The sequence below is a fragment of the Drosophila nasuta genome, chromosome 2R (genome assembly GCF_023558535.2).
Source record: "Drosophila nasuta strain 15112-1781.00 chromosome 2R, ASM2355853v1, whole genome shotgun sequence".
Lineage (NCBI taxonomy): Eukaryota > Metazoa > Arthropoda > Insecta > Diptera > Drosophilidae > Drosophila > Drosophila nasuta.
The window spans coordinates 8,345,350-8,410,329 of record NC_083456.1 but is presented as its reverse complement, the minus strand read 5'-3'; the positions used below and the strand labels follow the sequence as shown (position 1 = coordinate 8,410,329).

The 64,980-nt window shown below is 37.4% G+C and overlaps 3 protein-coding genes across 3 annotated transcripts; all 3 read left to right on the top strand.

Annotated features, from left to right (window-relative positions):
• The first annotated feature begins 30,730 nt into the window (after nt 1–30,730).
• On the top strand, nt 30,731–55,013 carry LOC132786331 (V-type proton ATPase subunit C). The gene is made up of 5 exons (XM_060792836.1): nt 30,731–31,163; nt 37,774–38,189; nt 44,228–44,340; nt 49,892–50,141; nt 51,189–55,013. Exons 2-5 carry the CDS (start codon nt 37,974–37,976, stop codon nt 52,506–52,508), a joined length of 1,899 nt encoding a protein of 632 aa, XP_060648819.1. The 5' UTR covers nt 30,731–31,163; nt 37,774–37,973; the 3' UTR covers nt 52,509–55,013.
• Nucleotides 55,014–58,982: 3,969 nt separating this feature from the next.
• On the top strand, nt 58,983–60,046 carry LOC132785581 (uncharacterized). Its single transcript, XM_060791733.1, has 3 exons — nt 58,983–59,166; nt 59,225–59,679; nt 59,749–60,046. Exons 1-3 carry the CDS (start codon nt 59,008–59,010, stop codon nt 59,834–59,836), a joined length of 702 nt encoding a protein of 233 aa, XP_060647716.1. The 5' UTR covers nt 58,983–59,007; the 3' UTR covers nt 59,837–60,046.
• Nucleotides 60,047–62,297: 2,251 nt separating this feature from the next.
• Nucleotides 62,298–64,274, top strand: LOC132786654 (uncharacterized). The gene is made up of 3 exons (XM_060793240.1): nt 62,298–62,562; nt 62,633–63,072; nt 64,069–64,274. The coding sequence occupies exons 1-3, from the start codon at nt 62,434–62,436 to the stop codon at nt 64,151–64,153; spliced, it is 654 nt and encodes a 217-aa protein (XP_060649223.1). The 5' UTR covers nt 62,298–62,433; the 3' UTR covers nt 64,154–64,274.
• The last annotated feature ends 706 nt before the right edge of the window (nt 64,275–64,980 follow it).

The window sequence follows — 64,980 nt, the reverse complement described above, 5'->3', positions numbered from 1 at the left end:
AAGGAGAAAACACACGTTGACAATTTAGCCTGAATGGAATTGAATTCAGTTTCGGTTTTCGGGATCTTATCTCTCTCTTTCGTCTATGTTCAACGATCAGCGTTATGTGTTTGCTACGTTTTCGATCGATCGATCGTTCGATCGGTAGCGCTGTCAGTTGGTCACATCCTTTGTTTATTTAATTTTGGTTTCGTTATTTGAAATATTATTTGGCGCCGATGAGAACAGGAAGTGCGTGATATGAAATTGATATTTTTCCCTGATTAGACGACAACTTGGTTTATGGAGCAGACGTGAGTTCAGCTTTCATTTATTGGCCTGGGTCATTTAGCCAGCGCTTTTGACCAACCAACTCCCACAACCTATTAATTTTTTGTGGCCTCCTTGTTTTTCGCAACAACTGTGAAGCTTCTCCCTGGGGTGGCAGCGTCATAAACAGGACATGACATGCTCATATTTTTCTCAGATGTACAGCGAAATTTATGCATATTTATAAGCAGAATTCATTTCGTGTCCATTTCGAATGCAAACAAATAACAAACCAAACAGCCAACGCAACTGAGGGACACTCAAAGCTATCAGGCTAATTCCCCAAATCCCCGAATTAATAAACCAGAGTACAACAAGACATCAAGCATGCGATTGGGAAACGGATAAACGGAAAAAAAAATAAAATAAAACGTAACGAGAAGTAAAGCTGACAGTCATCATTGGGTAACTGGAGATGCATCTGCTGTGTGGGGCGCCGTAATAATTGGAACACGAAATTAGCCCGTGTAAACAAACATGTCAACAATTGGAGAACGTAGGGAGTCGAGTCCATAAATAATGCCGAAGACATGTTGACCACCCTCTAGCATATGAGTAGGAGAGAGAGAGTGGGAGAGCACCTGTCAAGGAGCTACTTGGTTTCCCAGAAAACGTTGTTGTAAGGTCAAAACACGCAGTTCAAGCCAAGTTTTTGTTTTTATGGCGAGTGTCAACAGTGAATTCTTCAATCTCATTTCGATCTCTCCCTCTGGGTGAATAAAGACGTTATTGATGCCCAGATGTGCGCTGATAAGCCTTGCATAAGAAGGACAGACAGTCAGAGAGACGGACAGACAGACAGACGGACAGAAAGAGCAGACGCAGTTCAGCCCTCGCCATATGATCAGAGATAAGTCAGAGGCCTTCACTGAGCTGTGGGTAAGTGGCCAAGACACGCGATCGCTGAGCTCAACTGAACTGAACGGAACGGAGTTGAGTGTTGCCACCGAGTGGCAAGCACATGAAGCGTAGCTCACTTTCAATAATTTATAGATGGTAGTCAGGTGAAGTCTTGTCTCAACTCTTGTTTCTTTCTGGCAATTACCATCAAATGCAGTCAAGAGACTTGTTGACATGTCTGCTTTTCTCTCTGCTCTGTGTGTCTTGTTTGATTCCCGCTGCTTGAGCGATGTCTTTGCTGTCGATGGGGATTCCAGAGCTCTGCAGAGGCCTTTTTCAGGGGGGTAATTGGATACTCGAGTGTGGATATAAGTAATGCCTGCCATCGCTGGTAGTAGATCAATACGATACAAAGATTAGCTCTTTAACCCATTAGAAGAGAGCAACAAAAGTGCAAATTGAGGGGGAGAAATTAAATAAATTAAATTTATATTAATGTTGATCTGAAAGAAAGGAAAAAGGGCGCATTTAGAGGTAGAAATAATATTTATTCATTCATGTGTTTCCTATATTGTATCTATTATATATTTTAATTTATATTATTATTTGAATCTATAGACTTACAACATAACTTAACAGAGCAGAAGAGACCAACAAGTGACAATTACATATATGGGAGAAAATAAATTCAAATTAATTACTATTTAAATTTAAGTTTTAAATTTAAAGTTAGACTGAGAGTAGGATACAAAAGCTGAAATTTAATGATTGAAATTCAAAATATTTAGTATTTAAAATTATTTCAAAATACAAAGATTAAACTGGAAGAGGGCAACAAATTTACAATTGCGAGAAAGAAATTAAACTGTATTTATGCTTTAAGTTAACTCAAATTAATATTTCAATTTGAAATATTAAAAACTAGCTGTATAAAAAAAAGGAAGAATCCAACAAAAGTGCATGTTGAGTGGGAGAAATTGTATTCTAGTTATAAATTAGATTCGTTCATATTAAAATTATTACTTATACATTAAAAAATTAATAGTCTAGCTAACTGATAGAGTACAGCAAAAGGATAGATATACATAGATAGAATATTGTATTAGTTATCCAAATATACATTATTGCTTTAGCGGAATTATTGACAATGAAATGTAATTTCTGCACATTAACGAATTTAATGTGTTTTCTTATAAACTATCTGGGCAATAATCAAACTTTGATTATGTACTTAAACTTGCTTGCAACTTGAAAATGATTCCAAATTTGTGTGAAATGCAATTAGACATTGCATTGCTTGGTAAATGTCTGCCACATGCTGCATTCCCCATGCCACATACCGCAGAGCAGCGGCAGCAGCAACTTGTCAATGCAAGTGCTGCATATATCACATTAGCATCAATTGCAGCAGAGCTACGCATAATGTTTGTCATAACTGAATAATTGCACACGAGCTGAGAAATATGCGAGAGACTGAGACTGAGGCAGTTGCAAGTTGCAAGTTGCGCCTAATTTAGCAATGGCAAACGCCACAAGTGCCGCATAAATGTCTTGTCAAATGATGCGACTTCTTCAAGGAGCTGCAGCAGAAGTCTCTGCCATAGTCAGAGTCGCATTCAACAGCAAATTGCATTATTAGCCGCAACCATAAAAAGTCAGCAGCAGTTGCAGCCGTCTCTACTCATCTTCTGCCATTTGCCTCCTCTACTCTCCTCCCTTTGGGGACCATTCAATTTGAATGCCGCTGTCATGCACAATAGTTGCAAGCACTTTGAATATTCCCTCACTTTGAAGCGCTTTGACAATTTTCCCTTCCCAGCTGCAGTTTCAATTGCCAACAAGTTGTTAGCCGAACAACTTTACTATCAACATCCCGCCTTTCGTTCTTTGAATATATTTTGAATATTATATGTATATTCTCCAAATTCAGCATTTGATGGATGGTCTTTGCATCATTTAAGTGTGACTATATTTACCAAAAAGCTATTTCTATTCAATTTTGCCAAAGTTATTACTGCATACGCTCATTTTAGTGTTTTTTTAACTTTTCAATAACGGATTTTAAATGGAGAAAATGTATTGAGTTTAAATTTATGGATTTATTAATATGGCCCCTTATCATGGAAATTAAACTAAAATGTGTATTGAATTTAATGTTAGTTTAATTTAAAGTTGGATTTGAATGACTGGAATTTAAACGACTGCATTTAAATATTTGTACATTTTTTGTGGCAAAATAACTGTCAATTAAGTAAATTGCCCAGCACATGATAGAGCATCTAACTATAAATTTAGAAATGAATGACACCACAATTTAGGATCTTATCTTTGAAGCTGACAAATTTGAGGTTTTGATAATAAATAAAAAGTACATATTAATTATAATTCACTGTAAGATAATAACAAAAAAATATTATTACTGCAAATATTAGAATAAGTAAATACAGAAAACAGAAAAATTAAATCCATTTTTGTAATAACCAAACTATTTCAAATAAAGATAATACAATCAATAGAATATAAATACAGAATAATTACATTATTTTTAAAAAACATTGTAGGAAAATGGTACTTTAGTCAAATTATTTAGCATAAAATTGAGAAAATATATACCATTAATTAATTAATTTTAAAAAAAGAAACCTAAATTTTAAGATATAGACAATAAAATTGATTTTAAATAGAGAATACTTTGTACATTCAAGGCGTGTTAAAGAAGTAATAATAATATCAAATCCGTAATCGCATAGAAGAGAGAAAATATTTTGCGTTAGTTAATGAAATATTGTAGAAACTACAAAAAATGCATGTCTTTGAATTACCGCTGGATAAAATAAAGCTATGAGCCCTTTAATGTGCAAATGAATTAAAATATATTTCACCCGGATTGTGGCAAACACTGTGGCAAAGTCAGCGAGCTCAGCTGTGTGTTGCAGAGTGCGAGTTTTAGAGAGTGTGTTGCAAATGTCTCAATTTCGAGGCAAGCAACGCCTGCAGCAGCAGCACTCGGAAGAAGACTGCAGTTGATGCTATTGCTGTTGATGTTTGTTGCTGCTGCAGTCTCCTTGTGGCAGAGAGCTAATGACAGGTTATCCGCAACATGCTAAAACTGGTAACACTGCATGATCTCTGGCTACCTGCTAACAGCAAGCATGCCAGGCAAAACAATACTTGCAACATTGAGACAGGAGCAAGGAGCTGGAGCTGGAGATGAAGCCTTGGCTCAATTGCCAATAAGTGGCAATGTGGCTGTGGCATCTAATGTCTAAATTTGTTGCATGAACCAGGCATGAACCTTTTTTGCCTGCCTGTGTTTTGCTGCCATTTTTGGCATTGCATAACCCATAATTATGGACTCTGAGTGAGAGAGGAACTGAGACTGAGACTGACTGATGTGCTCCGACGCCTTTTGTTTGGGTTTCAGTTTCGTCTTGGGTCTCGATTTCGATTTTGGGCACATTTCACACACACTGTGTGTGTTGGTTGCCCTCGTTGCTCTGTCTCGTTTTTCGGGTTTAACAACTAAATTTGAAAATTTGACGTAAACAATGCTGAAGTTGCCTGCGTGTTTTGCTGCCTCCAGGAAGCCTGATTTCGAGCCTGGTTCAGGTTCTGATTCTGAGTTTGAGTCTGAGTCTCTGTTTCTCTGTTCTCTGGGCATATTTAATTAATTTATTTCCAGTGATCCCCAGTGTCTGAGTGAGAGAGACGTGTGGCCCTGGCGTCGTCGTCGTTGTCTGCGTTCTTTTGCTTTTGAAGTGTTTCAAAATTAATTCCAATCGTCAGTCGTACACGATCCATTCGCTGCTGCTTGCCGCTTACCGATTACCACTTACCCCGCGGGGGTGCCAAGCTAAACAACTCCCAATTTTTTTTTGGTTTCGAGTTGATCCTTTGTTGCGCTACTCAACGACGCGTGATTCTTCTCTTTCCCTTTCTCTCTCTTTTCCCCACTTGTCTTACTTTTTTAGCTCTGGTTTTTTCGTTTGAATTTCTCGTGATTAGCACACGAATGGGAAATTGGCTGTGGGCGTCGGTGAGGGGCGTGGTCAACTCTGTTTGCTTCTTGGCAGCTGCCAGCAAGTTATACACACTCGACTACTATACGAGTACATTCTCCATATGTGTGTTTCCTTTCATGTGGAAAATGACGCCATGACTTGCAGACCAGCGATCGTATCATATCCAAACTGATAACATCTAACCATAGTAAACATTGTGCCTTTTCAATTCACTTTAAAAGAAAGTCAAATATTAAATAGATTGAATACAAGTGCATTGATAGATTGTAGTATGATAGATTTGACATAACAGTAATTATCTGTACCTACAAGCCTAAAAAGAGAGAGAGCAAAAGTATGTGTACTGTCTCCATTATTTAATGATGTCGAACTATTTAATTAATATAATATGCAAGTATCAACATATAATAAGAAGTGAGAATGCTACGGTGGAAAAACCAATTTGGTATTATTCTTAAAACATACCAAATTAATATACTGAAAATACTTAAATGTATTGAATATATTTGGTATATTACTACAGTCTTAATATACAGTAGAGTGCAAAATATACCAGATTGTCAGTTAAAGCAATTAAGACTCGTGGTAACTTGGCATTTTTCCCATTCAAAAGTATTTCTGAATTAACTTGTACAATTTTTATTTGATCACAACCAAGGTTAGGAGTCAGAAATATTATAGTTGTTACTGTATGTACCAAATATTTCTTATAAATTGTCTAATACAATTAAACTAAGCTTATGAAATTCTCTTTTAACACTTAGAGATTCAAGCTAAAATTTGTTTATAGTTAAATTATAAAATTTCTTTTTGAGTATCGAAGTAATTTAAATGAATTAATATAGTAAATAAATAAATACAAAATAATTTAAATGAAAAAATAAAGTTGGTAAATATAAACGATATTAAATATCGTAATATTACTTAATAAATAAGAAATAGTTTACGTTACAATTTGAATCGCTGACTAAATTGAATCAAATAAAATTGAAAAGTGAAGGAAATGTTCTCCTCAGCACGATAATCATGAAAATACTGTCACTGTAAAGACTTCTTATAGATCGCCTTTAACTGTGACTTATTATTCCTACATGAAATTGTAATTCAACCAAACTTCTTTCTTTATTTATTTATAAAAAGACGCTACCCTGCTTCACTAACACTGGATAATAATTGAGAACCCAGAAAAAACAGATTAGTCTCAACTGCTCCAACTTATTCTTTAAATAATTTTATTGTTCATTCCCCTACAGAGTGGAGTAGCAATATCAAATTTATCTTCTGCTTGTCACAACATAAGCTGTTGTCTTAAATATTTTACATTTTCATCCTTCCGATTAAAATCCGTCACATTTCTTAATGCACTTCCTTTCGCTGGGATGCTGTTTTCCCCATGTGGCACAGATTATATAATTATGCAATTACATTTACATTAAAAATCTGTTACATTTCGTGTAATTTGTTGTGAACGACTAGAATTCTTTCGCTGGAATTTCTGGAGAACTTGGCTGGGTGAGTGACACATGTTGTAACGACCCCAAGATATCGTTTTGGGGTATTTTTTTGTTTTCCTTCTTTTTTTTTTAGTTGACAAAAATCTATGAAAACAAACATTAGTTGCATTATTATTATTACTGGGGAAACCAAACAACTTGTTTCCTCTCTGTCTCTTTCGCTGATTGTTCAACTATCTCTTTCGTTCGCCCAATGATATTTTTTCACTCTTACCGCGCCACAGGAAACAGAGCTCTCGAGTCGAGTGACATTTGTTATGTCAATTTTTTGTGTGACAGCCATCAATCTGACAGTTGTTGTTGCCCCGTTGTGTGTTGACAAGCGTTTCAGTTCTCTGTGTCTTCGAGTTACAGACGGCGACTGTCAACGCATCTTGAGGCAGCGGGACCTCCCAGCTTTACCTTATGTTCGGTCAGGGTCTTAAGTGTTGCAAATTAATTGATGCGGTTGCAAAACTGCATTAGTTCCATCTTCTGCTGCCTGCCCAAGGCGCAACTAATAACTGCAACAGTTAGAGTAACCGTAACCTAATCGAACTTCGCTTCAGGCGAAACACACAACCACTCAATCATCTAACACACAGTTCACACAGCCAACTGCAATTGCAACTGCAACTGCCACCGATATGCTTGCTACCTGCCACTTGCCACTCAATCGGTAAATTTACGGTTTTGTCATGGCTTTTGTTGTGGTCTACGTTTTTGCGAAAGTATGAAAAATAATCAAAATTATAATAATAAAATAATATTTATTTTTTGCATTCTGTTTTATTTTTCCCTCGCTCATTGTCAATTAGAGATTGTCAGCATTTTTTGGTATTTTTCTAGTTTTTTTTCCCGTTGGTTGGAGACAACATAAACACATCAGCACAACTGTTGTCCTGTGCTGTCGTCCTTTTACTCTCTTTGGTGTTATCCTGCGTGCACACATGTTGTCCATTTAATTTGAGTTTTTGTTTTGTTTTCTCTGCACATTTTTAATGACAATTTCTGCTACAGTTTTCATCGAGTTTCAGTTTTCGGCAACAGATTGTTATCTTAATGACTCTATACCTTTTTTTCTTTGTCTTTTTCCTAGAGCGGGGGCAAAAGATATTTTATTGTATTTAAAATATATTTTTCAATTTCATTTCAACAACTGTTGTCTGCTTTCTGTTGTCTGTTTGCTTCGTCTTTAGCCCATTTTCCACTTGGCTGAGGCTCTTGAGATGAAAACTCAAGTGTTTTCATCAGGATGTGCGCTATGGTTAACTCTGGAGTATGTTTGCCTTATGAACTGACTCTTTTTCCAATACCCAAAATGTGTTGCTTATTTTGTGGTTTTCCACACAGCTGTCAGGTAATGAAAATTTCCACTCGTAGCTCGTTAATCTATTTGACCAACTTTTACTTTCATCATATTTAATCTGGAATTTCCAAGTTTTTGTACCTAGTATTTTTGTGCTTTTCAAATTGAATTTCCTTCTCAATCGATCTGTTGGCAGTGACAACATGCCACACACACGGCAAGAACACCTCGACAGTTGCACAATTACGTGCACTGACAGCCCCCAAAGGTGCCCCAAAGATGCCTCAACATCGATGCTGGCGTCATTCATTGACACACAGTCGCAGTTTCTTTTCGAAGCGAGAGAGGAGGAGGAGCGTGAGGAGGTGGATGGAGGCAAGGCAGTTTTCCATTGAGTTTTGACAAACGACTGATATTCATCAGTGTCAGTGTGCCCGCTTCCAATGGGAATGGTAGCACTTCCTTCCCCTCTTCTCCTTCTCCTCCTCCTTCTCCTCCACCCACCCCAAATGCCCCTATAAGGAATGAAAAAAAAGAAGTGGAAGTTCTCTCTGCAACTTCGACTCCAAGTGCGACTCCGACTCTGACTTCGACTCCCGACAAACGCTACAAATCAAAGGCGCATTCCAGTCAACGTCATCGTCATCTGACGAGTGCTGCCGGAACATCTGGAGCACATTAATCGACACATTTGGTGTTGTTGTTGTTGTTGTTGTGTGTGCTCTTGTGTGTTGTGTTGTGTGTTGTTTGTGCTTTGAGTTGATCAAGCGGCGCCCCTCGCTCCATTCTGGCTCCATGCTCCCCTAGAGACCTGCTGGCTTCCCTCGACTACATCGCTCTTTGTGCCCTTTAGAAGAACAACCCACATCCTGCTAAACTAAGCTGATAACACTATTATTTAGCCAACTTAAATATTTGTTAATATAAATAGTGTAAGCTTATAGTTTTGAATTCTATGAAATTCAAATTTAACAAATATTAGAATTTAAGCTTCTCAAGCAATTCGGAAGAAATCGTTTATTTATTTAGAAAAGTATAACACTTGATAAATAAAATAAGGTAAAAAGAAATCTTATGTATTTTTAACCCTATCTATTGTATATATCATTATTTTATTTTTTAAAAAAGTAATTTTTATTATTTAACTTTTCAAATGTTTACTTTACTTTTACAGAAGTTTGAAGTAAAGCAATTACAGTATAAATAAACAGTAATTTATACTGTTTATCAATTCTAATATTGTGAGCTTATATTTATACATATATAGTACACTACTTTCTTTTTAGTTTCTTTTTTTTATTCTTTCTCCTTTTATTTTCAATCTCTCTGTTTAAACAATAAGTAAATTGTATAGTTAATATTAAATTAACAGAAATAGCAGATTTCCAATGAGCCCTGCTTTTATATATAACACCTTTTCAGTTGCTTGGATTTATTTATCGGGGGTATTGAGTATGTGGTATCTTTTCAGTATTCTTACTGTTAAATTGTTGTTCAATAGACTTAAGGTTAAGTTATTTTCGTGGTTATGGAGTCTATCGATGTATTTCTTACTACATTTCTTTATTTCTTCATTTATGGTTGAAATATTAAGAATATTAGTTCCATTAACTTATAAATAAAATCGAGTAAAGGTAATTAAACGATTGTATTTTTATTTATTTCTATATTAAATACATTTGATTTTGAATAAGTTCATACAATAATTTTATTTCCTCTGCTGTTTTAAATAAATCGAAAGTCGCGAAGTTAAAATTCTTCATAATTTTCAAACGAAGTGCTTTTAATTAGCGAGGATTTACTGTAAATAATTTGTAGCATTGAAAACGTACGCATCTTCAGCTTTTCAGATAAATAAGAGACTTTAATCACCAACATTAGCATATTATTCACAATTTAAAGATACAACTAAAGCCAATGCAGATCCAACAACGTTTCTTTTATTATCTTTTTGTAGTGTTGGCCAAAATAACACCAAAATAGCAGTGTTGTTAAGCTGCAACCGTGGCAGCAACGCCAACGTTGCGGCCGCCGTGATGCAGCGGCAGTAAAATATTTGCATGACAAATTGCCGATAAGATCAACGACGAGGGATTCGAAAAGGGGAAGCGGGATGCAACACTTCCAACACATTTGCAGCAGGCAACAACAGACGAAGCCAATGTGAGAAGACTTTGTGTTGTTGCTGTTGTTGTTATTGTTGTGGATGTTGTTGCGTCGTGACGTCTTCGTTGAAGTCGTGTGCTGTGTGGGGGCTTTGCTCCGTTTTTTGCTGCTTCAGCTGCCACGTCAACGTCGCGTTCTTTTTATTTTTGAGTCTTTTGTGGTTTTCGTGCAGCACTTGTTGCAACAGCGACGTTGAAAGTCGGCATAGTGCTTCTGCTCTTATATTAAATTAATATTTAATCATTTTCAGTATTTTTTATACCTGAAAGTAATAAATTTAAATTAAGTATTTGTAATAATTTAGAGAAATTTTATAAATATTAAACATTTTGTTAAGAGTACATTTGATTTTTCCATATTTATTTTACACTTAGAAAATTTAATACATTTTATTCAACTTATATCTTAACTAATAGCTAAACATAACATAATATTTTTTGTATTTTTTAAATATATGAAAGTTTAATAAAGTGCTTAGGTAAAGGATTGAGTAACAGTTATTTTTTATAATAAAAAATAAATCATTTAAATGCAATATTTTATATTTATATTATATTCTATTTTCACAATTGTATAGAATAGCTATTTCAAATAACAAAATTTTTAATAAAAGGATTTAAAACATTTTCACTTACACATGTTCAGAAGTTTTGTTGTATTGCTAAAAACGAATAAAACAAACATTTAAATTAGTTAAATTGAAATTTTACAACTAACAACTCTACTTATTTTCTGTACTTGATTTAACATGCAATTTATTATTGTTCAAAAGTTGTTAAATGCCAATTGACTTTGTCCCACTGTGCAGCAACTAGCAACGCAGATAAACAGCTTCCAGGCATGAGCTGCCAGAGCCAAGACACACAACCAGCCCAAAAACTCGACTTCAACTGGAGCTGCAACCGAGCTGTGGTGTGGCAAGGAAGAAGGCGTGGGGCATGCAACCCGTGCAACCCGTGTGCGCGATTCACAATTCCCTTTAACGATCGCTCATTTAACGCGCGTTTTGTGTGTGGAGCAGCGTGCTTTTTATGAAGACATTTTTTCCACTTCGAGGCAGCCAAAATTGAGACATTAAAAACTGCAGCGAGCCGTCTTCTTGTTGCCTCTTGTGCCCCTCATCGTGTTGCTCGCATGCTGCAGTCGATCGTCGTGTTTGCTAAACTTGAAATCGCAAAACGGAAACGGCCAAAGGAAAAGGGAGAAAGAAAGAAGCACGAGGGCAAAAGCGAAAATTTAATTAAGGGCGTTGCGTTTCATTTGTTTTTATCATCGCTGCTTGTGGCAGCAGCTCTTATCAGCGGTCAGCGGCAGTTGCATCATCATCATCATCATAATCATCATCAAGAGTCACAGTCGCAGCATCCGCATCATCGTCATCGTCAATTCCATTGTCATCAATATGCTATCAATGTTTACGCATGCATTTAAAATGCATATTAAGTTACAGCCAGAACGAGAGAGATACTGAGTGGAGAGAGAAAGAGAGAGGGAGAGTGGAATATCACCCTCAGGGAGACTGAGACTGAGGCCTCCCGCCCGCAGGCCTGACATTAACAAATGATATTTGTATTTGAGACAAATTGTGTGATGCGCCGACAACGTCCACATCGAGATGATCAGTGAGTGGGAGAGAGACAGAGATAGAGAGAGTGAGACACAGAGGGGAGTAGTAGCTTATCTTATCAATAAGTGTCTCCACGATCATCCTCGTCTATGGACGACACGCTGTTTGCCTTTTAATTAGCCTGTGTGAAGCGCTAACAACAAAATTGCATCGCCCTTTCCCCTCGCCACCTAGAAAAAAAAGAGAAGCAAGCACAGGGCTGATTTTCGTTAACGAGAATTTATGGGAAATTATTTTTTGTTGTTAATTTTTAATATTTGTTCGACACACTGTTCCACTGATCTCACTCTCTCTCTCTCAGTGTCTCTGCCTCTGTCTCTCTCTCCCACTCTTTTTGTCTATTGTTTGTTATCTTGTTAGTTAGGAGGGAGTTTGGTATTGCAATTGAATCAATTAATAGTTGTCTGGGTCAAAAGTTTCTGTGGCTTTGCCATGGCGCGCGTTCCCTGCACAGAATTGATATTGATGCCAAGTTTTCATATTGCAATAACTCAAAATTAAAAGTGAATGCGGTTTGGGTAGATTGAATTTGGTAGAAGGGGATTGCTTCAGAACAACATGAAGAAGACACTCGAACTTCACACATTTATTCTTAACTTATACTAAAATTACAAATGAAACTTATACATTTATAATATTTATAATATACTAAAATTTAAATTTAGTCATGACGATAAACTAGCATTATCTTAAAATGAAAAAATTAAACTAGTGGAAAGTCTATAGATTTGAATTTTAAACAAATTTCTTAATATTTCTTTTAAATATTTAAAAGCTCTTGACTTGGAAGTGGTATATTCATAAATTTTAAATACAAATTTAACAATATTTCACAAACATTTAATTTTATTTATAATATGCCATGAATAATGACTAATAAGTTTAACTTTATATTCACTAGAACGCCTATAGATAAATAAAAAAATAAATCTAATCTATAATTTGCACATATTATATTTCATTGATGTAAACCAAAAAATGTATTATATTCACCATTAATGAAGAGATATCTAATAAAAAAATATGTAAAGAAATTCGACTTCTGCTGTTGAAGCAACTTAATAATAGAGAGAATATTAACATTACAAGGCCTCTTTATACATTTGAGCACATAACCTCAATTTAAGCGTAACATAACCTCAATTCAGAGGCTCGATAAATACAAATTACTTTAGCAGAGTCTAACCTCAATTTAAGCGTAACCTACTTCTCAATTGTAATTACAATGTAAAGAAAAAAGTCTATACAAAGTAAGAGCAGCAAATTGAGCTGTAGAAGTGTATTTATTATGTTGGTAGCATAGCCAACTAGACACGCAACTGCATTTCTCTCTTAGAATAAACATAACTTCAATAATATTATAAGCCCCCATTGCCGCATATGACAACTGAAAAAGATTGAGAGCTGATTGTCAGACTGCGAGTGAGATTCCAGGAAAATGACTTTAAAGTTCTGCTACAACTGATCTCAAGAATTCGATATTCGATTCTGTGTGTCTATGTGTTTTTTACAATGAACCCAAACAGATCCCGGAGACAATCACAATGCTACGCTTTAATGACTAATTATAGACGAAATGTTATATTGCCACAATTCTGTGCATCTCTTTCACTCTGTCTCGCTCTTACACTCTTTCTCTCTCGACTCTCGATCGTTGCATGTCACGCTATGATGAGTTGTCATAAAATCGTCAGTGTCAGCCTTCGATCGAAGCAACGCGCTGGGTTTGGTCTCCGTGTCAAAGTTGAGGGACAGACGTGTCGTAATTGATTTTTATGGTCTTTGTCATTGTTCGGCCTCAACAGAATGTGTGTTGTAAACCGATGAACCAAACTGCAGATCGTAAATCTCTAAAATACAAGACTTACTAACCTCACTGCTGTTTGCTCTTCTCGCCAGTTTGTTGGCCAATTTATTGTACGTTTCCGACCTTGGCCAAGACAGCCTTGAGTTTGACTCTATCGCATGCTGCGTTCTTGGCCCTCATATTGTGCCCAATTGGCAGTTGTAAGTTGCCAGTTGGCTGGATTACCGCGCATAAACAAATTATCGACGGTTTGTCTGCGCCGAGTGAGACATCACATGGCTCTGTGAGAGAACCCCTAAGGTTGCAAGGTCAAGTCTCGCCCGGAGAAGTCCATATGATTCTCTGGTTAGCCAAATGTTGGCTGACCATGGAGAGGGAAGCGTTAGCTACGCTGTCAGTATTTGCGGGGATTTTTTAAGGATCCCTATCGGGACCAAATGTTGTATATTCCAAAATATGTATATTTTCAACTACCATTTTATAAAATCGAATGCATTTTTAGAATTTTGTTAATCATTTAAGAACATTTCTATGTTTAGTAAAATTAATTAGAAAATCTTCAAATGCTGTTTTTAACACTAGAAACTAAGTAGTATTTATTTAAATTAAATTTCTGCGCAATTCTAAATAAAAATTGGTACTTATAAATTGTCTAGTGGTTTTATAAAACCAACCAAATGTTAAATATTTTCAGCTACAATTGTATAAAATCGAATGCATTTTTAGAATTTTATTTATCATTGAAATACATTTCTATGTACCAATGTTGTATGCATTTTTAGAATTGAATTTATCATTGAGAATATTTCTATAAAAGATTAAATAATATCTAAGAATTTCTACTGAGATTAATCACTTTCAAAAACTATTAGTTAAATGAATTATATTTGATTTTGGTAGAAAATTGGTAAACTCTGTTTTTAACACCAGTGATTAAGTAAAATTGATTTATGTCAAATCTTAAAAGAAATTATAGTAATTTTTAATTGTAGTTTTATAAAACCAACATTAATTTATAATTTTATTCAATATATTAAAAATTTAGCTACAATTATAGTTAAGTAACATATTACTTTCAATTCGCTAAATTATATAAATGCTCTTTTTACTAGCACATTTCCCTCAAAGCATCCCTTAATTGAGGTTATGTTACACTTAAATTGAGGTTATGTTTGCTTAACAATACTCTCTTTCCAAATAAATGTAAATATGCAACTCATTTAGCTAGCATTTTGCGAGTAATGCTGGCTTAAGTCGAGTGTGTTTACAGATTTGTCTTGGGTGCCTCTCAAGTCGAGTTTTGGGTTACACCCAAGTTTGAGGTTAGGTATTCAGAGTGCAAAGGTCCTGTGGCGGACCTTGAAGTTGGTTGACTTGCAGCGCATCTAATGTGCTGCTAATGGCATTGGTCGACCGGCGATAATGATGTGCGAATGCTGCCTTTAACAGGTAAGCGAATGACGTTTAGCATATCCTTGGCTAACCTGACCGAATATCCTGCTGCTCAAATATCCGTTGCATTTGCGTCTAATTCGAGTGGAAAGTGTCCGCGGGAGTGCAACCAATTCGATTTTGGCCATTAATTTGTTGCGGTGTCGTTGCGGTGCCGGTTGAGGTGACAAGGTTAGCAATGGGCGTGGCACCTATGAGGGCGTTTGCTCTGCTCTCAATTGAAAAGCAAGTCTAGCAGCTGCTTGGATGCACTGCTCCCAATCACACGATGGCATAAAGATATATTTAAACACGACACATATTAAAATCAAACTAAATCCATGGCAACTTTATGGCTCGCTGGCAGCGACCCCGGGGGGGGAGCTATCTTTATGGCCGGCCCGAGTTCGCTGCCTCCGCCAGAAGGGTATAATTATGCCTCATAAAAACGACGCGCGTAGATACGAGTTGAGTCGTCAGGCTCACAGAACAACAGCAGCAGAGGAAGAGACCAACAGACCGACTGTCTTATGCACTGCCAAGTGCAAGTGTTGACCTCGATTATATTGCATTAAATCAGGCTAAAAATAAAAATAGATAAGATTATAGTATATTTTGGTAGAATATTCTTTCTATGAAGCTGTGGCCAGCAAAAGAAATAAATTTATTTCTTTCTCTAGAAGTGCCGTGCAATACTTAAATTTATTTGCTTTTATTGTTGTTTACTATCTTTTTTAATGTTTTTCCTTTTAATGCACTTTTTTTAACTCTTCTATTTAGCACTTTCGTTATTTTATTGTATTGCTATTTTATTTTCTACGTTTATTCTCTTTAGTATGATCTTTCCTTTAATGCACTTTTCAGCTCTTTCGTTTAACACATTCGTTATTTTATTATTTAACTTCAGTTTATTTTTGGCCTTAATGAAATAATTGTAATAAGCCACACTCCTTTAATGACTTATCTCTTTCTCGACTCACTTCTTACACTTTTCTTCACAACATTATTTTATTTTTATGTCTTATCATATGAGCTCCTAATAAATACAAATATCTTTATTAAGATAATTTGTCTTCAATTGTTTATTCGTTACTACAATTTTCTATTTTCATCTGAATTGTATTTAAATCTAGTATAATATTATATATAATAATGTTTCTGCTCTGACCTACTCTCCAATTATATATTATATATTTGTAAACTTCAAAAAGATTTGGTTCTGTTTTATTAACTTGAAATTATTTCCCAATTTATTTCAATTATTCACTTCATATTGTGCATTTAAATTTGTCTTCATTTTTTATATCATGGTTTTTATGATTTATTCTTCTACGATTATATGACTTTTAATTATTTTTAATTTTTTTCACTACATATCTTAACATTATTTGACTATTTGCTGTTTTTATTTTATTTTTATTGTAAATATAATTTTTATATGATTATTTTATTCTGCCACTAATCTATTATATACTTCTATTTAATCTTGACGATTAAACATTTTTCCAATTTTTTTGTTTTATTTATTATACTAACGCTGATGTTAGTTTGAGTTCCGTTAGATCGCAAGAGTGCCAGAGTATGTTATGTGTATAGGGAAAGCAGAAACACAAAGCAAAGCGCTCATCATGCAGGCAACTCATCAGAACGTGCAACATTCTCAAAGGCGGCAAGGAATATGCCGCGCTTGCCTCGGGAGAAGCTCTCTACGCATTCAGCTCAACTGAAGCCCAAACTGAACCCATAACATATTCCACTCAGTCATATGTTGTAGTCCTTGTTGTTGCTATAGTTGTTGCTGTTGTTGTTGTTGTTGGCCTTTCCGTGGCAATTTTAATCAAATTATGGCACAAGTGAGCTGCGCTGTTCGTTCGTACTACACATGGCACGGTTTTGTGGCCTGAGCTTGGCGTGCGGCATTTTAGTTTTGAAAATGTCTGTCAAAATATTCACCGGCTACCGCTCGAGTCCTTGGACTTTCCTCCTCCCTTCCCTCCTTTCTCTGCCCCTCCCTCTGTGTTAGGGTCTCTCGGGAGCCGCAGCACATCAATTTTAATTATTTTCTTGGCGCATTTTTCTGACACGAGCTTTGCATTTCGCACGAGACCGCATGACTTGGGTCCGCGGCTTTTGGCCGGGTCAGGTTGACCCGACCAGATTGTCGAGCTGCCTCAATTTCCCAGGACTTCCCTCCCCATCCCTTCCCGCTAGGTTTTTGTGTTGTTTCAACTAATGCCGCTTGAACTGTTTTGTGTTTGTTTTTTGTCTCGCAGTCAAGCATAAACATTTGTGCCAAACAATCAAACAATTGGCAACAATTTCCACTCTTTGAAGTCGCACCGAAAACTTGTCCAGATTCCTTGCGGATTTCTGCCGAAATCATTGAGACCTTTTCACATAGACCGAGATAGAGAGACAAAGTTTCAGATACGTTAGATAGATGCCGCCGCAATGTTTAATTGTGCCAATTGCACAATGAGTTTTGTGAGCTCCTTTTGTGCGCTCAGACGTGAAAATGTCCTTTGAGGTTGCCTTTGCGGTGTCTCTCTCTCTTCTGACTACCTGTGACACTTTCTGACTCGTCAGCAACGTCGCCTGTTGTCACCTACGATAAAGTTGGACCCAAAATTTGAGACAATGTCTCTATCGGGTGCCTCACAAAACATACAAAGTAAAAAAAAGGGCGACTCATGTGCGGCGCGCTTTGACCTCAAAATTGAGTTGTAGTCGACTGTCGACTGTCGTCTATCGGTTGGCGGCAGGTTAAAGGATTACTTACACACAAGGCAAGTCAGCAGTTTTCTCCATCATTTGTCAACGAACTAAGCAGCTCCAGATCGGACTGAATTGAATTGTGTCGGGTGTCAACCTTTGCTGCGGTGACATCAACATTTCTTCTTGGCCAACTCGGAATTGTTTGGCTTAATTGTTTCCAAAACGAAATCAATGCAAGTTGATTATTTATTGACCTTTTTGAACCCAACCGACGACGACAAGCGACGATGACAAACACGACGATGAACTGCCGTTTAATGGGCTACTTTTCCACCATTCTCCTCGTTCTTCCCAAAAGGATTAGGAGACAAAGATACAGAAGGAGAAGTGCGTCGCCTCTGCTCCGTAGAGTAGATAAGGCAGCTCTCCTAATGAGACACATTTGTTACTGTTGGCCTAATGCCGAAAATGGCTTGATTATTCGGCCAGAAAGGTGATAATCACAGTCTCTGATCCCCACACACCAAAATAATTATGTTCACACTAGAGTGATGTGTGAAGCAACTGAATTCCTGTTGATAATCCCTTTACACTACTCTGCTCCATTTGCCAGCTGATTGAATGCCACTAAATCCTTTAAATTGCGATTACAATGCGAGAAAATGCAGAGAAATGCACTGTAAAAAGTCAGATTGTTTTATTTTGAACATTTAAGAAACATAATGGATTAGACATAAGTAGGGGATAAAACAATGATGTAAAAACTAATAAAATATATAAGCATTTCAGTTGAAGAAACGTAAAATCAGTTAAAGTTTAATAAGTAAACAATGTTTTTGTATTTACAATTCTTAATTAAAATGAAGTCTTACATCCGCTGAAAATAATAAGTATGTGAAGTACATACATATTTATTTGTTTATTTATAAAGTTAGTTAAAACTCTAAGATAAATATAGAATGTAAAGGCTACATAAGAATACAGCTAGAAGTAGAATAGGAAAGAAATTTTGTGGCAAAAAAATATACATAAATATTTTTTGATGCCAGACAGGAATTACATTAGTATTTTGCAGTCTTCTATAAATATATATTTAATAAACTCATATAAAGTCCAAAATTTGTACAACACTTAATTAACCTTTTAAAATAATTGTATAAAATTTGTGGATGTTAACATAGTTTCATTAAATATAAGTTCGCATTTTTAATTATTTATTAATTTTGAATATTAAACATTCAGTTAAACAGATATGTAATTGAATTGAAAATATTATATTTTTAAATTTATTTTAACGTCGATTGTTCATTTATTTGTAATGAGAGGATTGATAACACAACTGTTGTGCACTTAACTGCAACTTTTCTGTAACATAAAGAAACCAATCGCTCAATATTTTTATTAAGCAGAAAATTGGCGTTCTCTTAGAGCTATTAGTTGTGATATTAATCCGATTATTACAAATATATGAATAATCGAGCTAAAAATAATTTGAAAAATTTTGTAAATTATATTACACATTGCAAATAATTGCATCATTTGCTAAAAGTGTGCAATTATCGACAAACATCGAATGTGTTTAGACTTTTCGTTCAAACAGAAATCTCTTACTTAATATTAGATATTAAATTGCAGAGCATAGCTAATTAGCACTTTATTGAATTCACTCTCACAAATTTGCGAATAAATTATTCATACGCATTGCAGAAGGCGAGAGCAATATTTGATTGAAAATTGCTTAAAAGCTGCGAAAATGTGATTCATTTTGCAATTTTGCACTTAGCATGAACTCTCTTTGCAGCGATAATTGCTCAATTGAATAATTTACAGTGCAGTGTAAAAGTGCTTTTGCACAAAATGTTTGCAAAATTTAATTAAACCCAAAGAGTGTCTATAACTTTCTCCCTCTTCCCCCTCTCACTCTTTCTTTCGACTCTTTCTCTGGCCATCAAAGCAGCTGTCACTTTTCTTTTCCCGTTCTCGTTCTCATTCATTTTTTTCTCGATTTTTTTTTCCACCTCTCGCGATGCGAACATTTTGCATGCGTCAGTCGCAGCAACAAAAAGAGACGGGGACAACTCTTTTTGTAGGCACTGTGTCGCCCCCCGACGACACTCAACTTGGAGTCACTTCGCTTGGCAGCCAATTTGGTCGCCTTTTGTTTCCCAATGCGACAGCAGTGGCAATTTCTAATTAAATTATTCAATTTTTTTGTGCCTCCCTCCCTCCCTCTCGGTCACAACCCGCTTCAGCGAGAAATGCGACAACCCTGTCGTACGAAACACACAGCAGGAGGTCCAAAAATATTGTTGGCCAAGTTTTAGCATTTTATTGATGGCAGGCGGATTTCTTGGGAAACAAAAGGAAAAATCGCCCAAAATATGTAATTGTTGAGTGAAAAGTTTTTGTGCCCAAAAAGAATTTGCATAGTTTTTATACACGCTACCAATCTACCCTGATTTTGGTATATACCATAGTAACAACAGTCTTTATGATTTCTGAAAATTTGGTTGCAATCAGATAGAAATCAAAAAGTTTCAAAGAAATAATTGTATATGGCAAGGAAAGGTCTTTGCTTTGTTTGGTTGACAATCTGGTATATTCTCTATAGTATATTTTGAATGAAGTAGTATATTTATATACCAAATATAAAAGTTAATATATTTCAGTATTTCTTTATATAGCTATATTTGATCGATTATATATACATTTTGGTATAATATTTTTTTGTATATTATTTAAGTATATTTAAACAAAAAAATATACATTTCGGTATATTAATTTGGAATGTTTTATAATATAATATAGAAGCTGAGATATTTCAGTATTTCTTGATACAGCTATATTTTGTATCGATAATATATTAATATACCGAATATTAATTTTGGCATAAATTTGTATTTTTTGAATATTAATTTAGTATATTTAAATGAAAGTACCAAATATACATTTCGACATACATATTCTAGTATTTTTAGATATATTTATAATATAATATAAAAGCTGAGATATTTCAGTATTTCTTGATGTAGCTATATTTTATTGATAATATTATATATCAATATACCGAATATACATTTTGATATAAATTAGTACTTTTGTATATTATTTATTATATTTAAACGAAAATATATTGATATACCAAATATACATGTAGGTATATTGTAGTATATTTTGGTATATTAATTTAGTATATTTTAATAATAAAACCCCACTGTTTTGCCTAGATTGAAAACGAGTAGCGAATATCGTCCAGTCGAATGTGCTTAACTTTCTTACTTGTTTTTGTTGACAGCGTGAAAACTCAAAATTATACCCCGAAAAATATGTTTCACAACAGAAAACTTAAAGATTCGATAGAGGAAAACCTTCAACTGTCTGTGTCTCTCTTTTGCTGTGGAAGTTAAACCACACAGTGGTCGGAAGAATGGTTGAAAAAAAACTGTCATTATATCCTAATTAGATTAAAATATCTAACAATTCCAACCGCAAGCCGTGCCTGAAAACTTTTGCTTATCGCATTTTCAATGCTAGGGAGAGAGAGAGAGGGAGACAAGGAGACCAAGGAAAAGCTGAACACAAAAAAAGCTGAGGAAAACGGACATTGGGTGGGCCAAAAGGGAAACTGCAAATAAAATTGCAGAAGCAGTTTGAAATTGAACAACAAAAATGCATTTAGAAATATGTACAAAAAGAGAAGAAATGATAGCAGATGAGAAGAGCAGAAAAGGCAAAGGGCGGGGGCAGCTGGGAGAGGAGGGTTGCAAACAGTCAGAGGCAGAGTCAAAGACTGAAAGACAGACATACAGACAGATAGCCAACTGACAAACCTGCAAAAGTACTGACAAACTGTGAGTGGTCGAGCATTGAGTATTGTGTTAGTGGGCAAGAGAGATTGAGTGGGGGGAAGGGGGAGACATAGAGAGAAAAGGGAGAGGAGGAAAAGAAGGAGGGTTGTCAGCCGTTGAAATGGCCCGAAAGTTCTTATTGTTGTCTCGACTTGGTGCGAATATTTCCGTTTCCGCATTTGCCAAATATGTTTGCCAGCTGCAGCTGCAACTCTTCCCCTCTCTCTCTCTCCCTCTATCATCAGTCTAACCTCTCTCATATGGCTAACAAACACTCGCACTTTCCCCCGACAAAACTTGCAGACTTTTTTGGTCTGGTCCAAAAAGTTTTATGGCCGTGCGTTGCACATAAATGAAAGTTTTTGCTTCATGCAGGACTTGTAATGTTGCCCTCTGTCTGTTGTCCTGACTGTCGGTGCTTCAAGCGAAACAAACTATCAGGCTCAAGGATTATCCAGCACTTTAGCCAAAGGAATGCGCCTCAAAGTTAACCACATCGAAAACTCCGTACAATCAGCTAGCGGAAAACATTTAAAATGGATCTTTTTACGTTTACTCGTTATAATTTTTCTTATCAGTTCTTTAGACGTTTCCAATTTTGCTGTCATTCAACAAAGTTCAAGTCTGAAACATATAGCATAAAAAAACCTGACTTATCATAAATTCTACTTCCCATTCTCTTTTCTTTTCTTTTCTTTTCTTCTGCTGACAACTCTTTCACAGTCCGTTCTACTCCTCTGTTCAATTAGTCGCTTCTTCCACCTGATAAATCCTTGACACTCTCCACTTTGCCACCACTTCCGTTCGATAGCTTGGCAGGACTTGTTTCTCGTTCCGTTTAACGCTGGACTTAATCGTTTAATTGCCTGGCATAATTACAAATGCAGCTCATCATCAGATTTCAGCTCAATTTCTTAGACGTCTCTCTCTCCCTCACTCTCTTTTCATCTCCATCTCTTGCTCGTTTTTCCGGCTTTTCTTGGGGATTAGGGGCATGGCAATGAGGAGGTCACACTGAGATTTCTCGTTGCAACCAGCAAATTGACCCCAAAAGTTGCTGTTGTCCTGCGCTCAGCTAAATTGTCCTGCCGCCTCGGGCCAACACTTTATCTGCGAAGGAACAAAAACGACAACAACAACAAAAAAATAGAAGAAAAACGGACAAGTTTCATTTTACACTTGGCCCATAACTCAGTTAGGGGTTTGTTGGGGGGCGGGAGAAAAAGGCGAGGAAGGAGAAGGAGAAGGACTGGGGGAGAGATCCATTGCTTATCTAACTGCAGCAACTATAATTTGCTTTCAATTGATTTTACTGTGACTTGTTTTGCTCTCCCACACTGCCTTCTTTTCTTATACCCTGACAAGGCAAAGAGTACTGCGGAAAATGCTGTTGACTTGGGGTATAAGGATTTCCGAAGCAAATTCGTTTGTCTCTTTCATTTAGTAATTATTTTATTAGCTCAGGCATAATATGAAATCATTTTTGCGGATGTCACACTTGAATTTATATTACAAAATAATAGTATAGAGAAGATAAACCATTTCTACTTAAACTGAAATTAAAAAAAAATTAATATAAAATATTTCATAGGATAAAGGGATTCATTATTCTGATTTATAGATATTTATAATATGCCTTTTGAGCTAATGAAGCGTATTTCTACTTCGTCTAAGATTTAACCTAACTTCAGTTAACTTCATTTTTTTGTCCAGTTTGCAACATTTTTCTTCATTGATTTCATAGTCCCTTTTTGCTGTTCTTGTTGTTGTTCCTTAGTCCTGTCCCCGTTGTTGTCTGCCCTACAGCGAGTTGTTTCATAAATTGTCTTTCTCACACTTTTTTCCAATGCCTGACACTTGTTACAGAGCGATACCAATTCCTCGCCAGGAGCAAGCAACAACTTCTTCTCCCGCTCCCTCCTCTTCCTTCTCCCCAAGTTTAGATCCTTTTTCGCTCCCTTTTCCCAGCCGAGTTCGACAAATGTGCATTAACGCCTTTAACCTGCATTGGGCGCGGGTCACTCACTCAGAGTCAGTCAGTTAGGCAGTTCTTATCAGTGGGGTTGTTCCTAAGGGGGGCAGGGGCAGGGGCAGGGTTACAATGGAGATGGGGGAAGGGGGAGTGATTGAATTTCGTAGTTTTTGCAATTTCTTTGGGCTGCCTTGTAATGCACAGCTGACAGCTGCTTTTTCTTCATTAGCAAAGTCAACCCTGCCTTGTGACGCAGAAGAGTAGAGCGTACTAGAAGTGAGGGTGGCAACCCTGCTCCCCATCCAATGTCCTTTGTTATTTTGTTGGTGGTGATTTTGTGGGCTGCCTTTTTTGTGCAGCGGCCTTTTAAATTAGTTTACACGACTGCGTGTAATGGGTTTTCCTCCCACTCTTTCCTCCCCCCTCTAAGCTTCGCGTCTCTTCCCGCATAACTGTTGCTGTAGGGGGGCAAGCTGCAAGTTGGGCTTTCGCTTGTAATTTCATATGTTGCAGCCACAGGCGGTCGACCAGCTTCCAACACGAGGCCAATGAACTGCGAATAGTTTTGTGGGCAAGTGTTCAATGCCACAACTCTTGCAGGTGGGGCAGGGGAGGCAACCAAGAGGGAGAGGGGAAGCTCAACAGCAAATAAACATGCATGGAATACGCCTTGGGCTGCACTTGTTGTGATAGCTCGAGACAATTGCAAATAAGTAGCACGCTTCTTTATTTCTCAATTCCTGATATCCGTCTGTCCGTGTGATTCTTTGTCAATAGATCTCTCAGTTTTAAACCTATACTGATGAAACTTGGTATAAATAAGTATTTTGTATAGATATAGCTAATAAGAGAACAATTATTAGAAAATATCAAAAAATTAAGTAGTTGTATAAGAAACTATCTTCGTGCATAACTTTACTAAAGAAAGTATTTAACAAATTTTATGAACTTCGTGCATAACTAGCATTTAAAGTATGAAAGTATTTATATATCGAATAGTATAAAACATTATCATAAGCAACCACTTGGTAAGTACTTTCTATAGTAAAGGTGCTCATGAGAATATTTTATCGAATAGATACAAATATTATCATAAGGCAACTTATTTAATAAGGTTGTTATTTATGATAGTATTCTAAAATATAATATGCAAAAAAATTATCATAAGCAATCACCACTTTATTAAAAAAGTTAGCTTTTAATTTTAAAGTGAAAGTTGAGAGTAAAAAAAATAATAAAAAATTTAAAAATTTTTGCAATTTTCAGACTTATCTGATATATAAAAATGTATATATATTATATATATATATATTATACATAATTGATATACATATATTATAACTCTCCTATAGCTATTACCTCCCAGTTACCTCTACCTTTAACCAAATCGTTGAAGTGACAACTGAAATGCAAACATTGCAAGCATTTCAGCAGCTTGCTCCCCGCCTCCCCTTTCACTATTTAGGGAAAGGGGGCTTGACCTAGTGCAATGAGAGCTATTATTGTCTCTGGCAACGCCCATAAATAGCGACTACTTAGAAGGCATAAAATGTGCCAGCAGGAGCCACAAATTTATGGTCAACGCGATTGTGTTGGCCAGGCCGAGAAGACTAGGCCAACGCCAGCTAAGGGGAGGGAGGAGGGAAGAGGGGGGAAAGGTGTTTGGGCCTAGGAAAAGCGAAGCGAAGGACGACAAAAGTTCGGATGGCGTGTGTAATTATCAACGGCATTAACACCTTTAATTACGAGCACAAAGCGAAATGTGTGCCAAGTGGGCAAAGAGAGGAGACAGCGATGGGGAGGGGAGTAGATAGTGAAAGGGGAAAAGAGGGAGGCACTGTTACAACACACACACAGACACACACACACGGACAATATGCAAATGTGGCAAAAGGTCGGCAGATCAAAAACCGAATCCCAAAATACACGCCACACATGGATATTAGAATAATGCCAGGACGACAAAGGCGTATCAAGGATATGCATGCAAATGCAGCCACAGCGGGGAAGAGGAGTGGAAGGGGGAGTGTGTAAAGAAAAAGCCATTTGCAAATATGCTGAAACTACACAAGGACAATGCAGCAGGAAGCGCGGCAAAAGCTCTCTTCTCTCTCTCTCTCTCTCTCTCTCTCCTGATTCTCTCTCCTGTTCAGCGCTGATTTATGACGCACACACTGACAATATATACTATATATATATATATATAGAGAGATGTTGCGTGCATATCTTTGTATATATTTATAGCATATCCTGGCATATCCTGTGGGTGACTTTGCATATTTCTGCCGCCTGCATTCAAATTTATTAGAATCGCTTGCAAAAAGTGTAATGTCACGACCCCCCGTCTAGGAGGTGAAAGAATGGAGAGGAGGGTGGAGAGGAGAGGGGAGGGGGAAAGGATACCTAAAGGACACTCGCACACTCATGCATATGCAAATTGTTACAGTGTTTGTCTCCATGTGTGTGTGTGTGTGTGTCTGTTTGTGTGACCCACTTTGATTGTGGGCGTGACGCATTACCACACCAATCTACAGCCCCTTTGCCCCTTCCCCCCATCACACCTTGCCACCTGCCTCTTGCCACATGCCTCGGCGCATACAGACAACAATATTTTTGCTGTTTGCCAATTGTTGTTGCTCTCTTTGCATGACAAACAAAAATTATAATTGCACTTGAAATTGGCACAAAACTGAGAAGAGTGAAGAGAGGGGTGTCCAAAAGGGGGGGGAGGGAGAAAGGAGAAGGGGGCTGTGTGTATGTCTGTTTTGCCAGCATGACAATTGTTATCTCGCTTGCCTTTAAGAGATTACCAGCGAGTTATTCAGTTAGTCAAATTGAACTTGAACCATTTTCAGTTGAGTGCGAAAACCTTTAACAAGGTTGCATGCAACTGAATGTGGATAAATATAGATGATAAGATGGTTAATAAAACTGTTGATAAGAGCGGAAGAAGATATAGATTTATGCGAGTTTATCCTAATAGTAAGACGACAAGAATTCGACCTCAGACTGTTGATTTTTAGATAGATTTAAAGAGAGATTGCAATGCAAGGTTTCCTTAATTATATAAAATTTTAAATAAATTTATACATGTCTCAGTGAACTTTATGTTAAAGCAAATGTCAAATCAATCTATTTAGTGATTTTGTAATAAAATACATACTATATGATAAAATATTGTTTTCATGTAAACACTGAACAAAAAGTTATAAAATCAAATAAAGCAACTTTAATACAATTTTAAATAAATTTACACGTGTTTCAGTCACCTTAATTTTTAAGCAAATTTTAAATAAATCTATTTAGCGATTTTGTAAAGAAAAATATGATGAAATATTGTTTTAATGTTACCAAAGTTAAGCTTATACCTTTTGTACTCTACTGAAAAAAATGTTATAAAATCAAGATTTTGGTCTTAGTAAAAAAAAAATTTTAATGTTAAGAAACATATCTTAATTTCAAGAGCATTTGATATAAAAAAAAAGTTCTGATTAAATAAAAAGACAAATCGTTTAGTTTTAAGACCAAAATTCTTTTCATAAGATCAAAAAAAAATATAACATTCTCCTTTTTTTAGTTTTTTTTTTACTATTTAATTTATTTCTTATTTAGTTTTTATTACGAAATGTTTCTCATCGAATCGCTTTTGAACCCAGGAAGTTTTTATTGCAAAAATAATTGTTTAAATTAAATGATTTATTTTTCTTTTGTAGACATTTTTTCTTCTAAAAATTGTGTATTTTGTTTCCCATATTGTGTTTTCATTAATTTAATAGGTCGAATTGAAAAAGCTTACATTGGCATACATTTATTTTCTTTCTTTTTCAATTATACTCACCTGCAAAATTTATTTTCATATTATTTATTCTAATAAAGTAGTCAAATAATAAATGAAATTAAATTATATTTTTCGTTGTTATTTAAATTCTTTTTTAAAATGCTAAATGATGTAATAATGTTTACCCTTTGAAATATTTATTTACGATATTAAATCAAATAAAAACTGTTTGTGTTCTATGAATAATCCATGAATAACAAATGAAGTTTTTACTTGACGTGTGTCTGATGCATTTATGCAATAAAAAGTTCTTTGACCTTCACAAAAATGTTAATGCGAAGAATGAATAAAATTTATTGAAATTTGTATGCCATAAAAAGCGGCATAAAATTATCTGCAATTACTTTATGAAGAATTTAAATATTTTCATCTCTAATTATTAATTTATCTAAGAGTTGAAGTACTTTTATTGAAATAAAAAACCAAACTAAAAAAAAGTATTTTTAATTTAGTTAATTCCAAAATTTATTAAAACTTGTATGACAAAGTATTAAAGTTAATAAAATTCCTATTTAATCCACATATTAATAACAGTATTTTAACTTTTATTCGCTTTAATCCAGCAAGTGGCAGCAAAAATGTATCTCAAGGATGCCACAAAGCAAAAGCTACAAGATAAATAAACTGCAGACTCAAAAAGATGCACAGAATATCGACCAAATATATTTGGCTGCTCTTCAAAACCATTTGCTGCTAATTGAGTTGAATTCAGTTAAAAATATCGAAGCACAGCTGAAATATGAGAGCCAACCTCAAAGATACAATTCGTTACCTGCAATTGAGTTTGGCCAAAGAGAAAGAAATGTGAATTGAAAATGAATGAATGTGAATGCGAATGTGAATGTCGTCTGCTTTGCGCCTTTGTTGCTCACATGCTCAAATGTCTAATGCAATTATGGCCCAGCCTCCCAATGTATCTCGCAGATACAAAGATACTCTCTGATACCCAAAGATACTCTCTGTTTATGCAGATGTGCGAGCAATGAAAATTCGTCCTCTGCTTTTGTGGCTTAGTTTTTCAGCATTCACATTCATTTGTATCTGTATATGTATCTTTATCTGCATACGTGTGTGTGTGTGTATCTTTTAGGTGTTTCGTGTGTGTTTTGAGTTTTGGCAAAATGTTTTTTGGGTCATATCAGTTTGACAAACATGCGGATTATCCCCGGAATTATTAATTATTATAACCGGCAAAGCACGAGCCTCGCTTTCAGCTGCCCACAGCTCAATGTGTGTACGTGTGTGTGTGCGTGTGTGCGTCTGTGTCTCACATGAAAAAGGACAACAAGCTGCTTGACTAATTAGTCAACCGAGATGAGATTTGTAACTTTTATTTTTGCAACAAAAAAATAAGCAAAACTTTTAACTCGTCACTTTGAGATACATTTGTATCTTTTGCTCCGCACTGATAAGCCATTTGACATTTTGTTGTATTTCAACTTTTGAAATGATAGATTTGTATCTTAAGTTTAAACTTATTGCGCAGATACATTTGTATCTTTTGTGCTCATTTGCATCTTGAAAATACTTTTAGTTTTTCTCCTTTCTCCTTTTTGGTTTTTGTTTATTTTTTTTGTGGCGACTCTTGAGAAATTCTTGTAGTTTTGTAATTTTGGTGGCACGCCCCTTTCAGCGCCCTGTTTTTAGCCACTAATGCGCCTTTAATTTGCGGCCATGTTGCATGAAATGAGCTGCTAATGTGTTTCGGGCTCCATGCCCCAAAAGGGCTCGCGCTACATGTGGCAAACATTTCACTTGACGCGCCTAATGAGTTCAGGCAAAAGCCACAAAATGCCGCCCGCCCTTAGCGGGGGGTGTTGAAGGGGGCGGTGAAGGGGGGAGGAGATATCTTTTGGATACATTTTTCGATTGCAGAGGTCGCGACTTTGACTAAGTTGCTTTTGTTTGTTGGTTGTCGACAAGCAACAATTTATAATGAATATTTGAATTTCGACCTCCTTCTCCTCCTCTCTTCTCCCATAACTCTTTCACTCCTTGTCTTTCGTCGCCTGCAACAAAAGTGCAGCCTGCGAAGAGGGAATTGCATTGAAAATAAACAGCGAGAGAAATGTTGATAAACAAAACACAAAGCCTCAGAAAAAAAATGGGCAGAAGGTGAAAGTACAACATAAACACAAAGTGCAAATGCAGCGCCCTCACCCACACACACACACACAGAGTCACACTTACTGGAGGTGCGAAATAAATGCGTAAACAATATTTTTCTTCTAGGCAACTGCAGCCACATGCTGCGCAACATTTCACATGCGGCAACATGTTGCGAAGCGCAGAGAGAGAGCGAGAGCGCGTGAGAGCGCAGCGTCGGTTACTCAGAGAGCGAGAGCACAACTTGCGTTCATTTTCGAATTTCGAATTTCGAATTGAGGCTGCCGGTTGTCGTTTGCTGTTGTAATTTTACATGCTGCACAAAACGGAAGAAGAAAAACAGCAAAACTCAACACAAAAAAATAAAGCATGTTGGGGGGAGTGAACGTGGAGTGGGGCCAAAGCGCACTACGAGCGAGACATTGACCTTGATCAACATCATATTGTGATGGGATGCTGCACACTGTTGTTGCTGTTGCTGTTGCTGTTGCATATTCGTCATAGGTTTTGTGATGAGAGCTTCACTCTGTTATGATTCTGAATTTGTATTTTTGATGTGGGGGAATTTTTTGTGTTTTTAATCCAACGAGGGATTTGTTTGGCATTGAGCTCAGAGAACAAACAGCTGGGCATTTAAATGAAAATATGTCTGTGCTGTTTACCCAATTGTCTATTTCATATGTACATATGTAAATATCATAAACTTGTGAAATTCGATGCTTCAAAAGGTCTGCTAAAAGTGCTTAGTGTTTAATTACTAAAACTGGCGACAAGTTGTCAATTTTGAGAAACAGCTTTTAATGCGTAATTCGATATTTAACAACAATAAACAAATAATCATGCACTAAAATTTACGCTAAAAAAAAGTTAAAAATTAAAGCAACGGCAGCAGAACAGCAACAAACATTCAGCGAACAGCGTTCAAATTCAACTGTGTGTTGTTCAGCTTAGAACTGCAATGTGCCGAAAAGAGAGAGCGCACACAGAGAGCGCAATTGAGAGAGCGCGTAGGAGGCGTTCATTGGCGAAATGAACGAAATGTTGCCAAGCAAAGCAAAGCAGAGGCAAAGCGAGCAAGTCTGAACATGCATGTGCATGTGTATGCGTATACATGTATGTGCGTGTTCGGCTAGCAATGGAAGACGCGCAACATTCGCTGCCATCGTCAGCTTCAACGGCGTCGGCGACGCCGTTGCTGCTATTGCGTCTCTCATTTTGAAATTCAGTTTCAGTTTTTGACTCGCAGTCGCCGCAAACGGACGTGTGCGTCTCGCGTATAATTTTCACAAATTTCCGAATGAACGAATACGAAACTTTTTTCCCCGCAAACGCATAAAAGACTGACGTGAAAAATGTTCAATACTGTGTAAAAGAAAATCTTACCGAAAATTTGTCGCAACTAATGTGCAAAAAGCATAAATACAAATAGTGATTACAACAACAAATAAGAGAAGAGTGTGCTAAACTTGTGTTCAATAACCAAACAAAATAATTGAAAAATTGGTGTCGAAAAAGCAAAAAGCAAAATGAAATAAGCATAATTATACATTATAATTGGATTTGGCTTAATTAAAAACGGCAGCACGCAAAAAGTGTCAAAGCAAATTACAACAAAACAACAAAAAGGACAGTGACAACAACAGTCAAGTCCTTTTTAATTTGGGAGTTATAAAACAGCGGGTAAGTCATCAGCATCGTCAACTGGAATACAACAAAAGCAAAAAAAAAACCAAGAAAAACTGCTGGCAGTCTTAAGAAAAGAGAACTCAATAAAACTCTTCGAGTGCAGGGATCTTGAACTTTGTTTTTGCATTTGCCGTGTGACAAAAGCATGGAGAGGTGTGTGTGAGTGTGAGAGGGACGGTAAGTGCAAGTTTTGGGCAAAGCTGCTGCTGCCTACGAGTGTCAAACGGATTAAGCACATCTCAAAAACTCAAAGAAAAAAAAAAGCAGCGGGCATCAAACGCTGTGTGGGCGAGTGAAAACAAACCTCTGCAATCGCTCTTCCTCTTTCTAACTCCCTCTCTTTGAGTGGGTAGAGCAAAGCTTATCAGCTGCTTTAAGTTGCTGCGAGCTGCAGATTATCGCTTAAGCAAGACACCAACTTCACTCTCACTCGCGCCTTCTCTCTCCCCTGCTCCTGCTTCCGTTACAGTTACAGTTAAAAGATGAGCCAATTTTTGTTGTTGTTTGTGTAATGCAAATGGAATGCAACAGCAAATCAAAGAATCGCAAGCAATATTTGAGTGATTTTTTAGTGTAGTGCATTTAAAGAGTGAAAATAAATTGGAAATCATAATAAATACTGCTTATTGAATTAATCTATAGGGAATTTAGGAATTTCTAGGAATTAATATTATACAAAAAAGGTTAGAGGTATTATAATGTTATTCAATAATTCTTTGATTTCATAAGAAACTTTGAATATTATTCCATAAGAATTTTTAGTGAATTCTAGGAAATAATATTTGACAAAAAGATAAAAACAAAATGGATTGTAAAGTTATAAAGAAGTGCAGTGTTTTCTTAACTGTTTATTTGCCGTTAAGTCAGCAAACAAATAATTTTTCTAGAGAGAGAGAATAAGAAGCCTTTGCTTTGATTCTTGCAACATCAAAAGTGCCGCCAAAGAGCTTTAATTATAACCAAATAGAGAAAAAGTGTAGAAAAATGCAGATGGAGTCAAACTACACTTATGACATCTTCACACACACACACACACCTTTGTTTGTATAGTCAAACGAGCGAGTGCGAAAGAGATAGAGGAGGGAGAGAGAGAGAAGGGGAGCTGTCGATGCTTTATGTCGAGTGTCAACATTTTTTTGTTTTAAGTAAATTTGTTTAAATTATTAGCAAAGCAGCGACAAGCGCAACAAGTGTGAGTGCGAGGGGCAAAAAGACAAGCTTGCCACATTTGGCGGCAAGTTCATTATGTGTGTGCTTGTGTCTGTGTTATTCTTTGCTCGCGCTCTTTGCGTGTTTATTTTCGTTTGCACGCCTTAATCCTTTGGTAAATAAGCCAATGTCTTCATAACTCATAAATTTGCGGCAAACAAAATTTATGCTTCGGCGACAAGTGGGCACAAGATACTCCGCGCCGTCAACCGTCGAATAAATGAGCTGTTAAGCGAGGCAGTCCACAGATGTGCAGATAAATAATAATAACTCAATCTCAAACTCCGACTCCAACTATGCGGCCTACGCGAAAAACTTGCAGCTTGTATTAAATGTATCTTGTATCTTTGGGATACACATGCGAGTGAGTGAAAAAGAGATTTAAAGTGAGTCTGCTTACCTGTCGCCACATCGAAATTGAAATTGAATTTTAATTGTCCACACGATCCCAATGGAAACATGACTGCTACACATGTTGACCCTTCTCCCTCCACTTTTCCACTCCTTCCATCTCTGTTTTTGTTGGAAAAAAGGCTCACAGGATTTCCGTTTGCTGTTTGTTTTCAAATTTATTTCGTTAGCCGCCTGTCCACTTAATTAGTATGCGAATCGCGTGCTTTATATAAATTTTATAAACGAAGTTAAGACATAAATTGTAGTTTGGGAAAATAAAGAGAGAAGAGTTGAAATGACTTTATTAAATTCAAAGTCGCGTGGGAATTTATTGAATTTCAACACATTCAAAGTAGTTGTTGAAGTTCAAGGTTTGGGAATTATGACTCAAAGGTTCCAATATGCTAAGCTTCTTTTTAGCAAAGCACACAACAAAAAAAAAAAAATACAAAATAAAACACTCGCTAAGCACCTTATGCAAATAGTCAACACAATATTTACAAAAGAAGCATAAAAAACATAAACAGTATAGAGCAGGAAACGAAACAAAAACGCACGCGAAAATTTGTAACAAAAAAAAACGTAGGGGAACGAAGAGAGAGAAAAGAAGAAAAATGGAAGCATAAGGAATAAAAAGTAAAAAATCTGAAAACAAAATATTTGTTATACGCTTGTAATTTTCTCGCACGAGGAGCGAAAGCCGTGAAAAAAGGCAGGCACTCTCCATCTCTCTCTTTCTCTCTCCTTCTGAAGGGGGGGATGAGTAGGTAAATGCCGGCGAAAAGTAGAAGGAGAATAAGAAGCCGAATCAAAAGCAGCATCACAATGAGAATGCGAAGCAAACGAAACGAAACTTTATCGCAGCCGTCGCAGGACATGCTTACTGTTAGTTTCCAAGCACGCTTCTTCTCTCACTCTCACACTCGCACTCACTCTCTGTCTCGTCTTGCTTTTGCTCTTAATGCTGAGTGACATTGATGTGACATGCCCGTCATCTTCTGCCTCTGCTTTTGCACTCCCATTCCATCCCATCCCCCATTCTTCATCCTCTGTGTTGTCGTCGTTGTCGTCATCTCTGGACAAACAAGAACAGCAACAACAACAACGACAAGAACAACGGTGCTTTGCTTTATTTAAAAGTTTTGCGTAATGTGGCCGCAGGGGGGCGTGACAATGTTAGTAGCCCAAACACCTCGCCCGACTGGACAACAACAACAACGAGAGCGGCAAATAATAAATGATATGTAAACTAAGGCAAAGTTCTCTCCTTCTCTCCCTCTTTCTTCAACTTCTTCGCCTTATTTTCGTCATACTCATTTCTCTTGCCTTTTTTTTTATTCGCATATTTTAGTCTAGATTTTTTGGTAATTTGTTGCATGCTCTGAGGCGTTGTTTATCCAGCGGAGAAAACGAGCTTTAAAGCTGCCTTTAAAGTGCAGGCTTAGGCTTAGGAAAGCTTGATTAATCTACTCAATGGTAAAAGTCAGCGTGAAATTGTGCAAGATTGAATGTTTCTTGAATTTTAACTAGTTTTGTTAATATTCTTGAAACTCTTCTTAGTTGTTGGAAGTTTAATTAATCAGTTTGTATAGAAAAATGCAGCGTGAAACTAGAATTTAGTTAAAGTTTGAGTATTTATTTTCTATTAATTTTGTTTTCTTTCACATCAGTTCTTTAATCAATTCCTCTACTCAAATTCAGCATGAAATTGTACTCTTAAAGTTGAAATATTTTCTTTAATATTAACTAATTTAATGTATTTATACTTCGTATAAAATGTTGCAGGATTCCATCTGTCGAATATAAAATATTTCTCTAATTTCAACTAGTTTAATTCTGTAACTACTTCAACCTATTCTTATTCGTGTCATCTTTCGATGACCCGAATTGAATTCCCCAAACAATTTGCAATCTATTCTACTTCGAGAGAATGAGAATAAGAATGTTATCCCGCAGAGCCCATAACACTTATCGTTGTCGAATAGCCGAATACTAACTACATCTAATGTCTCAATTCTCCATTCTCAATGTCGACTACCTGAACTGACAGCGGTCTAGACTCGAGACTCTAGACAGTAGACTGCAGTCTCTAGTTATTTTTTTTTTTGGTACCGCACCCATATCAGTTACAGCCCAAAACGAATTAAAATTACACACATAGAAAGAGACAGAGACTGAGACAGAATGAGAGAGAAGCAGAGGAGGGAGCGACATGTCGATCCTAGGGAAAGAACATTTATCATTGCAGCTAATAAATGTGTTTCTGTTACCTGCTTTTTTTGGTTTCTGGTTCTCGTTTCTGACCCCGACGTGGTTTGGCTTTCGATTGAGTCATTTAAATGCGTGGCAAAAAAAAACAAAAAACACAAATACCTAAAAGGAAAATAAGAAAACCCAATACAACCCTGAGGCATTGTCCAGCTAATTTTGAAATTATGTTCCCTTTTTGCCCAATATCAAATTGTATCTACTATAAATGTTAGATGGAGTAACAATTCAATTCAATTGTAGACAGCTGTTGTTCCCTTCGCTCCCTTCTTTATTTGGCAATTGTGAGTTGGAAGTAGTGAAAGTATCTCAAGTGCAAAGTCAGGCGATAAATCAGTTTTAAAGAAAGAAAGCCTAGTTCAATTGGATAGGGTTAAGCAGACTTTCTTTAATTGGCCTGAAGTGTTTGTGTCTCTCTATAAAAAGGATTTCTTTCCATCATCGTTGAGTGCTTCTCTCTCTTGAGCTTGAGTAGTGTCGAACGCAGCTGCTGCTCTTGGAGTCTTGAATCTCACAACTTTAAGCCAATTATCTAATTGCTTTCATTTCGCTTTGATTCGTTCTTATCACAATGCCCAGGCTACTGCTAATTGCTGGAGTCACCTCAGCAGGACCTCCAACTCCTGTGATTCTCCTTCCCTCTTTCATTCTGCGTACTTTGATTTCCATTTGCGCTTCCTTGGCGCGTCCATAACATTTCCGCTTTACGCTTGGTCGGACATTTCCCAGGAGACGTTGACTGCGTCCCAGACTTAATCTCGAAACAAATCGATTTCGTTGTCTCGTCTGTCTTCTGTGTCTTCTCTTCTCTTTGCTCTTCTTTTCTTTGGGCTGTCGTTTCCTTTTCCATTTCGTTTGCAACTTGCAAGTTTTTCAACACGATTTATTTCATTATTTTGGACCTTTGGGGGACTTGAGGTTTGAGGCTTTTAATGGGCCGCTTCAAAGCTAATCAGCAAACGGTTTCAGTTTCAGTTTTCAGACAATTCAATCGATTTTCGACCAAACAAAATAACTTTAAGTTTCGCTTCCTGAGTTATGCATCCTCAGTTTCAGTTTTGTTGCAACTTCATGTTGCATTAGTGTTTTTTTACTCTGTTAGTTTCTTTCTTTTTTGTTGTTATTTATTAGTTTGACTTCGTTTCAATTCCAGCGCATTCAATTCAATTCAATTTTCTTTACAACATTTCATCTTTGACATGTTTTGTGTGTGTCGTTCGGTCTTTTTGTCTCTCTGTCTCTCTGTCCGCTGTCATTGTATTTTTCGAGTCTCAGTCTTTTTACTTCTGCCCCATACACAGCAACATTGTGTGTCAGACTCGCCTCGTCGTCTTCGTTTTTAATATCTTTTAATCTCCAATGTCAACAGCGGCTTACATTTGATTGCAAGACAACAACCACAGCAACAACAACAGCAACCGATTGTAGTTTTCAAGATCTTATCAGTTCAGTTGCTTCGACCTGCCTCCATCTTCCTCTCTCTCTCGTTCAATCTCCTTCGCTCTTCACTCAGTGCCACACTCTCTGACAACTGTCAGCTCTCAGTGCAGCTAATTAAATGGCCCAACTGGCAACATATGTTGCCTCCTTGGCTTTCCTCTCTCTTGCCTCTCGTCTCTCACTCTCTCTCTCTGAATTTTCCCCCAGGCTGTCAAGTCAAGCTGGCAGACAGAGCTTAAGCCGCCTCGTAATCCAGATAGACCGTTGGCATTGTTGCGCTGATGGAACCAATTTGGAAGCGATTGTCACTGGCGGCCAGTTATCGATAATAGGCAGTTGAGGCAATCGATAAGCGGTGAAAGGTAGTTTGAGTTGAGATGCTGATAGCTGGAAGCATTTCAAGATGCTTAACGATAATAGTTATCCAAAGTAGCGCAACAATAAACCAAATTCTAAGATGCTTGTTTATCGATAATAATTATCGACAGTCTAGAAAAGAAATTATCGATAATTACAGCAATATAAGATTGACCGCAAATAACTTTATTATCAATTTCGAATTGAGCTTATCGATAGTACGTCATCAGTTATCGATAGTAACAACTGCACCCCAAACCACTTTAATCAATTTCTCAATTATTTTGTCAGCATATGTGTGAAGAATAACAACAGAACCGCAGTCGAAAGGATAATAATAATCATAAAAAATAGAAAAACAGAGAAAGGGAAAACCTTTAAAGGGGGTTGAGCGCTGGCTTAAAACAATTGCCAATGACTGGACAGATTTAGGAATACAAAAAAAAAAACAGGAAAATGTATATTTAGCAGAAAGGGATGAGGCAGGACACACGCACAATAATAACAACAACAACAAAAGAGAACTGAGCGGTGGTAAAAAGCCAAAGCAAATAAAAATAAATATGGAAAAAATAGAAACGCATTAAACAAAATCAATAAAAATTAACATGAAGCGTTAAAAAAAACTGGGACGGGGTTGCTTTCCACACACAGCGGGGAGCGAGGGGTTGAGATGATCATAGATTCTGAATTGTTTTTAGGGGTGTGAATAAGCTGTGCGATCCGAGGCTAAAAGTTTTCGCATGTGCCAAAGGAAGTGTGGCCAGGATCAAGCTAGTTACGTGCCTCGCTTTACGGTTGCCAGCTAATGATGGAGAACAGAGAGAGAAAAGAATGTAAAAGATGCCGCCAGCTGTTGTCCGAGGAGACAAACCTCCGCATTTCGTAGTCCCTCAACTAACCAGAGAATTTTCCTTTGTTTGCTTTTTCCTTACAGCGCCGCCGCCGTTGACGGCTGTCCAGCGAGATGACAGCGATCAGGAAACGCATTTGACACGCAGCCCAAACGATCTCACACACAAACTCACACACATGAACACACACACACATACATAAGACACAGAACCAAAACGAGGGAAAAACCAAATTTGGAAAAACAACCAAAAACGTAAACGAATCAAAGAAAACGTGCAACAAATGTGGAAAATGTTGGATACAATGATGGATGCGGATCTCTTCATGTTCGAGTGCGATGAATGCGCCGGCATGCCACTTGCAGCACCACCACAGTTCCTCATCCCGCCACCCCCGAGACCTCCCGCCCTTGCCGAGTACACGGTGGTGCCGCAGGATTGCAACGAGGAGCAATTGGCACAGCAGCAATGGGACAGCGACGTCTGCCAAGCGATGCCGGTAAGTGCAAAAACTTATGCAACCTAATGAGTAAGGGTTGCAACCCTGTCTAATGAGCTGCTGCCGCTGCCACAGCTGTTGGCATTTTCCTTGCTAGCAAGCTAACAAGCTGCTGCAAGTGGAAATTGTTGAAAGTGCGCGAGGTGTCAAAAATTGATGTTGCCTTATTGAATTATTGCCTCATTTCATTATGCATACAACAATAATAATAATGCGACCCTTTTGGGGGATGAGACCTTAGGCGGGTTAACCCAGTGGGCGTGGCAAAAGTTGAGTGTTTGACACTTCAACTTGATTGCGTATTGTGCACCGAAAGTCTGCCGCAATTTATCAGCGCAATAAATCCGGCTGTCCGTCTGACCGCGAGTAAACACTTGAAATACTCGCAAACTATTAAAGCGAGTCGGATAAAATTTCACATATAGTTGGTGATATGCATTACCTTTGTTTAAAGTTGAAATTTATTATTTAACTTTTTTTTAAAATTGTATTTCATTAAAATTGTAATATTTGATTGAAATTGGTTAAGTTTTGTATTAAAATTATGTTTTATTCTTAAAGAGTCTTGACTTTTGCTTTAGCTTTAAGGCCTTTGAAAAAAAGTCTACACAGTCATTCAACCACAAGGCAACACTTTAAGGCCATTTTTGGCTCCTTGAAGTCCTCAGTTCGACTCGTCTCGAGTCTCGACTGTTGCCAGAGCAACAGCTGTTACTCTTCTTTGGGGGGGCAACAACAAGAATAAAATGTATAATAAAAAACGTCATCATTATGAGGCTGGCCAACACCCTCGACAGACTGTCCAGGCAACAACAAATTACAATAACAATGAAAAGTTAAGCGTTCGACGCACAACCAACAACAACAAAAACGAAAAAAAGGACAACCCAAGTTGAGTCGAGTAGTTGGCAAGCATAGAATGAAAAGCCAGAAGGGCTCAACAAGCTGGGTTGGGGGTTGATTCCTCGATTCCTCGATTCCCTGGCAACATATGGCCTCGAATTCGTGTGGCAAACCTTAAAGAAAAACTGTTACAAATTATTTGTTGGGAAAACTAAAGAACTCAACTCAAGAACTGTGTAACCCGGCACTCGTTCTAATCTCTCGCTCTCGCCTGTTTGTTTAGGCAATGAGGAGGAAACACAAAACACAGAAAACACAACAAGATCAAATTCCACATCAACACTTTGTCAGTGAGTTGCATTGATAACCATATATGAGACTCACGTGCCTCGCTCTATCTTTAATTTTTTTTGCTCTTCTTTCTTTTCTTTTTTTTTGGGGAGAGCGCCAAGACTCGAGTGTTTTCCACTTAATTCTCGACATTTATGTAACAGAAAATGGAAATTTCAATAAATAGAAAATGTTGTTGAGCTTTTTGTGTGTGGTCCCCACAGATAACGATAGATCTTTCAGTGTGTGGGCACTTCAATATGTCATTCATTCCCTCTCTATCCTACTCTCTAATTCCATCTCTTTTTCTGGTGGAATTATGCTGACAAATCAAATGTGCTGGCATGTCTTAAATTGCCAGTTTCCCACGTTCGTAGTTATCGTCTATCGTTTATCGTATATCGAAATGCAATTTCATGCTTCCACTAACTGCCATTGAGGTAAATTCGTTGAAATCTGTGCGAAGCAGCTTAAATTCAATTGCCATCAGCATCAATTTAATGGATTAGCACCAAAAAAAAAAAGGAAGAGAAATGCCAAACTCAAGTCTATGTGTGTCGTTGAGAGGGGAGTTGTGGGGGGAATTTCACTTTGTGTGCGTGTGTGAAATTCTCTCATCAAATTGATAAGTTTAACGGGAATTGTGCCAATTTGGCAGAGCGACATGTGTGAGAGAGAACGCAACATATACATGTGTAGAAGGAAAAGAGATGGCAAGAGCAGCAAACGTAATTGTCAAATGCGGAAATAAACAGAAACTAAATGACTGCAGGATATCCTGTAAAATCGATTTGCTTTCTAAATATAATTCTTCAGAATTCTGAACTGTAATTTTTATGAGTTGTTTAACAGAATTCTTGAGATTTTAAGAATGTAAATAATAAATAACTTATTTCCTAATTTTACATCTGAAAGTTGTTACAGGAAAAGTTATAAAGCTAAGTTAAATTATCTTAAATGAAAAATAATAAATAAAGTATAAATTTGAATAATATTTAGAATTAGCAGACTTAAATTTTATTGAAAGTTACAGAAATTTAAAATTTTAAATGAAATAACAATGATTAAGAATTTTTTTTAAGGAAATTTATTCACTAAATATAATTATGAACACTTTCAGTTAGTCTAGCATACCTCATCAAATCATTAAAACGTACAGGGTATTTAGAAATCTTTAAAGTCAAACGGAAGTGGCAGCATCACGCAAAGGATTCGTGGAGCGACATGTTTCTCGCATTGAGGGGGGGCGAAAAAAAAAGCGAAGACGACGCGTCAAACATGCGAAATTAAATTTGGAGCGCGTCGTTCTCAGCAGCAGCAAAAGAAGTAAAAGAAGAAGAAGAGGGAGGCAGTAGAGGGGGCGTGGCAGCCAAAATAATCCTTTCTTATTATTTTTCTGCTTTTTTTGCTTTGCGCGAAAATATTTCAAGTCGCTGCGAGAAATCGCTTTAAATAAGCAGAGAGTTAGCAAAGTGTACAAGACGAGGAAAAGCGCAAGGAAAAGCGAAGACGAAAGGGGAGGAGAAGGAGAAGGGTAAATGTCTTGACATTGATATCAAATGTCGTGCGAAAGCTTTCCCGAATGCTCGCAAATCGCATTGTCTAAGGAATGTTGCATAGTTTCGCAGTCTGCTTTTTGGGCGCAAACACAACGACAACGACGATGATGATGATGAAGATGAAGGAGAAGAGGAATCAGAAAAAGAAGAAGAAGAAGAAGGTTGTTGTTTACAGTTGACACAGAGCAGACACAGCTGCAGACAGCTGAGGAAAATGGAATGAAAAATCGTCTGGAAATTTGCTGTGACAATAACAAAATTGAATTTACATGCAGCACATCGAAATTTTCAGTTGAACTCGCATTAAATAGCTAGAAAAGATAGATGAGAATAACTCGCTCGCTCTCTCCTGAGAGGAGAACTTTGGAAACTTCCTTTAAGAGAAACTCGCAAATAAGTGTGAAGTTGACACTACAAAATTTTTCTTTCGTTTTCAAACGCATTTCACGTAACGTAAAACTGCCTAAAAAGTGCGAAGAAAAGAAAAAGAAGAAGAAGAACGAATCCAATTGAAGGCATCTCAATCACAAGTTGTTTCCAAACAATTGCACTGTCAAGTGGTTACAAAACTGCATCAAGTTGCCAACATAAACACTGGCAAAAAGGGTGGAAGAATAGAGGAAGAAAAGAAAGAGGCAAGCGGAAGTACAGTCGATATGCACGTGCTGTGAAATCGAAGTTGGTTTAGTGTTGAAAAAGGCGTTACACACACATGTAGAGAGAACTTTTCGCCTTGTTATCAGTGAAGAACTCAGAACTCAGCTGCTGTCCTTGTTGTTGTTGCTCTTGTTGCAAGTGCTGCAAGTGGCACGTGCTTTGTTGCAAGACAAAGAGATCGAGTTGGCAAAGTTTTCTCAAATGAAAATGTTGCAAGTTGCCACAAGCAGGTGCAACATTTTGACTCGTGTTGTGGATTTTCGCTGTTGCCTCGTTGTGGAAATTGGGTCACATTTCATTTAATGGCCTACTCGGAAATATTTTCTGCCCTTGAGCCACGAATTTTTCATGATTACAAAGTTTTCGTTTCTGGCTTTTTTTTGTGGCATTTGGCAACACTGCCCTTGTTAATCTCCATTTTGTTGGGCTCTAAACTTTATGCCATAATTTCTTATTCACTCGCAAAATTCCCATTTGCCTTTTCTCCTAATGTCTTGTGGCTTAATTATTTTATCGCACAAGTTGGCAGCACCATTTTAATGCAGTATGGTCGCTCTGTGTTTGCTTTTAACTGTTTACTGTTTGCCTTCGCCTCTTGTTTGCCTTTACATAAATCGTTCAAATTGTTATCGTTATCTGCATTTAATTTATGATTCCAGCTACCTAGTTGCAAGTTGACTTCGATGGAAAACCTTCAATCATTTTCCTACTGCATACTACTGGAAAACACGCTTATCTGTGCAAACAAAGCGCACTCGCATTTGATAACAACTCTTTGTCGACCCCATAGTTCGTTCTCGTTGACTTTTTATCGACGGCCCTCCGGTTAATCCCCAGTTGCAGCTGAAGGCTGTCGCAATTCCCATTCTCCGAAACGGCAGCCACTCATTTGTTTGCCCAGAAAACGCACCGAAATGAGCATTACAAATAGGTAACATGCCCCCCTTCATATAGATTTATCGATTATCGTCGCTGCCTGCGGCGGAAAGAAAGAAAACCGAAACCGAAAACCGAAAACGAGACAAAAGTAATTGTTTTCTTTGGTGTAGGTGAGTTGCAGTCGAGCATAGACGAATTGAGAGCAGCTTTGAGTAGCTTATCGAAAGCACAGCTTCCCCTTGCCACATGACACTGCCACAAAGTGGCAGCCACAGCTCATTAATCAATTTGATTACGCGACGCAATGAGAGCTTTGCGAGTTTTTCTTTCTTTCTTTAACTTTTGACTCTCCCTCCAACACTTGTGTGTTCATTCCTCCTTCCATTGCTCTCATAATTGTTTAATTTATTGTTATTTATTTGTTTGCCACAGTTTCATGCGGCGATTTGTTCGTAAATTGTTTTCAAAACAATTTTCTCGAAACACTGAAAAGTCTTGAAAATTATATGATAAGCGAGCGACAGTTGAGTGGAGGGGAGGGGGAGTTGCCCCTTTGCTCAATAGTTTAAACAATTTCGCCATGAGGCAACAACCGGCTGCTGTCAATATTTTTATAGCTTATCTCGCTTTTGGATGAATTGGGAGCGGGACTATGTTTTCTTTCCCCTCCTCCTCCTCCGCCACCTCGCCCAATCGATGCCTTTTGTTTGTTTACACTCATTCAAAATGATTAATTTATAGAGGGAGAGGAAGGGGGGGGATGCTTCCGCATTGAATGAAAACTGTGCCATCGCAACACTGAGCAAATAAATCAACGAAAATACGTAAAACTATTTGTTAATAAATTAGTGTATGCACAAAATGCATTTCAAACTAAAGTGTGGCCTACATAATTCCAGCGTGTGGACACACTGCCTGTCTTCTCTCTTCTCTCACACACACAGTTGTGTGTACACACTGGCACAACACAGGCGAAATTATTTGCACAGCTGTCAAAGCTTGACCTCGATTTCATTTCGAGCGCAGCTTTTGTCTCTCTCGTCGCTTCGTTTCGCTCTCAGCAAAATATTTTTCAATGTTTTCTGACTGATTTATGATGCGTATCTGATTGTCTTTCTCTGGCTGAGTGTGTGTGTGTGTGTGTGTGTGTTTGTGTTTATCTGTATTTGTGTTGGCGCAATGACAGGTGCAACTTTTGCATTTTTACTTTTGTTGTTGACAAAGATCAACAACGCAAAATCAACCGTAAAACAATAATAACAAAATTTATTTACATATTGCATCTCAGTGACATTTCTAGTTTTTAGTTATAGTTGTTTTATATCGGAATCTTATATAAAATTGTAATTAAATGACAGTTGTCGAAGACCTTTTTTTTAGCTTATTTAATACATATTCTATATACGCATAACTGACCTTAATTTCTCTGATTGTTAAAAGACATTTCATCTCCAAGTAATCTCAGAAATGTTGCCCAAAAGAAAAGAAACAAAAAGCAAGCAAAGAAAAAAATAAAAATAACGGTTAACAGCCGCGTGCGCTTTTGTTTGCATTTCGTTAGGCATATTTGCCGAAATTGTTTTTTACTTGTTTTGTTTGTTTGTTGGTTGGTGGAATGCAAAATGGCTTTGTGTTTGAGTTGCTTCGTGATTTGCATCGTCTTGAACTTTTTACTTTTGCTTTTACTTTTACTTTTCACTCACTCACTTTAAATGCTAAGTAAGCTCAACTCACTCACTCACTCCCTCTCTCTCTCGCTCTTTCTTACAGATTCTGGATGCCAGCCTTTACAGCAGCCAATCACTGGCCACCTCAGCGATGATTGCGGTTTTCTCTTTGCTGCTGGTGCTCATCGTGCTCATCTCTTCACTGTTTGTCTGGAAGTAAGTAATTTACATAGGTGCGAGCAGTGCACACTCTGCTTAAGCTCGATCTCTCAATTACTCTTAGACCACACACACACACTTCACTCTGTTGGTCTTGTCTTGCGGTTGCAACATGTTGCATGCTGCAGTCTTTACTTTCTGATTTAGTGCTTTAATTATGTGCGAGTCGGCTTTACCATGATAATCATAATAAAGTTCGCTGATAATTTTGCACACAAATTCATAAACCGTAAAAGTGTTGGGTCATCCAAAAATTTGGCGCCATATGAAAAATGCATGCTATGCGCCAAATGCGAAAACGTATAAACATTATAAACTATGCATGGCCACACACTCACACACACATGCAATTGTAAAAACCCATTTGCTAAAGTCACAAAAACAAACAAGTAAACAAACAACAACAAGAGCAAATGCAACGGCGACCAAACGAAAATTAATGTAGTCTACTTTCAAGCGCTGACCTACATGAGTGAATCTATGTGTGTGTGTTAGTGTGTTGGTGTGTGCACTCTTAAAACCAAAACTAAATTAAATTGAAATTTTAAATACACACAGCAAAAAAACGTGAGAAATGACCCTTCCCCTGCCCTAAAACCGAAAGCAAACACAGTTACATCAACTTTTTGGCAGCACAAAAAAATAAAACAATTTACTATCCCCACTGCAAAAACACAGAAAAATGCAAAAAAGAAATACCAGAGAAATAACACACACACACAAAAAAAGAGAACTCTCTCAGATTGCAAACCAAATGAAATCTGCAGCAGAAATAACCGCAGCAAAAGCAAACGATGGGTTTCAGAGGGGGGTGGGGAAAGGGGCAGCGAAAGGAGAAAAGAAAGGAAACAAAACCAAGCCAAACACAAACAGCATGTGAGTGTGTGAGCAATGAAAGAATTTTGCACGCACGGCATTAAAGTGAGAGAGGGAGACAGCGCGCAAGCAGTTGAGCGGGTAAACGGGTGAGCGGGTAAACGGGTGAGCGGGTAAACGGGTGAGCGGGTAAACGGGCAGCCTTCCAGTTCTCGCCTTGTAAGCTTTAAAAAAAGTTCCACTACTCTTCGTAGTAGTGGTAGCCCATTTATCCGTCTCTCTTAGTTTAAGTGTGAATGTGTGTGTGTTTATTCATTTTAATGGGTTAACCAAATTTTGAAGCTGCGTTTTTCTGCTCTCTTTGCACATGAATTAAAAACTAAACATTTATTTGACTTTATGAATTTGCTTACGAGCAAAGTAAAGTAAATTAAATTTCCCATATTACATACACACATACACACATGTCAGAGCTCTTAAAGCTTCGACTGTAAGTCTTGTTCTTCTTTCTATTCTCATTAACATCAACAAGTGTGCGAAAGAGAAGGCAACGCATCGATTTTGCTGTAATATTCATGGCACTGCTGCTATCAAAAGAGAGGGAGAGAGAAGGGGCATATCTGAGCAGTTGCTACAAGCGATTTTCATACATATTCATTAAAGTTTACTGACCGCACGAACGCACAGTTGGGGGGCGTGGCAGGGCAACATAGAAACCACACACATACACACACACAGAGATATCCTTGTTGTTGGTTTTGTTGTTGTTGCTGCTGTTGTGCTTCATCATTTCTGAGGTTATGGCCATGACCAAAGCACACACACAAAAAGGCACGACGAGCATCTTTATTACACACGTAGAGTGAGAGAGAGCGAGATAGCTGCTGCTTTAAGTGTTGCCCCAAAAACTTGCCCCATTTGCTATCTGCATGTGCGTGTTTCTCTCTATGTGTGTGTGTGTGTGTGTGTGTGTTTGTGAATGACTATGAATGTCCAGCGCAAAAAAAAGGAAGTAGCAAAAAAAAGAAAAAAGAGCAACGCACAAGTTGAGGCCGACGCCATTTTTGTGGCATTTATGATGTGGCACATTATTTTGCCTTTATGGGCCTCGAAAGCAGCCAACAAATAAATATGAATATGAATGTGAATATGAATCTGTGTGTTATCGTGTTGCGTGTGTTGCACAGCAAAACCTATAAATAAAATACAAACTAATTTTATTTATATTTGTTTTGCTGTTTTCTTCTTTTATGCTCTTCAAATAAAATAATCATAATGTCAACACATTAAATAGAATATCTTCAATCTGTTAAATCAACAATTTAAATGACTTGCGAAATTCCCTCATCGGATTCAGTTTCATGAGCATAAATTGCATTTATTATGAGTCATAATTACCTTAATTATTTTAATAAACCACCAGAGTGTTGCAACCCTTTTATGTTGCATATTTTTTGCAAATGTTTGCACATGCAACTTTATTAATTGCATAAAATTGGCGAGCTATGCAACATGTGGCAGTCGTGGCATGTCGATGAAGTGCCATGTCATGTAAAATTGTTAACATTGTCGCCAGTTAATAATATTTAAATAAATATGCTCAAATTATGCAAATAATTGCAATGCGATAAATGTTGCCTTCTCTCTCTATATATTTCACTTTTACGTAATACCGTCTCTTTCCTTTATTTTTTTGTTGCCCGTACATTAAAGTTAAGCATCTCCTTAACTCAACTCGACTCGACACGAGCTTCTGCATATTTAATAGGCAGAGCCCCTGGCAACCCTGGCAACCACAAAAGTTATGTGCGTGTGTTGTTAATGCTCACTGCTAAATAAATAAAATCAATTTCACCTGCTTGCAATTTCATTTGCCACGCAGATGACAACGACATCCAAAAGGGGCGCCCTGAAGTATGCAATAACAATCACAATTTCTTCTCCAACCCTGATTGTTCTTGTTGCCCTGGCAATTTTTAATCAAGACCCAAATTACGAGGAAAGTTTGTCTCTGAGTTTAGTTTGCATTACAAATTAATTTGAAATTGAGAATGATTTCGTGTTTGTATTGTGTGCAACACACAGATTAATTGCAACAAATCCACAAACATGTCTTTGGCTTACCTTTAACATTTCCCTTTAACCTCCTTCCTCGCCTCATTTCCATATCAAACAAGGAAGAAAAGGAAAACTCTTTGGGAATAGGCTTCGACTTGGCTGCGCCTTTGTAGTTCAATTTTCGCACTACATTGAGTTTTTTACGTGCCTGCGACGTGCAACCCCCCAAAGCGTATGCGCTGCCACATGCCACACGCCGCATGCCCCTTTGTCGAGTTCGAGTTCATAAATAAAAGATTCGCTTGCATACGTGAAGAGCGAGGCGAGAGCACTCTAGAATTTGACTTGGATCGGATTGTTGCCTCAGCTACTCTTGCTTTCATTCTCTTTTTTGTTTTTTATTGTAAATTGCTTATGCCACAAGGCAACCCTTGCTCACTTCGTGTTGCCCCAAAGGTATAGCGTCTCCTTCCTGCCTCTTTGAACATACAAATACTTCACTTTGCCGAGTTTCTTGAGTTTGGCAAATTGTACGACACTCCAGGGACGCAGCGTCCATTCCAATAGCTGGCCATAATGCTTAGAAATCAAACAAGGCGCTTAAGGGGTTAAAACACACACACATACACACACTCATACCCACACATAGATACATTAAATCTGCACGCGCTGCTTTCGTTTTTACGCCTCGTAAGTGAAATGAAATGAAATAAGTTAAAGTGGAGGAGTGGAAGATTCTTTTGCTTCTCTGCCTTCTCTTTCGCTGTGCTCGTTGTCTTGCTGTGGCATGCCACATTATTTAATTTACTTTTAAGAATATTTTACAACGCTGCCTGACAGTCGACTTAGCCAAGTAAACAGACACTCAGCCAGCTGACTCACCGACTCTTAACCTCAGCACATAGACACACACACACAGAGCAGCAGACAGCAGAAAGCAGAGACTGAGACTGTGTTGTCATAATGCCTTCACTAAGCAAGCGTAAACTTGACTTTGGACTCCATTTGACAGTAGCTGTCGCAGACGTTTCCTTGCTTCCTCTTCGCCTGCTATTCGTAAAGGTTTTAGCGGGGGAGAATTTAAGTTGCTTGTACTTATGGCGCTTTATCTATCATTCATATTCTCCTTGACTCACTTTATTTTGTCATTTTGCTGTGTGCGACATTCGTAAACGTTTGCGCAATGAATTTCCTCTTCACCTGCTATTCGTAAACTTTTCAGTTAGTTAGCAATTATAACGATTTATATTTGCTTTGATTTTTCTTTTATGCCTCTCTCCATTTTTTCATTATTTTGCTTTGTGCTTCTTTCGCAAACGTTTGCACAGCGCATACAATCGTCGCTTTCGTTTCGAAATGAACCCGAAAGTAGGCTAGCATATTTAATATGTGTTCCTGTGCCTTGCCTCATTCTCGCAATCAGGCGAAGCTTGACATTGCATGCGAGTTGAGTTTTTACGAGCGACTTCCGTTTGACATCGCAGCCTGTTTACCTACAAGACATTTACAAGGCTGACAGCTTTCCCCTCCCTCTACTTTGGGGCATGCTACGTGTGGCGTGGCGTCAATTTAATTTCACATTTTTCATTATGCTTATGCTAAGGGAAGTCGGCGCTGACTGAGACTGACTGAGACTGAGAGTTTTTGCCATATGGCAGTCTTCAAGTGCTTCTACAAGGCATCTTTAGGCCAAAGTTGTTGTCGTTGTCGTTGCCGTTGTCTTTTGCCATGGGCAACACTTAATTATGTTCATTATTTTCATGGCACGCGGTTACCTCCAACTCCAGCTCCAGCTCCAGCTCCAGCTCGAGCTTCATCGAGCTGTTGTCATTTTGACATCCTTCCTTGACTCCTTCGCCTCTTGGTTGCCTTCGCCTTTGCTGCTTATTTAAATTGAATTTTATGTGGCGCACTTTTGTGTTGCTTTCACTTTTTATTTATACTCAGCATTCTTTATTAATCAAGTGGAGCTGGGGATATATATTCTGTGCACTGTTTACCTGTTTGGCCAGCTTGGCATTTATCATGGCTAGCCACGCCCATTTTGCAGCCATTACAAATCGATTTATCTTCCGCCGGCATCCTCAGCTGACCGAAAACTTATGGCTCTATTAAGCTGGCCTCGTTGCTCGAACAACGTCATGAATGTCATCCACATTCACGTTCACAATGTCGTCGATGTCGTCTTCTCCTTTTGCTCCTTTGGCTTAAGTCTGCCTTTAAGCTGCTTGCCCAATTAAAGTCCTTCTCTCTTTCTCTCTCTCTCCCTCTCGGTCTTATTTATGAGTCACATTAAGCACAGCTTTAAGCTACTTTACGCATTTCGCTCTTCTCTTTCTCTCTCTATTTGAAGCTGCTTGATGAGTAAAACAAATTTTAAGTTTAAATTTACTTAATTTAAGTTTATGCTTAAATTAGTTGCAATCTTTTTATATTAGTAGCTTTTTAATGAGCTTTAAGCTACTTTATTGGTTAAGAAGCTTTTTACATACTTTTAAGTTTCTTAAAGTTATAAGTTCTTACTCAGCTTTAACACACATCTTTGAAGTTAAAATGTACTTGGAATAGAGCTTTAATGAGCTTTAAGTGGATAAACTAATTAATACGAGCTTTAAGTGCTTTCCCATCTTTAACATTTATTAACTTTATCTCCCCTTTTCTCTTTCTGTTGCAGAAACAAGCGAAAGGTGCAAAATCTGCTGCCCTGCAAGACGCCAACGCGTGGCGCCCTCAATGGGGCAATGCCACTGGGCGGCAATGGAACACATGGTCCACATCATGCCATGTACGAGGATCCTGATGCACATTTGGGTCACCATCGACCGCTGGTAATGCGGCATCATCAATATCAGCACCATCATCAGCTGCAGCATCCGCATCATCATCATCATCACCATCATTACCAGCAGCATCCACATGCCGAGGTTAGTACACAATCTTCTCTTTCTCTCGCTCTAGTCATCCATCTCTCTCACTCTTTTCGTTGTCGTGTCCTGCTTATTGTTTGTCAATCTGTTTAATTGTCGTGCAGGAAGTTTTTGCGAGTTGTTGGCTGTCGAGTCCTGTTTGCGTGTAATGCGAGAGCTTGAGGCAACATTTCGACAATTGCTGTCAAAACATTGCACTGTCATTGTCAACTTGTCAGACACATACACACACACACATACGCACGCACACACACGCTCACTCACTCAATTGAATTGTCAAAAACTGTGTGTAAAATGAGACCGCATTTCCTTAGTGCCTTCGCTTTTTTATCCTTTTTATTCATTGATGTGCTATTGCTTTATTCTGAATGGACTATACCCACACTCCCTTATCCTTGTCCTTGTGCATGTGATATCCTTCCTTTGCTCCTTCGCTCGCTTTGCGGGCTCAATTCGTGCGTCTTTTGTGCCATTTTTACGACTCTGACGCCTTTGGGGAATCGGGACGTGTTTGTCTTCCTACCGCTTCTTTGCAATGTCTTTTTATTCGCCTTTTTCATATTTCTTGATGCCGCTTTATGGTCCATTTTCCTTCCTCCCTGGCTCTCGCTCTCTAGCCTTTCGCTTACGCTGAAGTGCGTGATTATTTTATTGTCTGATAAACAGCTCCTTTAGGCCATGGCTAAGACTGCAAATCCTTGACTCAAATCTGCTTAATGTCGCACACACTTTCCAATTATTGCATATTCCTCCGGCTGCTGTCTTTTCCTCTCTATTCCTCTTTGTCTAACGCTAATTGCTGGGCATCCATTCAAATGGCATTTAGGCGCTCGATTGGTTTCTTTCGTCCCTTAATGCCTTTGCTTTATTATTTTTTCTCAATTTTTCCTATTCCTTCTTTTTCTCAGAGTATTCGAACTGAATATTTCTCTCTCTTCGTTTTATTTCTGCGTCGAGGCATAATAATTCCTTGTTTCTTTTTATAGAATATCCTTTGCGACAACATCAACTAACTTTTCTTCTCTCTTTTCTTTACTCTTACAGCTGCTGCAGGGCAAGAGCATACATTATCCTAGTGGCTATCCGATGACACGGTCGCCGCCTTTCCTCGTCAGCTCCTCGCCCGGTCCTGATCCCTATCGCTCCAACGACAATGTCTACGAGGAGCTGGGCCCAGGACGCGTCGACTCCGATGGTGAGTCGGAGCCACCGCTGCATTCCGATGACGATTTCGCCGAGGACGAGCTATCGCTGCCGGGCGAGTGCAGTTTCCACAAGGAAGCGAACACGGCGCAACAGGCAACAGCTGCCACTGCTAGTGGAACACCTTACCATGAGCGAGCAGCTAGTAGCAATGGGGCAGCCACAACAGCGAGTGCGGCAACAGCTGCTGCACAGTTGCCAACACAGGAGCGACACAGTGTACTCAGCTCAGGGTCCTCGACGGGTCAGGATGCGTCCACAGCGAGTGCCTCGACTGCAAGCAATCAGAACAACAACAATAACAACTCTAATGAGGTGGCAACTGGCACTAATCCCAGCCAGATGCGACGCACTCCACGCAATCGCCAGCAACAACGCCAGGAGGAGCTCAACAACAGCAACTCGACGGCGGAGATTGCGGATCTGGCGCCGCTCTACGACAATCGCAGCAACATGATGTCCCTCGGCTATCTGGCGCGTTCCACGGCGCCGCAGTTCTACAACACGCTGGAGCACGAGGTGGAGCGTCGTAATCGCATCAACGCACAGCTGAGTCAAGCGCCCGTTGCGCCCCTCTCCACAATCTATCGGGAGCGCATTCGCTATCCCAGCGTGCAGCAATATCCCCCGAATAGTGCCCAAGGTCTGATGGCAGCCACGATGCGAGCGCGCACCCAACCCCGTCTGGTGGATCGTCGTCTGGCAGCGCATCAGCATCAACACCATCGCATCCATGCGGCACCGCTGACTGCGGAGCCAGCCTATGGCTATGCGGAACCGATGTACAATGCCAACTATTACTACGACAGTGCTGGCGGTTCAGCGCGTCCCTATGCATCCACGCTTCTACCCACAGCAACCTCCGACTACCGACATCCTTATGGCGACTCGAGCTTCGGTTCCGATTCCGGGTATAGTCATCATACGCCTGCTAGTTCGATTGGGCGACAGGATTACGATCTGACGGAACAGCAACTCCCTAAGCCAAGCAAGCTGAGCGCAGCTTTAAGCTTTGGCTGGTCAAGAGGGGGTAGAAAAGCTCCGGCTGCAAGTGCAGCAGCGAATGCCTCGAGCAGCGAGGCAACCAGTCCCAACAACAACAGCAGCGCCTGCTCCACGGTCACCTCGCAGCTGGACAACAACAATGTGCAGCCAGCGTAGATCGACTTTGACTTGATCATGTAAATAGCAAAGAGCCTTCCGCTCTGGGTTCTCATCAACTGTGTACAGCTCTAGTTGCAGCTTAAGCCTTTAAGCTCCACCCCTATATCGATAGTTAGTGTAGTAATGTATAAGTGTAGTACAACTCTCAACTGCTGCGTGTACATCGTGAAAGCAATAGTTCTAGCACATATGTTATGTATATTATGTATTCCTAAGGCTAGAATTAGCAATTTGCCCTCCTTTTGTATCCTATATAGGGTTGCCATAAGTTTTTCGCTTTATACATACATTCTTTAAAGTGAAAAGTCAGCGTAATTTAAGCTTTTAGTACTACAGTATAAATAGTGTAACTCCTAGAAAGCAAAGAACTTATAGCGCCTAAGTGTTTTTCCAATGTGATTGCCAAATTCTACAATATAACTCTTAATATAATACGAAGCGAAAACAAACTCTAATTTATAATGTAACTTATAACGAAACTTTTATCCTATCTGTAAATGATGCATTGAATTGACGATTTTTAACTTCTGTTTGTTATTTTAGTTTTTAAGTCAGAAACAAAAAAAAAAAAAAACAAACAAAAAAATATACCAAACCATTAAAAAATTCTATAAACATCAAATTGACTTTATTTTTCATTTATTTTGCATTTAGTTTGCATTTAAATAATTTTTAGAACATTTTAATTTGATTTCCACATTTTTGTTTGAGTAATTAGAGCAGTCGAAGTCGACACAGCGTAAAAACTCAACGAAACTTTTACGCTAGCCACCTAAAAATGTGTTGCATACTTTTAAGCGCAGCATATAATGTGAACAGCCACAGCGCTTGTGACAAAATGTGTAGCATACTTTTAGGGTTGCAATTTAATTTAATTAGTTTTGAATTTATACATTTAGTTTTTCGCTTTTTTCAGCCAAGATAATGCATTTAACGTAGCCTTTGCGCCATGAAAGGTTCTCAAAAGACTGTTTACATATTAAAAATAAAACTGTATTTTACTTATTGTCATAACAATAATAAACTGTATAATAATCGACTATGATTAACAAACGCAGAAATAATTAGTTGATAATGCTTGTAAACTATGTGAAACTAAACACCCATTAGGTATATCGAGTGAACCTTTTTAGAATCCCGTTGAACAAATTAAAGGGGTCGCAGCCCCTTTAAACGAAACACTTGCTAGGTTGTATCAGAAATGTAAATAGCATGCGAATAGAGAACTCGAACCTCCCCCAACAATACCCTGTAAACATGTTAGAACTTCCATTTAGACTAGGAGAGACATTAAGGAGCGAGCTGTATGTTAAATCTTCATATATGAGCACAATGCAATGTATCCTATAATTAGTAGTATTAGCAACGTATTATAAACTAGACCTTGAGCCCCCGAAAAGAAAAAGAAAAAACAAATAATTGCTGTACATAGAGTACGACTATAATCAATAATCGGTAAGCATTAAGCGTCGTTACATCTAGCATAGCATGATCATCAACAGCCAGATTCAACTAATCCATAAAATATGCTTTAGAATGGAGTTCACGTTGTTGTGATTTTTGGATATACCCTTAAATGTAGTAGTCGTACATACCCGATACCCGATACCCATTAACCCGTTACAGAATCGAACTTGAGATATTTGAAAATTATGCCGAAGCACAATCATTGAACGAGTGACAAAATAAAATAATGCCAGACAACCCTAAACATAATCTATGCATAACCTAATTGATTAAGGAAGAACAACTATCTACATAGTATTTCAGTTATCAAATATCATTTATTTATAATTTCAGCTTAGACTATCCCCAATTTGTTAAGATTCTCATTTCGAATATTACATATCAATTTTTGGGAGGCATTTATGTACGTGTTACTTATATAGCACACCTGGTTTCCGATACTATCAATATCAGTACAAAAGTTTTAATCTTTAAAGTTTAAACTATCTATCATTATCATAACTGAGAACTCAAGAACTCAAGAACTCAAGAAGTCTTTGTAAATAGTATGACAAGTCAATAATAACTCGTAACGGAAAATTTCTGTAGTTCTTCCACTAAGCTCTAATGTTAATCGAACAAACTTTTGTTTTTGAAATCTGTTAAATTGTAAATAAATTGTTTTAGTTAGTCTTAATTTGTTCTAATGATTTCGATATATGTGAACTTTGATAGCATATCAGCAATTGGGTCTATCTATAATATATTTGAATATATATATACATATATGAGATCTATCGAATACCGAAACTAATGAAACTATAAGAAACGAAGAAAACACACTAAGGAGGCTCTATTCTATCTGTCTTTTATGAAAACAACAAAAAGAAATTGAAACCCAAATAAAAAAGAACGCAAACGATTTAATCGAATTTATAATGTTAAACGCCAGTTAATCATACATTAATATCAATTACATTAAATGATTAGCACTTATGCCAAATAGTTAGTTTATCAATTTTTTGTAATTAACAATTAGTTCTTCTCTCTTTAAGCAGATATGGATAATAATTAAAATCAAATTATGAATATAAAAAAGCAACGTCAATCTCATTAATTTATAAAGTTGGGGAAGGGAGTGGGGGGAGGAAACGTGTCAGTCTCAGGTGAGCATGAAAAAGAGACGCCGCACATGTTAAATTTACTGCAGATTTACGCCTGTTGCTTGTCTCCTCTTACACGCACACTTAAACCTCGCTCTTAAGACGTTGGCGTTAAACATGTGCGCGCGTGTGGGCGCCCTTATGTGTTTGTGTTAGAGAGAGAGAGAGGAGTACGTGCATATGCTGGCTGAGAATGGCGAAGAGCCATGAAGGGTGTGTGAGTGTGAGTGCGTTCATGTTAGCGCTTCTGCATGCAGTTAATGTGCTTATTTTAAAATTTAAATTGGCTTGCGCAATGCGCACTTCAGCAGGCAGAGGCCACAAAAGTAAAACACAGAAAACGAGAGGAAGAATGTGAGGGAGAGCGAGGGAGGACATCACAAGAGTAAGAGCGAAAGACGTTGCTCTGTGCGTATGCATGCGTGTGTGTGTGTGAGAGTGTGTGCTAGTTTCACTTTAATAGAAAGTTTGCATTGCGCTCCTTGTTGCGTCTTTCGTTTTGTGTTTTTTTACTTGCTGAGAGTGTAATTAACAGTTACTTGCAGTAAGAGAAATGTTTGCATTAAGATAAACAACTTAATTATTTTACACATGTGTGTTTGTGTGTGAGTGTGAGTGTGTGTGTGAAAGCGGCTTCGCACTTTACTGCGGTTGCAGTGGCTCAAAAGCTCGACAGCCTTGAGCACAAGATATGCATTTGAGAAAGTTACTAGCAACTTAATGAAAGCATCAAAGCTTGTTGAGTAATTAAATACATACATACCTCGTTGGGGGCGCTCTGCTTGTGTGTGTGTGTGTGTTTGTGTGAAGATTTATATGGAGTGTGCCAATTAGAGGGAAGCTTTCAATTTCCCTATTAAGAAAGGCAATTACGACTTTGGAGCTGCGCACAATTTTTATGCCACACAATTCCACTCACTTAGTTTTTTGAACCCACACTGTTGGCTCTGATTTGGAATCCACATTGTGTACACTGAAGTAGAACACAAAATGTACACAGTGATTTTGAATCCACTTTCGATACACTCGATCCACAAGCACCAAAAGCTAATGATCTGCGCAAATAATTATACTACAAAGTACACCGCCATATTTCTCTCTATCTATCTCTATGTCTTTCTGTACACACTCGACTTGCAAATATATAAAAATTATTGCACACGTACATATCTTGTTAAATAAACTAATCAGCTTTTATTGCGACGCTGACGCTGACGTCGACAGCGACAACGACACAGAACCGGCGCAAACCGCTCTCAATCACGTTGCGTCCGAAAACTGACCTCAGACAACAACAATAATACGCGACACGAAGTCAAGCTTTGCCAATGCCCATCCATTGTTGTTGTTCTTGTGAATTCTATTTATAGACGCGATGTTTGACAATTGCTTTTGCGCACATATTCGCCTACGCGTACGCTTAATTGCTCTTCGAAAATAGTGGGATTGTTACAGTTGTTCGCGATTTGTTTAAGGAGAACTTTAAGCTGCATTCTTAAGCTTTCGCTTTGCTCTTTAACAAGAAGAAAATCCGCATATGTAGGAGATGACGTCGTTAACTTATCAGTAAATTGAGTGCAAAAGTATCTAATAAAATTTTTTGAGTTTGTTGTAATTGTTATCGCCAAAGGTCTTTGCTATGGACACAATAAGTTTTATCGTTGATGGATTCATATTGTTGTCATAGGCTCTAAGTGAATCTTGACAAATTTCCAATTTATGGCCAAAACAACGTCGAACTTATCTTATCGATGGGGAGTTCTAGGAATACGTTTATTAAAGGGTATTCTTCGAGTGAGATTTCCTAGAACAAGGTTCATCAATATTGCAAAGAGAATAGTGCAGATTTGTAACCCCGTTTTTAATTGCTAATTGAAATTTTATGGACTTCTTAACTGCAAAAGTAATTATCGAAAAGTTTTTGAATTTTAGCCTAGAGACACGACTTGTTCCACTTTCTGTACTCGACTCAACTCCACTTTAGGTTAATCAAAACTTTTCGGTCCCAGAGTGTGTGAGTGTGTGTGTGTGTGTGTGTGTTAGCATTTCTATTCATTAAAATTTCACACATGGCCCAATTAAATTATTAAGACATGCCAAAAACTCTTTTCTAAACTTATTTGGGCGCAACTTGCAATAGGTTTTAATTAAATAACAGGGACAAGCTCTCTCGTTACCCGTTACCCATTTATTCGTTACTCGTTACCTGCTAACAGTTACCTAGATTCTTTGCACTGCATCTGACAAAGTTAGTACTACACGTTGTTCTCCTGTGGGCGTGGCACTTCTTCTCTCCCCCCTCTCCTAAACAAAGTTGCCGGGTGTCACGGGAGCCGTTTACACGCCTACGAGTTGTGACCGAATCGCACTGAATGTGTGTCACTTATTACAAAAACTTCTGTCTTCCACTCTCTCTCTCTCCCTCCTTTTCTTCTCTCTCTACAGCAGCTGGAATAATACATAAAAGTACTATCACACAGTGTGATCGAAAGCGAAGGACTATATTCGCATTATTTGGGTTAATTTAAAGAAAAACAAATTGAAAAATATAACTATTCATTTTATTGGTTAACAACTACACAAAAAAATAATAATAAAAAATTAAACGCATTAATAAGTAAACTACAAAAAGATTTGATGCATATACATTAATTATTATTAAATAAAAATTTAATCTTTAATGCAAATTAACTTTTAGACGAGCATTAATCAAAAATGAAAAATCCAAAAAATTATAAATATGATCTGAAAATTTAATTATTAATTATTCGTAATAAAATTCAACTGAACTTATTAGTAAAACTAAACAAAAAAAAAAAGTGAAAGCAAAAAGAAAAATAAATTTTAAACTTTTTGAAATGGTCTGGTCTTTAAAGAACACAATAACAAAAAAATATATACTAAATAATTTAGTAAGTAAGTAATTTATTATATCCGATTGTGGATTCAAAATATTATATATGCAGTTAAGAGACTAAAGTCAGGATTCTTTAAGCTGGTATCGATAAATCATATTGACAATGGGATTTCTCATTAAGCATTTGAGTTTCTTTACTATTAGTTCTGCCTTCTTTTTATGCATGCACCATAACAAAGTCAGTATACTCATTCACCACATTGAGTAGAGGATATTTTGCAGGATTGCAGCATACTCGAACTGTGTAGCTCGTTTTAAATTAATGTGTCAGTTGGCAGCTGGTTTTTCAGTGTTAAACAAGGCAAAGAATATTTACCGTTAACGATTCATGTGCTGTCTAACACTGTGCAAACTTTTTATTTCACTTTTCAGCTTAGTCACCCAAATATTTATAGAACATGAGTTTCAGGGAATTACCCAAAACATCTTGAAATACTTCAATGACAAAGTTCTATAAAAAAAGCAAACATGAACAACTTGACAATACTTTTGGGGAACTTTAAGGGAATCCCATGCTAATTAATTATGAATTGCTGAATCGAAAGAAAGTGCAACTTAATTGAAGTAATAGACTCGAATCGGCCAAGTTATCAGTAATATTTATGGGGCGTTTGGACCTTCGAGTCCGAATGTTTGCAGACCACTTGAGGTGTGATCTATTTACTTATCACCAAAGTTAAAAACCGATATCATTAGTTACACAACTATGGTCGATAGTAATTGCAGTTGAGGGTCTTAAATGCTCAACAAACTGTCATCACATGATCTGTCGAGTCAAGTTCAGTTGAGTCAAGTGTGCACACGCAATTTGCCAACACTGCACACATGCATGAGCTGCATGCGTTTGCCAACACTGACTTTATCAGAGTAATGATATCATATGATTAATTAGCAACTCATTAGCAACCAATTATGAGTGGGTTGTAAGAAGTCAGTCAGTCAGAAGCTTCACCAGTTGAATCCAAACCACATGCAAAGCATTTGCACAATGGCTTCCAGAGGTTTCAATTGGGGACTTGGACTGTTCTTCGGGCTGTTGTTGAGCCTTTGCTCGACGCCCTCGACAATTGGTCAAAATGTTCCAGTGCCCTGCGATGTCAGCCCTAGCATTGCCCTCGACTTGAACCAGGTGAGTGAAAAAAAATTCAAATTTCGAAGATGAAACTACAATTTTTTACTGGAATTAGTTTGCGGGCATTTGGTGGGAGATTGTGCGTCAACCGGTGGGCACCAACTTCTGCACCCAGATCAATGTGACAGTGTTGAATCAGGCCGAGAATAATGTGCTGATCGATACTACCTACTCGAATACTGTGACTTATCCATGGGTGAATCAGACGATGAATGCCACGCTGACTGTGCTCAACGACACCGAAGAAGCGAATGGCTACAATTTCACCTACTGGAACGCACCCAACTATACACCCTATACGGTCTTCAAGGTCCTCGACACCGACTACGCTAATTATGCCTTCATCTGTGGCTACACGAATGCCACCGATAACTCGACAGCCTTTGGCATGGTCATCGCTCGCAATCGAACTCTGTCGACTGTCTATTTAGATTCTCTGGAGAGCGAGAGTTCGGCCAAATACGACAATTTTGCCAATGGCAGCATGACCCTGATCACCCAAGACGATACGTGCGTAAATTAATCTGTTTGAGAACCACAAACTCAATATAACTAACTCAGAGTTCCTTATTGTTGCAGGTGTTTGGGAAACGGAGCTGATCCCTCGACGGCATTCACTGTTTTCTACGCGGTCTTTGCATTTGTCATTTACCAACTGACTATGTAACTTAAAAGCACAGTTGTGAGTGGTATGATCCACTTCCAGTGTTGGTAAACTCTTAGTCAATTGAAAATAAAATGTATACTAAGAACAAAAATGATTTGTTAACTCGAAAGTTGCTTCAAGAATTAAAATCTAATTAACATAATAAAAAACATATTGACGAGCTAAGTTAATGAATTTTAGCCAGTGTTGGTAAACATACAATATGTCTTTTATTTCTCTTATAAAATAAAATTCTAAACGACAATTTGTTAATACAAATGTCGATTTATGAAAAACATTGTAAGCACAATTTGTGTTTAGTAAAATGTTTTATGGTTAGTGTTGCTAAAAATAAATGTTTATCTCTTGTGCAATTGTTAATTTCCAATACAAATCGAAAATAATTCTAGAAACTATTTTACCTATTCGAATTGTAAACGATTCTAATGCTAAACACTAAAATGATTTGAACCCAAAAAAGTTGCTTCGAGAAATAAATCAAAAACCGATTCTTTGCATTCTATTTTAGGTGTTGATGACTAAATACATTATTTATTCATGGCGAGTATTTCTGAACACATAAGTTTTTATTATTTATATATTAATATTAAATTTTAAATTAAAACCATGTATTTCAATATTAATATTAAACTGGACTGGTTAATAAAGTTCTGCTCCATGATTTAAATTGCAAACAAAATCTATATTTTTGTTTTTTTTTTTATCATTTCTTAGATAACATTGTCAATTTCATTTCACAAACGATATTAATATATTGCTTAGAAACAAAGTTTATTTAAATTCAAGTTTCGGTATTGATGCCTAGACAAATTAATGATTCAATACCAGTTTTGGTAAACAAACAGCATATCTGTACTTTATATCTTTTCTAAGATAACACTGAATTTCCCATTGTAAACAAAAATGCGTGACATTAAATTAATTTGTTAACTGAAATGTTGCTTCAGGGAAGAAATTATAAACGAATTCTATTGCACTTGTATGGCTAGATAACTTTATGATTCATGGCCAGTGTTGCTAGACATATAATTTAATATCTATTCTATGATAACATTGGCAATTTCCCAACGTTTTAGGGAATTTTTTTTATTATATTTTTTATTCTTTTTTTGTTTAAGTGTCGTCTGACTCTCAATTCAAAATTTATCAGTCGTATGCATGTGTTTGTTACTCGCACTTGTACTCAATGTGCTGACTAAGTCAATGTTGCTGATAAGACAGAGAGAGATACTGTGGATGGAGTATTTGTACCTGAATTCCGTTGACATTATCGGGGAGTGTTTACAATTCCAATTGAGAAGTTATCCACGAGAATGAACTCGAAATCTGCGCAATTGAAAATTTTTAAACTTATTACAAAGAATTTGTAATTTCATTTTGAAGAAAAAAGAAAATTTTACTATTTAAAATTTCAGTATTTTGCAGCTACAAAATGAACCCTATATTACATTAGTTTACACTTTTTATTAATTAAATTTTATATTATTCTATGTTGTATTATATGTTATATTATATGCTATATTTAAAATTGATTATATTTTAAGTAAATTCACTAAAAATGTATACAATGTTTGCTTTTGTAAATAATAAAGAAACAACTCAATAAATAAATCACATTATTGTTTCTATTCGATTTACAGTTTTTTATGTAATAAAAATTTAAATTAAAAACAAAAAAATATTTTTGTTGTACGTAGGTAACTTCTTAAGGAAAAATATTAAGTTTCGCAACCTATTGTAAAGAAACTAAATGTAATTTTATGACACTTACGCTTATGATCAACGTAAATGCTTCGAAATGATAAAAACAAATTGTATCTTTTTTATTTGCGGAAATGGAATAACTTTTTTTTGCTGATACGAAATCTGAAATGTGACATAAAAACAATAAATAATGACGCCATTCGAGAAGATTCGCTATCTACAGCAGTAATTATGCGATATAAATTGTGACAATTGACTTAGTCAAGAAGTCTATTTCGAGAGTTCGAAGCCACGGCGAAAACTCTTCGGGGCACACGTTGGCAATTAGTGGCTTAAAGAGCTGCACAAAGTTGGGGGGAATTTTATATATGAACTACTCACATACACACACACACTGTGATAAGCTAAGCTACAGTGATTAGTCATAGTCAACGGACATTGCGAATTTATATATATATATATATATGAAAATATATTATAGAAATAATTTGTGTAGTGGCAAAATGACATATAAGATAACAGACGTCAGCATGAGAGACAAAAGTAAGCTGCAACAAAGATTGCAAGTGTCTGTGTGTGTGTGTGTGTGTGTGTGTGTGTGTGTGTGTGTGTGTGTGTGTGTGTGTGTGTGTGTGTGTGTGTGTGTGTGTGTGTGTGTGCTTGGTGATAACGAACCTTCGAAAGATACATTGAGTGGAGCGGCGTTGTATCTGCGTGCCACATGCCTATAAAAGAGACCACTGCCAAAGGGCGTAGTGACAGTATTTCGAGACCCTCGCAAACGAACCGATACGTGGCACGTACCCAAAAAAAAAGAAAAGAGAACTCGCGGCTCGAACTCGAAGTGAACCGATTAACGATACAGCGAAAAGAAATCAAAACAAAAAGTGATCATGTGTAATATTGTGATTTTAACCGTTGCCACTTTGGCCCTGATCTCCGGCCAGGCTTTTGGCCAAGCGACCACAGCTCCTCAGAATTGCAGCGCAGTCACCGAGAGTTTGGATTGGAATAACACCGCAGTAAGTGTTGAGACATTCACGACTCGAAGGAAACGAAATGTGCAAAATGTGTGTGTGTTTACTCCTTTAGCTTGTGGGCAACTGGTTGGAGTTGGCTCGTCATCCTGGCAACAGTCTCGATGCCTGCATGGAGTTCTCCATTGATTTGCTGAGCAATGGCACAATTCTCACCTTCAACTCAACTCACTCGAGCAGCAACTCTTCGCTCTACCAGAACGTGAACGAGCCCAATGTGAATGTCACTCTGGTCGAAGGCGCCAAGACTGGCTACGAGGTCAAATTCAACTCGACAAACACTGTCTTCATCAAGCTGCTGCAGCTGTACAACAACAACAACTACGTCATCGGTTGTGGCTATACCAACTCGTCAGACAACTCAACCAGCTATGGCTTCATTCTGGGTCGTGCCAGCACCTACAACACCACAGGTCTGCAGGATGCCAACAACAATGCCAGTGCCAGTTATGCCAACTTCCAGGCCAACAACTTCACCACCATCCTCCAAACTGGGTAAGTAAATTTCTATTCATTTCAAAAATATTTAGAGATCATTTGAGTTTATAATTAAGTCAAACTTCATCGATTCCAACCTTCGAAATGATGCAGAAATGTTTAAGAGTTAAAGAACAAAACTTTACCTATTTCACAGTTTAATACTGCAATGTTTCATTGACATTTTAATTTCAAAATTCTATTCTATTCAACATAGCAAACATTTCACATATTTATAACATTTCAATTAATTAAAAAAACATTCTTCGTATTGAAGTTTTATTCTTTAAGAAATTGCGGATATCTCTTGAATTTGTATACAAGTGAAACCTCTTTTATTTTATCCACCAAAACAATATCGTTCAATTTGTTATTAAATTCCAAATGATTCAAAATTGCTTGCTTACTCATAGCTCAGTCCAATTTTTCAATGTTTTAAATAAGTGAATCTTTATTGATTTCTAACCTTCAAAATAACATCGCAATTGTGAAATTGAATTCCTAATGATTCAGAATTTTTGTAATATAAGAAACTTTACAATTAGCTAACATTTTTATAAATTGGAAAAATTCAATGTATTAAAGTTTTACGCTTTCGAACCTTTACACAAATGAAACTTCATTGATTTCCAACCTTCAAAATAAAGTCGTAATTTTTTTATTAAATTCCCCACCATTGTTGATAGCAAAGAAATGCTTTACCCACGTCACAATTTTCGAATATATTTCAATGACATCATTGCGAATATCTTTATCTATTTTATAACTTTTTTAAATCTCTTCTTTTCAACAAGCAGTAGCCACCTGCTATTTTTAATTAAATTCCTAATGACTCAAAACTTGACTACAACATCGATCTTCTTTATCAGCTTTTAAGATAACGCAGCCATTACAATTAGAAAACTTTATTTAATTTTGGGAATTTCTTGGGCACATTTCTGTTAATTAATTGCTCAATGACTCAGCTAACCTTAACTTATATATTTATCTATATTTTTTCTCTTCTTATTACAGTTGCACCAGAAACTCGGCATCCCAGTCGCTGCCTCTGATATCTGGTTTCCTTGCTTTGGCTCTGCTGTTGATCAAGGCGCATTAAAGAAGATAAAATGATTAACTTGTTAATAGTAGTCTGCTTGCCGACTTTTATTTAGTTTTTAGTGTGTATTTAAAAACGAGAGAAAACTGTGTCACAATAAACAAAGCAAACCAAACAAAACGCCTGACGCATAAAATAAACTAAATTAAACCAAAAATGAAGAAAACCTTAAAAAAAACATTTGTTATCATGTGCTTAAGATTGCTGTAGTTTTTAGTTCAAGTTCTTTTTTTCTGTCGTTTTGTAGTTTTGTTATTGTTGTCTCATTGAACTAACATTTTAGCAATATCGGGCGCTTTAATTTGTCCCCGACATGTTCGACGTCGAGTGCAAAGCATGCGCGATAAGATAAAAGCAAAAAAAAAGGCGACTGAATACATAAAGTGCCAAAGATAAAATATGATAACCAAACAGGTCACCCACAATTGAAGAGCCGCAGAAGAGCCTCGAGCAAACAGACAACAACCGAACACGCTCGCAATAGTTATTTCTAATTTACAAGTGCGTTGTAAATCAATCATACGCCTCGTTCAACGCAGCGCCAATAATATTTTTTTTTTTTTTGGCTAGGCAAAAATCTTATCACTCAGACAGACAGCAGGTGTGTTGGCACTGATTGATACACTCAAATCACTCAAGCAACTGATTTTTATTTTCATTATTTTATGTTTTTATGGCATGTTATTAATTAATGCGCCTCCGCCAATCCCTTTAACGTTTATCGTTTATCGTTTTAACCAACAATTATTACCACTCGTTATTTGGGGAATAGCTTAACGAATCGATATGGCTATCAATAAATAACAAGGCGTTACATGTATCGCAAA

Bases quoted from the DNA above. Each gene is read 5' to 3' on its own strand.
- LOC132786654 (XM_060793240.1), top strand. From the start codon at position 62,434: ATGTGTAATATTGTGATTTTAACCGTTGCCACTTTGGCCCTGATCTCC. The intron at 62,563-62,632 runs GTAAGTGTTGAG...TTACTCCTTTAG, and splicing joins TGGATTGGAATAACACCGCA to CTTGTGGGCAACTGGTTGGA. The intron at 63,073-64,068 runs GTAAGTAAATTT...TTCTTATTACAG, and splicing joins ACCACCATCCTCCAAACTGG to TTGCACCAGAAACTCGGCAT.
- LOC132786331 (XM_060792836.1), top strand. From the start codon at position 37,974: ATGTGGAAAATGTTGGATACAATGATGGATGCGGATCTCTTCATGTTC. The intron at 38,190-44,227 runs GTAAGTGCAAAA...TCTTTCTTACAG, and splicing joins ACGTCTGCCAAGCGATGCCG to ATTCTGGATGCCAGCCTTTA. The intron at 44,341-49,891 runs GTAAGTAATTTA...TTTCTGTTGCAG, and splicing joins TCTTCACTGTTTGTCTGGAA to AAACAAGCGAAAGGTGCAAA.
- LOC132785581 (XM_060791733.1), top strand. From the start codon at position 59,008: ATGCAAAGCATTTGCACAATGGCTTCCAGAGGTTTCAATTGGGGACTT. The intron at 59,167-59,224 runs GTGAGTGAAAAA...TACTGGAATTAG, and splicing joins TTGCCCTCGACTTGAACCAG to TTTGCGGGCATTTGGTGGGA. The intron at 59,680-59,748 runs GTGCGTAAATTA...TTATTGTTGCAG, and splicing joins CTGATCACCCAAGACGATAC to GTGTTTGGGAAACGGAGCTG.